The sequence below is a fragment of the Staurois parvus genome, unplaced genomic scaffold (assembly GCF_062004578.1).
Source record: "Staurois parvus isolate SC_StPar_1 unplaced genomic scaffold, SC_StPar_1.0 ptg000154l, whole genome shotgun sequence".
Classification (NCBI taxonomy): Eukaryota; Metazoa; Chordata; class Amphibia; order Anura; family Ranidae; genus Staurois; species Staurois parvus.
The window spans coordinates 18,426,512-18,487,459 of NW_028317950.1; the positions used below are offsets into that span (position 1 = coordinate 18,426,512).

General features: G+C 42.9%; 1 protein-coding gene across 1 annotated transcript; it reads left to right on the forward strand.

Annotated features, from left to right (window-relative positions):
- Positions 1 to 13,182: 13,182 nt before the first annotated feature.
- Positions 13,183 to 58,817, forward strand: LOC149463576 (cholesterol 7-desaturase nvd-like). The gene is made up of 7 exons (XM_089675147.1): positions 13,183 to 13,586; positions 31,119 to 31,307; positions 32,501 to 32,679; positions 49,845 to 49,970; positions 54,667 to 54,786; positions 55,244 to 55,420; positions 57,213 to 58,817. Exons 1-7 carry the CDS (start codon positions 13,193 to 13,195, stop codon positions 57,372 to 57,374), a joined length of 1,347 nt encoding a protein of 448 aa, XP_089531273.1. The 5' UTR covers positions 13,183 to 13,192; the 3' UTR covers positions 57,375 to 58,817.
- The last annotated feature ends 2,131 nt before the right edge of the window (positions 58,818 to 60,948 follow it).

Genomic DNA, 60,948 nt, shown 5'->3' on the forward strand with positions numbered 1-60,948 from the left:
AGCGGCTCCTACAGGGGTAGTGCAACACATAATAATAATCCCTGAACTATATGTTACTACTGAACACTGAACGTTTACATTTTAATGGGGCGTTGCTAGATTATCTGCTTTAAGAAGGTGATTCTCGATGTCTTCCATGGTGTGGTAGATCACCTCTCCAGAATTGCTTACCCCTGCCCTACTTTATCCAAATGTAAACACAATATCACTTTAGATACACTTCAACTACTACTCATTTTTTATAACCATTTTCAGAGTAACTTGTTATATAAAAAGCAGAGGACGTCTTGCTTGTCCTTATGAGTGATAAGCGTGATGTGGATTCCTGGTTAAAGATTAACTGTCCATGTGATGACATTGCTCCGAGTTGTGACAGTTCATCATCACTCCCTTCCTCCATTGTGACAGTTGTAATACACACCTCCAGACACATCCGCTTGCCAAGTGTATATGGATGGAGTGTGGCTCACGTTCCAGGTTAGCACGTATACACGCCTCAGTAAACACCACAACACAGAGGAAAGCTACAGAGCAAATAACCACAAAACCGCACAATTCGAAAGAAGATCGGTGGCTGGTGCCATTACTCAGGAGTGCTCTCAGGATTATATGTAACTCTGCTGATAACTGTCATTGTGGGGCATTTGGAATATGTAAGAAATCACTGAACAAATTTGATTTTATGTCATTTCATGTTATCAGCTACTAGTTACATCTGAGAAATTCCATAACATAGACATGACAATTCTATAACACAGACCTAACAATTCTGTAACATAAACCTAAACCATACCAAATACAATTTACTGCATCTAGCTCATCATTACATGTCAGGGTCAGTAAAGAGGTGTGATCACAGGCTGCAATGACTGCACAGATGATGGCCTGTCATGGACAGACATGTCAGGTGTAATTAGTGTCAGTGTAGGCAGTGGGGTGTCAGTGCTAAAGTAAATAGAAGGAATGTCTGCAGGCAGTGGGGTGTCAGTGTCAAAGTGAATAGAAGCAGTGTCAGGTGTAGACAATGTGAGTCCTGGTTCGCACATGTCCGATTTTAAATGCGTGAGGTTGCGGATTTGCATACCAACAAAAATAGAAAGTGTTCCTACCCACATGGAAGAATATATTTGAAATATATTATAAAAATATTCTTCCCAAATATATTGACATATATTTGAAATACTACAATTAGAGATGAGCGAATCGAACATGGCGAAGTGGAATTCGTTTCGAAGATTAGGAAAAATTCGATTCGCGCCGCATCCGAAAATTAGCAAACTTCGGATGCGCGAATCAAATTTTCCCAAAAATGGCGGCGACATGTGTGGCGACGGAGTGGGGATCTCTGGGAAGGCGCGCAGACAAGGCGCGCTGACCCATAATGCATTCATTCATGACATGTGATCGCATTAGCCAATCAGCAGCCAGCCAGCCAGCACTGTGTAATGGTGGAGCTATAAATCGCGGCCATCTTAGAATTCTCCATTAGCCTCCGGTCATTCAAGAGAGACAGACCTGTCTGTATTAGGGACAGAGTTAGGGCCACAGAGACTTTAGGGCCACAGAATCGTTACTCAGGGACACAGAATCGTTACTCAGGGACACAGAATCGTTACTCAGGGACACAGAATTGTTACTCAGGGACGCAGAATTGTTACTCAGGGACACAGAATCGTTACTCAGGGACAGACACAGAATTGTTACTCAGGGACACAGAATCGTTACTCAGGGACACAGAATTGTTACTCAGGGACACAGAATCGTTACTCAGGGACACAGAATTGTTACTCAGGGACACAGAATTGTTACTCAGGGACACAGAATTGTTACTGAGGGACACAGAATTGTTACTGAGGGACACAGAATTGTTACTGAGGGACACAGAATCGTTACTCAGGGACACAGAATTGTTACTCAGGGACACAGAATTGTTACTGAGGGACACAGAATCGTTACTGAGGAACACAGAATTGTTACTCAAGGACACAGAATTGTTACTCAGGGACACAGAATCATTACTCAGGGACACAGAATTGTTACTCAGGGACACAGAATCGTTACTCAGGGACAGACACAGAATTGTTACTCAGGGACACAGAATCGTTACTCAGGGACACAGAATTGTTACTCAGGGACACAGAATCGTTACTCAGGGACACAGAATCGTTACTCAGGGACACAGAATCGTTACTGAGGGACACAGAATCGTTACTGAGGGACACAGAATCGTTACTCAGGGACACAGAATCGTTACTGAGGGACACAGAATCGTTACTCAGGGACACAGAATCGTTACTCAGGGACACAGAATCGTTACTCAGGGACACAGAATCGTTACTGAGGGACACAGAATCGTTACTCAGGGACACAATCATTACTCAGGGACACAGAATCGTTACTGAGGGACACAGAATCGTTACTCAGGGACACAGAATCGTTACTGAGGGACACAGAATCGTTACTCAGGGACACAGAATCGTTACTGAGGGACACAGAATCGTTACTCAGGGACACAGAATCGTTACTCAGGGACACAGAATCGTTACTCGGGGACACAGAATCGTTACTCAGGGACACAGAATCGTTACTCGGGGACACAGAATTGTTACTCAGGGACACAGAATCGTTACTTTCTGCTTCACAACCACTATTGAATTAAAGAGTATGTCAGACAACACGCAGAGGAGTGGCAGAGGAGGCAATGTTTCAGGAGCGAGCAGACGTGGCAGCAGAGGAAGGGGTCGAGGCAGCACTAGTCGCAGCCAGAGGCCAGTGCTCCCGGTGTCATCCAGCGGTCGTGTCTCCACCGACAACCCTGCCGTCATCGATTGGTTGACTCGGTCGTCTTCCTCTTCCCAGGTCACCTCTGACACCTACAGCCAACGGTCGGTGGGTACGTCAGACACAACCGTTAGTTGGCATGGCCCGGGAGCAAGCCCACTGAAATCACGTGTCCTCTACCTGCCCCTGTCCTTTGGTGTTCCCTCACCAAGCGAAGTATCGCATGCTGTGGGCTCAGCCCCACTGTACAGTGAGGAAGAGCTAACAGAGTGCGGTCAGGAACGGGGGGAGACATCCGCCTCTTCAGCAGCCAGGCGAAGAAGTACTGGCGAGGAGAGTGGCTCGGTAGCCGGTCTAGAGACAGGTCTGTCTCCTGACCCACACGCAGCCGAGGGGGCTAGTAGTGACGCGGAGACCCTAATTGATGATGATGAGGCTGATCGCACTTGGCAGCCTCGTCGTCATCAGGCTATTGCTTCCGCATCATCAGGAGAAGAGGGTGCCAGCTTGCCAGCGAGCAAAACAGTCGGTGGGTTGCCCAGGAGGCAGCAGGGTCGCAGCAGTGTCAGTGGAGGCAAACGGCCACGGAGTAGAGCACCAGCTCCACTGCAGCCTACCACCACGGCCAGTAGTGGTGCCGGTGTGCACGGAGGAAGTAGCAGTCAGCCAGTGAGGAGTAGCGGGGCAAAGTTTCCTACTCGGCGGTGTGGCAATTTTTCGTCAAGCCGCCCGAGGAAGTAAACGTAGCCGTATGTCGACTATGTGGCCAGAAAGTCAAGCGTGGCCAGGGGGCCCATGTTGGGACTACAGCGTTGCGTCAGCATATGCAGCGTCGCCATTCGGTGGCCTGGGGAAACCGTGATAAAGATACGGCGGTTCTGCCTGCCCCAGCCCCCGCTCCATCACCCGCTCCGTTACTTGCTCCGTCACCCGACGTCAATCGCTCTCTATCAGCCAGTCAAGGCTCCAACACCTCTGCTGAGGGGAGTTGTCGCTCGTTGGCATCTTCCGCTCGTTCAGATGCTCCTTCTCCTGCTACTCCTCTTCACGGATTCCGTCAGCAGTCTTTCTTGGAATCCGTTTCCAAGAGACAACAGTTTGCGAGCACGCACCCGACGGTGCAGAAGCTGAACGTCCTCCTGTCCAAGTTGCTGGTGCTGCAGTCCCTCCCTTTCCAAGTGGTGGACTCAGCACCTTTCCGAGAAATGATGGCTTGTGCCGAGCCGCGGTGGAGAGTGCCAAGCCGGCATTTCTTCGCCAAAAAGGCAGCGCCAGCCCTGCATTCACATGTAGAAGAGATGGTGGGCCAGTCTTTGAGCATGTCAGTCTCTGCCAAAGTGCACGGCAGCGCCGACGTGTGGAGCTGTAACTACGGTCAGGGACAGTACATGTCATTTACGGCCCACTGGGTGAACGTGGTGCCGTCACAGCCGCACCAGCAACTTGGACAGGTCACGCCGCTTTTGCCTCCACGTTTGCACGTCCTTGGTCCAGCAAAGATGTCCGCCTCTACCACCTCTTCCTCCGCCGTGTCCTCAGCCGCCACCCCCGTGCCAAGTCCCATTACCCGACTGGCATATCACATGTGCAGGGCGCAACGGTGTCACGCTGTGCTGCACCTGGTATGCCTTGGCGAACGTAGTCACACAGGGGAGGAACTTCTGAGTGTAATGAACAGAGAAATCGACAGATGGCTGTCTCCGCGCAAACTGAAAATCGGAACCATGTTGACCGACAACGGAAAGAACATGGTGTCTGCTCTGCACCAAGGAAGGTTGTGCCATGCGCCATGCATGGCTCACGTGTTCAATCTGGTTGTCAAGCGGTTCCTAAAATCCACCATCCCACTGCAAGACATCCTTAAAATGTCACGTAAACTTTGCATGCATTTCAGCCATTCCTACACCGCAAAGCACACCCTCCTTGAGCTGCAGCGGAAGAACGGAATTCCACAGCGAACAGCGAAAGGCCATCACCGATTTCCTGATGTTACAAGCGGATAAAGGTACTCCCCTGTGTAACTTAGATGTCAGCCATTGGCAGCTCATGCGTGACACCTGCCGCTTGCTCAGGCCCTTTGAGGAGGCCACGCTATTCGTGAGTCGGCAGGACTCTGGGATGAGCGACGTCATTCCTCTGTTGCACGTCCTGGAACAAATGCTGTTAACAATGGCTGGTCAGGGTGCGGTAGACGTGGCGCACAGATCTCAACGCCACATGACCCCTGTGGGGGCAGGACAGGAAGAGGAGGAGGAGGTAGAGGAGGACATTGGTGCTCAGGAATTATTGAGTGAAATGGGTGGTTTTTCCACTCAGCGGACAGGAGTGGAGGAGCAGGAGCATCTGGTAGAGGAGGAGGAGGAGACAGAGGACCCAGACGCACCGTGGCAGTATGCTGTGGAGATGGAGTCCCTCGCATTCCTTGGCACAAATGGCCCATAGCATGCTCGGTTGCTTGCGTAGCGACAGCCGAATAATAACCATCAGACAGAGGGATGACTTTCGGCTGTCCACCTTGTTGGACCCTCGCTACCGTTCAAAAATGGTGGCCTTTTTCACACCTGCTGAGAGGGAGGCCAAAATAAAGTACTATAAAAACCACCTATGTAGTCAGTTGGTCTCTGCCTTTCTGCGCCAACGTCCATCCTCTTTCAAGAGTCCAATGGCAAGAGACTATCAAGAGTCCAATGGCAGAGTGGCGGAGCAGAAGCAGCTTCAATTGAAGGCCATACACAGGCCTAGGTTTAAAAGTCCCTCACAGTTAATTCCAATAACGAACTCTACTCCTCCGTGCAATCTACTTACGAGACCCTGGGCAGGTCTGGGTCCAATTTGTGGTAGAGACTGGTTTTGTTCAGCCATGCTTGAGCGAGTAATAACAGGTCTGTGCTGCCCTTTGGTGTCTGGCTTAATGCGCACAACACTGAATGTCCCAGCGTTTGTCAACGATTTGCCGTTAAGTGATGCAAACCCGCTGAACCACGTTCATGAGGAGCCGGTATACATATAGTATATTTGAGATGTATTTTTAAAAATATTTTTCATATATTTTGTAATAAAAACACATTTCAACATACAGTATACAGTTGCAAGAAAAAGTATGTGAACCCCCTGGGATTACGTGGAGTTTTGCATGAATTGGGCATAAAATGTGCTCTGAACGTCATCTAAGTCACAACAATAGAAGAACACAGTCTGCTGAACATAATACTACACAAACATTAGATGTTGCCATGGTTTAATTGCACATAACATGTAAACATTCACAGTGCAGGGAGGAAAAAGTATGTGAGGCCCTAGCTTAATGACTTCTCCCAGAGCTAATTGGAGCCAGGAGTGAGCCAACCTTGACTCCAATCAGTGTGATGATATTGGATGTGTTGCTGACAGCTCTCCTGCCCTTAAAAAACACACACCTGTTTTGGGTTTACTGGTTTCAAGAAGCACTGTCTGATGTGAACCATGCCTCGCAGAAAAGAGCTCTCAGAAGACCTACGATCAAGAATTGTTGACTTGCATGAAGCTGGAAAGGGTTACAAAAGTATCTCCAAAAACCTTGATGTTCATGTGTCCACGGTAAGAAAGACTGTCTACAAATGGAGAAAGTTTAGCACTGTTGCTACTCTCCCTAGGCGTGGTCGTCCTGTAAAAATGACTGCAAGAGCACAGCGCAGAATGCTGCATGAGGTAAAGAAGAATCCCAGAGTGTCAGCTAAAGACCTACAGAAATCTCTGGCACATGCTAACATTTTTGTTGACACATCTACAATGAGGAAAACATTAAACAAGAATGGAGTACATGGGAGGACACCACGGAGGAAGCCATTGCTGTCCAAAAAGAATATTGCAGCACGTTTGAAGTTTGCAAAAGAGCACCTGGATGTTTCACAGCACTACTGGCAAATTATACTGTGGACAGATGAAACCAAGATTGAGTTGTTTGTGAAGAACACACAACACTGTGTGTGGAGAAAAAAAGGCACAGCACACCAACATCAAAACTTCATCCCCACTGTAAAACATGGCGGAGGGAGCATCATGGTTTGGGGCTGCTTTGCTGCCTCAGGGCCTGGACGGATTGTTATCATTGATGGGAAAATTAATTCCAGAGTTTATCAAGACATTTTGCAGGAAAACGTACGACCATCTGTCCGCCAACTGAAGCTCCGCAGAGGATGGGTGATGCAACAGGACAATGACCCAAAGCATACAAGTAATTCAACAAAACAATGGCTGCAACAGCACAGAATACGCCTTCTGGAGTGGCCCAGTCAGAGTCCTGACCTCAACCCGATTGAAATGCTGTGGCATGACCTTAAGAGAGCGATTCACACCAGACATCCCAAGAATATTGCTACACTGAAACAGTTTTGTGAAGAGGATTGGTCCAAAATTACTCCAGATTGTTGTGCATGTCTGATCTGCAACTACAGGAAACGTTTGGTTGAGGTTATTGCTGCCAGTTATTAAGTCCAAAGGTTCACATACTTTTTCCTCCCTGCACTGTGAATGTTTACATGTTATGTGCAATTAAACCATGGCAACATCTAATGTTTGTGTAGTATTATGTTCAGCAGACTGTGTTCTTCTATTGTTGTGACTTAGATGACGTTCAGAGCACATTTTATGCCCAATTCATGCAAAACTCCACGTAATCCCCAAGGGTTCACATACTTTTTCTTGCAACTGTATTAGTTTCACCTTTTAAGTTGCATTACTGAAATAAATTAACTTTTGTACGATATTCTAATTTTTCGAGTTTCACCTGTAGATGTTACAATCTAATGAGATTACAGTGCAAAAATTGCATTGCTATTCAAGAAAAAATGCATGTGACTCAAACTGTTGCTGCTATGAATCGCAGTACAAATCTGAGCAATTTTCAACCACATATGTTTGAACCTAGGCTAAGAACTGTATGGGCAGCAAGATCTGTCATTGGTACAGAACAGGCAGTGAGCTGTCAGTGTACAGCGAGGAGTGTCAGCATAGACAGTAGGATGTCAATGTAGTGATGTGTGTCAGTGTATACTGAGGGTGTCCATACAGGCAGTGATGCTATGTCATAATAATAGCATCAAATACAGGTATTCAATAAAATTCATAATAACAAAAAAAGAGATAATGTGCTACAAATACATATAAAAATTATTGGAAAAAACATAAAACATCTGTGCAAGTGCAAAATGTAACAATCAGTGTATTATTGTGCTTCACACAACAACTTGTGTCAACAAGTGTCCGTGAAAAAATAGAAGTGAATTGACAATGCATGACCTCACCCCACACACACTAGAATTTTAATTTTGTTTCGGATTCATTAGTTCATTGAAGAACTTTGTTTCCTCATATTCATTATGTTGAATTGATTCATTTTCACAATTTGTTTTGTATCTTTGCCATTTGTTTTGTATATTCGTTGGTCCGGCTGGATTTGAAAAATTTTGCAGTTTTTCCAAAAGATTGCTATATATTTGGTATATTATCGCATTGGATGGATTCGAATTGGAAGGATGCAATATTTTTGGACGTTAGTCCAACCCACCAAGAGAAATGGCAAGAGCTGATTCGACAAATCGACTGGCATCATGTGCATCCTGAACGAATAAAACAAAAATTGGATCCATTTGTTATACGAATTATAGAACAAATCGAAAAAAAATAATTCATTTCCCGATGGGCCCGAACTACTATGGTAGCATGTGACGTTATCTGAATGAAATGAATTAAATCGATGTGTTAATTAATTTCATTATGACATTTTTTTTTGGATTTGTGTCCATTCGGAGATTTGTATATCTGAATCTGAATCTCTGAAAATGAATTTTTTTTATCCAAAAAGAGAATTGAAATGAAACACATGACTACTTTTGACCAATCTTGGTGAACCATTCAAAAAATCAGAATGACATATACTCTCCAATGTGAACACAGCACTGTGCATTTATCAACATGAAAGTGTCATGTTCCACCTCCAGGGCTTGTAGACACATCCGGCAGAGACACAGAACAGTAAACATATACTGCTTACTGGAAGATCAAGGCACTGTATTCAATGAGTAGCCATAAGCGCTTGTGGGATCTGTCAGTGGAAGGGTTGCTCCAATCTCTAACCAGAGCCAGCTCATAGGAAAAGGAAACGGACAAAAGAATCAGACCTCATGTAATATGCAAAATAAAGCTCTTTATTAAAAAATAGATTGTGCACTCACCTAAAAATCCTAGGCACCATTGGCTCATATACAATTGCAGTACAAATCAATCCAGTCCTCTGCTGCCGTGACGTCATCGCGCACAGCGTTCGTCGGCTGAAGGACTGGATTGATTTGTAACACAGTACAAATACAAGTACTCAGAAAGCTTTGAGACCATTCACAAAGAGTAATGTGGATTGCGCATGTGCAGTAGGAGGCTGCAAGGAGTCACAGCGGGCTTGTAAGCAGAATGTAATGATGGGCTTAGTAAGTTAGTAGCTAGTCCAGGCTAGGGGGGAAGGTTTAACTTATGTGTGCTCAGTTCCCGGGCTTCTGGGTCTCAGCCAGCCCACCTGTGATATAAAAAGTGGGAAGGCTGAGGTCCAGCGCTTTTTCCCATTCTTGGTTCGGCTTGTGAGAGGGGCTGCTGCGCCTTGCAACCTACTGAAGACACCAAGGATTCCAGAGGACAACCAGCAATGGAGAATACCTGCAAGGACTACAGCCTCACAGAGGAATGCTTGGGCAGCCACACAACTGTAGATAGGACTAGGGATTGGACTTGATCATATTGAACTGTATTGTTGAAGATTCTTCAGTAAAGTTACATTAACTGTTTTTGAGCCTGGTCTGAAGTTATTTGAGGCCTTCATGTTGGTTCTGGTATATCTGAAGAACCAGGTTCTGTTAAGCACATGCGGGTTATGAAGTCACACTACATTAAGTTACACTACATCAAGAAGGGGTTGAACTCAGCAAGTCAAGGAAGAGTAAAGCTCTTGCTGAAAGTAACCAAGTACAAGTCCAAGACATGAAGCAATCAGTTGTAGGCAGGGGCAGACTGACCATTTGGAAATTCGGGCACTGCCCGAGGGCCCGTGGTCAGTAGGGGGTACCATGAGATGCCCCTGGTACCTTTTTCATAGGCTTTTTTGAGTTTGGGCACAGGGGCCCCATGATCCCCTATTGCCCGGGGGCCCAATGAGTTGTCAGGCTGCCCCTGGTTGTAGGTGTGGTAAGGTAACAGGTCCTCGAGCAGTGAGAGGGTTACTGTTTTGCTCCCTCCTGAGAGGTCCATCTTCCATAGCAATTGGGAGCAGACCAGTGTTACTGAGATCCATGACCTGGCCGCAAGGTATGGAAGTGAAGGTGAAAGCATTGAGCTACAGTATGTGCTCAGCGGGACCCCATTCTATTACTGGGAGTTAGGTAACAGAGGTATGCTGGACTGCTGGAGTAGGCACAGGCTCAGCATGTCCCTCCTAATGCAGCAACTACTGAAGGCACAGTGTGTATAACATGGGACACCACATTTTCAGAGGAACTCTGTACTTTTGCTGTACACAGTGTAAGCTTTATCTCTAAGTCAGGGAATTGCCTTAATGTTTGATTTCTCACATGATTGCAGTCTCCACCTGCCTGCTAGATGAGCATTCTTCATGCAAAAAGTTACCCCCACATGCAGGGCGAATATGACCCCTCCCACAGGCTTCCCTTAGTAAACATGATGGTACCGGGGACTTGAAGACCGGTGAAGAACCGGCCCAGGTGAGTACCCAGCTGGATCCCTGGACACAGGGCCTGGACAAGGTAGAGGCTGAATGGCCACCTGCACCGGGTGCTGTGTTGCGGCGAGTGCTGCCAAGTTGGTTACTTATCCCGATTCTTATTGACAGGAGTGACTGTAGTGTCACTCCTGTCAGAAGGAGCAGCAGCTGATAACTGCTATTGGAGGGAGGATTCAGCTTTCTCCTCCCCCAAGCTTGCAAGGGGTGGAAAAGAGCCAGCGTTGAGGCAGAGAACTTCATACTTTCTCCCCCTTTCATGTGAAATGTCACGACTGGAGAGAGGAACAAGAGGCTGCATGAATTCCAGTGAGTACCAATCTGCCAGTGCAAGGAGGAAAGGGGGGTGGCAACAACACAGAAGCATGGGGACACTTGATGTAAAGGGTTACTCTATTGGGGACACCCGATGTTAAGGGAGACTCTATTGGGGACTCCTGATGTAAAGGGGATGTAGAGGGGACTCTACTGGGGATACATGAGGTAAAGGGGGACGCTGCCGGAGACTCCACCTGGCGGGGGAGGGGGCCACAATTCACCATCTTACATGAGAGCTGTCAGTATACAGTGATAGATGTCAGTGTACAGACAGTGGGGTGTCAGGGTGCAGTTATAGATGTCAGTATACAATGATATATGTCACTGTACAGTGAGGAGTGTCAGTGTACAGTGATAGATGTCATTATACAGTAATCTATCACTGTATAATGATCTATCAATGACATCTATGTCAGTGTACATACAGTGGGGTGTCAGTATACAGTGATAGAATGATAGAAGTCAGTATAAGCTGAGAGCTGTCAGTACAGGCAGTGGGGTGTCAGTATACAGTGAATAGATGTCTGTGTACAGTGATAGAAGTCAGTATACAGTGAATAGATGTCAGTATACAGTGATAGATGTCGGTATAGAGTGATAGGTGTCGGTATACAGTGATAGATGTCAGTGGTAGATGTCGGTGTGCAGTGATAGATGTCAGTGTACAGTGGTAGATGTTAGTGTTAGATCTCAGTATACAGTGACAGGTGTCAGTATACAGTGATAGATGTCGGTATACAGTGATAATTGTCAGTATACAGTGATAGATGTCAGTGTACAGTGGTAGATGTCAGTGGTAGATGTCCGTGTACAGTGATAGATGTCAGTGATAGATGTCAGTGTACAGTGGTAGATGTCAGTGGTAGATGTCCGTGTACAGTGATAGATGTCAGTGATAGATGTCAGTGTACAGTGACAGATGTCAGTATACAGTGATAGATGTCGGTATACAGTGACAGATGGTCGTATACAGTGATAGGTGTCAGTATACAGTGATAGGTGTCGGTATACAGTGACAGGTGTCGGTATACAGTGATAGGTGTCGGTATACAGTGACAGGTGTCGGTATACAGTGATAGGTGTCGGTATACAGTGACAGGTGTCGGTATACAGTGATAGGTGTCGGTATACAGTGACAGGTGTCGGTGTACAGTGACAGGTGTCGGTATACAGTGATAGGTGTCGGTATACAGTGACAGGTGTCGGTATACAGTGACAGGTGTCGGTGTACAGTGACAGGTGTCGGTATACAGTGATAAGTGTCGGTATACAGTGATAGGTGTCAGTATACAGTGATAGATGTCAGTATACAGTGATAGATGTTAGTGTGCTTGTTGACGGAAGCGCCTTACATCACTTTGGTTGAGAGTTCAGGACAGTAAATGGCAGAGGCCAGACTAGAAGGCTTTCCATTTCTCTCTATGCTGTATTAGATAATCCCCACTGAATTCAGCATCCAGAGGAGGGAGCCCTGTACCCAGGCTGAGCACCCATCCATCCTTAAGGGGACCTCTGGACTCAGCAGATTTCCATACTGTTCCAGGCTTGATGACCATACCATAGAAGGAAGCTCATTATACACCCGATACCATCCGCCCATTTAAGAGATCCCTGGTGGTTACATATATATATATGCGCATTACCTATGTGCTTCTGGTGAGTGCGCACTTTTACCGTTTGTTCCAGTCACAAGTTTGCTTAGAAATCTGCTGCTAAGAAGATTATCCTTCTGTGCCACTTGAACTTTTTTTACTCATTACACAATTAATTTATTGGATGAACTATCATTTACCATTTATTATTCACCATTTATGTTTGCTATTTTCTGTTCATCTTTTATGACTATATATTAGCAGTGACAGATGTCCGTATACAGTGACAGGTGTCAGTATACAGTGACAGATGTCCGTATACAGTGACAGGTGTCCGTATACAGTGACAGGTGTCAGTATACAGTGACAGGTGTCCGTATACAGTGACAGATGTCCGTATACAGTGACAGGTGTCAGTATACAGTGATAGATCTCAGTGTGCAGTGACAGGTGTCAGTATGCAGTGATAGATCTCAGTGTGCAGTGATAGATCTCAGTGTACAGTGACAGGTGTCGGTATACAGTGATAGGTGTCAGTATACAGTGACAGGTGTCGGTATACAGTGATAGGTGTCAGTATACAGTGACAGATGTCAGTATACAGTGAGATGTGGGCGTGGTGGCCAGGCCAGGTGAGGCAGAGGGGGCGAGTTGGCAGAACGGCGGGCGGTTGCTATGGCGGCAGGTGATAAGAAGGCGGAGGAGGGCGGGGCGCGGTCAGTGGCTGGCAGGTGGCGGTAGGATGAAGTCAGTGCCGCGCTCCGTGCTGGCTCTGTTCTGTGTACTCGGTGCCGTACTGTTGGCCAGTGCAGGCAGCGGGTTCCTCGGTGCCCGGCTCCTGCCCCCGTCTGTCCCGGACCCCTCCCCCCGCAGTCTCGGCTCCCTCCTCCTGCTCTCCCTCTTAGTTCTGGGGGTTTGGGCATGGTGGGAGCTCTCCCGACCGGTGGAGCTGATCCGGGGTCCCGAGGAAGTGGGCTACATCCCTGAGAGGGGCCGGGACAAAGCCTACACCGCCAACCAGGTGCGGAGGAGGAGGAAGAAGGGCGACCTGCCCCCGGTCTACCCCAATGGCTGGTACCACCTGCTGGACTCCCACCTCCTGGAGCCAACCAGCGTTCACAACCTCACCGTCTGCGGTATGTAACCTGGGGGGACTACAGGTCTCAGTGTGGGGGGGGGGGGGGGGAGCTGCAACTCACTATGTCATGTTCATTGGGACTTGGGGGACTGCAAGACCTGCGTGGCCTGTGCAGGGTGCCTGGGGGGGCCGCTGTGCCCTGTGCTGGGTGCCTGGGGGGCCAAAATGCCCAGCATGCCCTGTGCAGGGGTCTGCAGTGCCCTGTGCAGGGTGCCTGGGGGTCTGCAGTGCCCTGTGCAGGGTGCCTGGGGGTCTGCAGTGCCCTGTGCAGGGTGCCTGGGGGTCTGCAGTGCCCTGTGCAGGGTGCCTGGGGGTCTGCAGTGCCCTGTGCAGGGTGCCTGGGGGTCTGCAGTGCCCTGTGCAGGGTGCCTGGGGGTCTGCAGTGCCCTGTGCAGGGTGCCTGGGGGTCTGCAGTGCCCAGCCTGCCCTCTGAAGTGAGCCTGGGGGACTGCAAAGCCCAGCATACCTTTTATTGCACCTGGATCTGGGGAATGGGGGGGCTACAACTCTTAGCATGCCCTCTGCCATGAGCCTTGGGGATTGCAATGCCCAGCATGGCCATTGAAATGAGTCATGAGCTGCAATGCTCATTGTGCCCTGCAGTGTGCCTAGGGAGGTCCTCATCCATTATGTTGGGGGACCAGGGGGGGCTGCAACCCCCAGTATGCACTTTGCAGCCTAAACTAATGAAACTTTTGACAGGAGCCTGGGACATACCACTGCTGCACTGTGACTTGTTTTTGGAGGGGCCCTGATTTTCATAGTATAGGTTAACACCTTGGCACTGGCACCTCCTGACTCTTTAAGCGGTTTTTGATGCCGGGAGGCAGAGTTGGCTTTAGGGTCATGTGACCCCCCCCCCCCCAATCTCGCAGGTAGCGATCAAGAGCTTTCTGTGGGTCGCTGGGAGCACGCAGGGCGCACACTGGTCACATGTTTACATCAGGTATGCAAATGTGTGACCTGTTGGCATCCAGGCCTAGCTGCTGAGGCTGCATATATGCGGACCGACCACGCCAAGGAGTTAAACCTATTACTATAATGGCTTTAAAGTTCCATTCCCAGCATGCTGTGATTGGTGTCACCTTTACTTGTACTGCCAACCAATCAAATGGCTGGTGTCACAACTGATCACATGTGCAACACCATGGCAACTGCAGAGCAGAGGCCAGGATGGATGCTTCCTTGGCTGAAAACAATAGGAGAGTTTAGTTCCACTTTAAGTCCAGTGTTGAATGATGTAACTCAAGCGCATGGGAGTGAAACCATCCCAGCACTGAGGTATGCGGAGAATGCACGCGGAGAATGCACGCGGAGAATGCACGCGGAGCTGCACATACATCCACAATGCACATTCCAGAGAAGATTGTGAGCAGGCAGGTAGGCTGGATTGCAGAAGACTCTGCATGTGTGCAATAAAGAGCCCACCTGCTCAGCTTTACTTTAGTTCCACTATAAGGCTGCATTCACACTGTGATTTTTGACATGCGGTTCTATCCGTGATTCCTAATCGTACTGCAGTTGTAGAAAAACACTTGTTAGGTTCCATTTATTTGCCCTCCTGAGGATTTACTTTACCCCCCCCCCCCCCCTTCCTGACCAAGTCATTTTTTGCATTACAGCACTTAGTTTTTTTCAGTTGCATGGTCATGCAACGCTGCACCCAAATTAAATTTACAGGGTTTTTTTCCCCACGAATTGAGCTTTCTTTCAGTGGTATTTGATTGCCTGTGATTACATTTTTTGCGCTATAGAAAAAAAGATAATTTTGAGAAAAAAAATTGTATTTTTGACTTTTTGCTATTAAACGCTCAGTAAAAAAATGTAAATCAAATTTTGTCATTTAGCCCAAAAATGTATTCTGCTACATCTTTGCTAAAAGAAAAAAAACAAATACATGTAACTTAGTTTACAAATGTCGGTGTATATATACTGGGATTTTTTTTTTAAAGGTATTTTTACAGGTAATGGCGGCGATCAGCGACTTATGGTGGACTGCGGAAGGCATTCTGACACTGGGGGGGGGGGGGGGGGAGCTGACTTGGTGTCACTGACATCCCCAGTGACACAAATGCAGTGATCAGTGCTAATAAAAAGCAGTGGACAGGAAGGGGTGAACATGTGGGGGGATCAAAGGGTTGACTGTGTGCTGTTTTACGAAGTGTCCTGTGTGTGTGCTTTCCAGTGTAAGCACACTGCTTTGCATGGCTGTGCTATGCAGAGCCATGCAAAGTAGCATGCAGGAGATGACAAGGGAGAGACTGTTCTTCCCCCGCCACCCCCTGTCGTAGATGCTCGGCACTTACCAGGCACCAGCGAGTAATCACCGGCCGGGACCCGGTGATGACTGCCACGAATATCTGCACAGGTAGGGCGCACGCGAGCCACGGAAATGCAGAATCACATATGTGATTTTGTGCACCCCTGACTTCCTGTAACCGCATATCTGCGGTGTGGTTTCGCAGCGACAAAATCGCATGGCAATCTGTGTTCTGTCCTCCTTATGTGTGAAGGTACATAGCTTGACAGACAGCTAAACCTTTCTCGGCAATGAGTTGACAAAGAAGCAACGTCCAACTTTGTCTTTATTGCAAAGATATAAGAGGTGAAACTGAGGAACAGAAAATAAGGCGCTTAGTAACACTGTCTGCCATGTGACAAAGCATATTATACATTACAGTAAGGCAATGCACATATAAACACATGTAAGACATGTAGGTTACATAAAACACAGATGCATAAGATATAGACATGTGTGTAGACGTACCGACGATGCTATTGTGAACCTGAATGTGAGGGCTGGATCCTACCAGCATACCACAGGAATGGAGTCTGTGATGAGGGAATGGCTGCTATGAGCAGGGCTGATGATGTAATCAGAGTTCATAGGCTACAAGCTATGGAACCTGAAATGGGTCAAACTTCTACTGTGAAAAGATGCAGTGTATACAAACAGCCACTAGATGGAGCAGTTACACAATGAACAGAGAATTACAAACTGATAAGGCATACTAATAATGCCTAATTAACAAAGAACAAATTGCTGAAGGCATGACAATCTGCATCGTGCTAACCTTGTTATCCAAAAGAGAATTCCCTTTTTGATCCAATGTCACTAGCGTGTGTCTTCATAGGAAAATTAAAGTGATACTAAACCCAGGACCCTGCATTCACTATAGCTGGTCTCCCACAGTACATGAAAGTGCAATTATTTTGGTAAATCTAGACTACTAAATACCTTTTCTTATCACCAGTATATAGCAGTCTTGTGACTTCAGCAGAGAACTGGTTAAAGCTTTTAGGAGGAGTTTTCGTTCTGCTCAGGGCTCTGAGGAAGAAGGGATCTCCCTTCGAAACGTGTCAGCTTTACCCTGAGTCCCCTCAGAAATGGGATTCACACTTGTCTCCTACTCCAGTGTTCCTTTTTTTGATTTTATATGCCACATATATTGCCACTTTTGTTAGTATATATCTTCAATAAAAGCACTTTTTTTTTTCTTACTGAGGTAATGCTCAAGGTTGGTGCGCATTTGTTTTTGTTCTTCATTGCAGCCAGTTAACCTACCAGCATGTCTTTGGAGTGTGGGAGGAAACCCACACAGGAACAGGGAGACCATGCAAACTCCAGGCAGGTGGTGCCGTGGTTGGGATTCGAACAGACGACCCTTGTACTTCCAGGCGGACATGCTAACCATTTAGCCACTGTGCTGCCCTGGTTTGCATGTGCTTATGACGTATTTCCCAAGTACAGAAGATTCACTTTTGGGGAATACATCCTATGCACAGGTGACTGCTGATACAAAATCGCACCAGTGTTTGCACAAGTACAAGCTCTTATGTCTATGGCCAGATGTACATACCACCTATGGTTTCCTGGGGTGCTTGAGAACGCTAGGATTTAAGGATTCTTGCGCCTACAGACATTTGTGTGAATGTAGCCTCAGGCCTCCTTCACAGGGCCGTTTAGCCGCATAAACCAGTTTCCAGTGGCAAGAATCAGCAGATGAATGAAAGGCACATACAGGAGCGGACTGACAACTCATGGGACCCCCAGGCAATAGGGGATCATGGGGCCCCTGTGTCCTTGCCCAATCCTATGAAAAAGGTACCAGGGGCATCTCATGGGGCCCCCTACTGACCCCGGGCCCTCGGGCAGTGTCCGAGTTTCCAAATGGTCAGTCCGCCCCTGGGCACATATGAATAGCAGTGGCCGATCAGCCTATGTAAATGAAGGACAGGCTGACAGTGGCTGCCACTGTTCACATTTAGCCACATCATCAGGTTACCTGCAATTAGGGACAGATGTCTGAGCCTGTGTGCAGTCAGCTGTCCAGACATCTCCCATGCGCTCTCCCAAGAAAAAAAAAACCCTGTCTAGCAATACACACCAAACTGAGCATGTGCATGCTACTGCAGATTCAGTCTGTATCAGGTGGTCATTTCAGCAAGAGGAGGGGCAGAAAAGAAGGGATCAAACAGTTTAAAAAGGCTATTAGTATTAACCCCTTACGTTAGGTTCCACAGTGAGTATAACAAGCATGCTTGACTGCATATACAGACTGAGTATACTGTTGTGGGATTAGTAACACTTTAAAGTAAACTATAGGCAAAACTTTATAATAAAAAATTGGATAGAATATGGGAGAACCCTTCTAACCCCTTCAGTTTGCCATCTGGGTCTGATTGGGAAGATTTGCCTTCACTTCCTGTCCCATAGCCAAAACAGGAAATTAGGAAATCCCTGCAAATTAACCACTTCAGGTCCGGACACTTTTACCCCCTTTCCGTCCAGGCCAATTTTCAGCGCTATCACACTTTGAATGACAATTGCGCGGTCATGCAACACTGTACCCATATGAATTTTTAGCATTTTTTTGAGACAGATAAAACTTTTTTTGGTGGTATTTATTCACCACTGGGATGTTTTTTGCTATATAAAAGAGAGTCCAAAAATTTTGAAAGTGTTTTTCTTAAATAATTTTGCAAATCTTTCTTCATAAATCTTGGCCATCATTTATTCAGTTATCTTTTAAATTAAAAAAAAAACAAAAAAAAAAACAAGTTTATTAGTAAAAAAAAACCCAAATTAGTTATAACCAAAAATTATAATTTTGGTAAATCTAAACTGCTAAATACCATTTCTCAGCAGGAGTTAGAGCAGTCTGGTGACTTCAGCAGAGCACTGGTTAAAGCTTGTAGGAGGATGTGATATAGTAATATATAGTATAAATAATTTTTTTTTTAACATACTGTTACCCTAGCAGTACAGTGTCACTATAGTGACAATGTACTACTTGTGGGGCGGCAACATTTTTTTTTTTTTCTTTACAATGATTGCTTTTACACCCATAAAGGCTGTAAAAAATAATTTCTCCTCTCTGGCTGCATTCTTGCAGCCATTGAGAAATACTGAGAGCTGTGATTGGTCACAGCTTGTCACATGGTACAAGGCTGTTATGACTAGCCTTGTACCATGTGACCTCTCTGATCATTCAGAAATGACATCTAGCTTACTACTATTCATCTGATCACTGATTGGCCAAACAGTGATCACATGATTGGGACTTCACACAGAGGTCCCGTACAGCGATCGGTGTCCAGAGGACACAGCGGGCACCGAATCGAGGTGCCGTGCGCTCCCAGGCAGCACGCACAACCTGAAAATGCGGGCGCCATTTATGAACGGCAACCTGCTCCTGCACTGCTCCCGTCCAGCCATTTATGTACATGGACCGGACGGGAAGTGGTTAAGGAAATCCGTAGGCAGTCCCCAGAAGTAGCGTGTCCACTGAACATTTCCACTGTTGCTGATCTGGAGACAACACAAAATTAGTTATTTCTTTACGATCACTTTTGATGGTAACGGTAAACAGGAGAAATGGAGAGGGAGAATTCCCTAATGGGCAGAGGGAGCAATACAAACCCGACAAGGGTTCTAACCCATCTCCACTCTGACCAAAACAAGTTTTGCCTTTAATTCTAGTTTAACCTATATGCAGTGGTGGAACCAATGTTTATTTTTGATGTTCATACAAATTCTGTGCTGAATGTGAAATTTCTGGGCGTTTCTGAAATGCTGTTCCACCTGCTTGTCTGTCTTTAAGAATGTAAGGGATTATGCACTTTTGAATTGTAAATGCCTAATGTTACCAGCATGTGATAACTATCAATGTGTTTCCAGGCTGACTTTCTAGAAAACAAGTGCCCAACTTAGGGCCTTATGCACACCAGGCAACAAAAAAAGTGCCACTTTTAGGAGTGATGTTTCTTCTACTTCTAAATGCCCCTCTGTTAGCCCATGTGTCCATGCACACATAGGCATTTAGAGGCAGGGGCGTTTGGGGGCAGAAAAAAAACACTGCTAGTGTGTTCAGGAGCAGCACAGTTTTGGCAGAAAAAAAGTTTGATGCACCAAAACGTGTGTAAATGCGTGTTAATGCTAGCCGTGTTTAGCAACTGAGTTTTAAGGCATTTCAAAACACTGCTGGCCAATGAAATTAATCCCCAAGCTCTTGAGGCACCTAAAAATGCCTAAAAGCAATTACAAAATTTCAGCTTTAGGTGCAGTTTTGATGCTGCTTTTCTTCTGCCAGAAGAAAGGCATTCAAGAGAGCTATGCAAATGCCCAGTGTGAATGAGGCCTGACTGTTTACTTCATCTCCTGGTCTTAGTTTCCATGTCTACCATCCTTTGTAGGACAATAATCCAACAGGTCATTAGTGCCAAGCTGCAATAGATGGTTGATGGCAAGAAATCTGTCAAGATTGCAAAGGCATGGTGACTCGGACATTCACTGCAGAGTATACAGTCTGTGAACAGAGAGGAGACATGGGCACTCACTGCTCAGATTTTACATCATGTGACATAAGTAATGACAAGAACTTCCTGATATAGGTTATGGTCCATGTAGTAAATTATCTTCAAAACAAATCCTTCTGACCTCTGAAGCTGCATTCATTGAGGAGATATTCATCCTTAAAGTGGTTCTAAAGGCAGAAAGTTTTTATCTTAATGAATTCTCTCCTTTAAGGTAAATCTTATGCATGTAGCTTCCACTGCCCCCCCAATACATACCTGAGCCTGATCTTGATCCAGAGATGTGCATGAGAGCAGCGGCTCTCTCCCTTCCTCATTGGCTCAGAGCAGCGGGAGCTCAGGAGAGCACACGCTCAAGTGCCCCATAGCAAGTGGCTTGCGATGGGGGCACTTGGGGGGGCAGAAGTGCCAGGGGACCCGAGAAGACAATGGTTGTAGCTGCTCTGTGCAGAACCCCTACACACAGCAGGTTAAGTACTGTATAACATGTTCGTAAAAAAGAACCTTTATGTTCTTGGTTATGAAGAACATCGGTGCTTCTACCACAAAGCAATAAAAGAACCAAAGCTGAAGTTTGGTCTGCCTAAATTTTGTCTTCTCTGGTTCCTTCTGTGCCCCAATCCCCCCAGTCTGCATCCAGAACCAATCACTCACATGTGATCTTTGCATGAGCAATTACATGTGAGTGGGTGAGATTAGCTACAGTGCCTCGAAAGTCTTCCTACCCCTTGAAATTTTCCACATTTTGTCATGTTGCAACTAAAAACGTAAGTGTATTTTATTGGGATTTTATGTGATAGACCAACACAAAGTGACACGTAATTGTGAAGTGGAAGGAAAATGATAAATGGTTTTCTAATTTTTTCTTTACAAATCTGAAAAGTGTGGTGTGCTTTTGTATTCAGCCTCGAAATCAATACTTTGTAGAACCACCAGCAGTTACAGCTGCAAGTCTTTTTGGGGATGTCTCTGCCAGCTTTGCACATCTAGAATTACATTTTTGCCAAATCTTCTTTGCAAAATAGCTCGAGCACCATCAGATTGGATGAAAACCATCTGTGAACAGCAATTTTCAAGTCTTGCCACAGATTCTCAGTTTGATTTGGGTCTGGACTTTACTGGGCCATTCTAACTGCTGAATATGCTTTGATCTAAACCATTCCATTGTAGCTCTGGCTGTATGTTTAGGGTTGTTGTCTTTCTGGAAGGTGAACCTCCACCCCAGTCAAGTCTTTTGCAGACTCTTAACAGGCTTTCTTCTAAGATTGCCCTGAATTTGGCTCCATCCATCTTCCCATCAGCTTCCCTGTTCCTGCTGAAGAAAAGCACCCCTACAACATGATGCTGCCACCACCATGTTTCACAGAGGGGATGGCGTGTTCAGGGTGATGTGTAGTTATTTATCCGCCACACATAGCGTTTTGCTTTTAGACCATAAAGTTCAATTTTGGTCTCATCTGACCAGAGCACCTTCTTGCATGTTTGCTGTGTCCCCCGCATGGCTTCTCGCAAACTGCAAACGGGGCTTCTTATGGCTTTCTTTCAACAATGGCTTCCTTCTTGCCCCTCTTCTATAAAGGTCAGATTTGTGGAGTGCACGACTAATAGTTGTCCTGTGGACAGAATCTCCCACCTGAGTTGTGGATCTCTGCCACTCCTCGAAGGTTACCATGGGCCTCTTGGCTGCTTCTCTGAATAATGCTCTCCTTGCCCAGCCTGCCAGTTTAGATGGATGGCCGTGTCTTGGTAGGTTTGCAGTTGTGCCATACTCTTTCCATTTTTGGATGATGGATTGAATAGTGCTCTGTGAGATGTTCAAAGCTTAGGATTTTTTTTATAAGCTAACCCTGCTTTAAACTTCTCCACAACTTTATCCCTGACCTGTCTGGTGTGTTCCTTGGCTTTCATGATGCTGTTTGTTCACTAATGTTCTTTTGCAAACCTCCAAGGACTTCACAGAGCAGCTGTATTTATATTGAGATTAAATTGCACACAGGTGGGCTCTATTTAATAATTAGGTGACTTCTGAAGGCAATTGGTTCCACTAGAGTTTAGTTAGAGGTATCAGAGGAAAGGGGGCTGAATACAAATAAACACCACACTTTTCAGATATTTGTAAAAAAATTAAAATCATTTTCCTTCCACTTCACAATTATGTGCCGCTTTGTGTTGGTCTATCACATAAAATCCCAATAAAATACATTTACATTTTTGGTTGTAATATGACAATGTGGAAAATTTCAAGGGGTGGGAATACTTTTTCAAGGCACTAAACAAGAGCTGTCAGCTTCCCATTGCTTTCAGTAGGGCTGCCTACTCATAGCCTACCCTTAACCTGCTTCATAAGCCTACCCCTAGGGTTCTCACAGCTGATTGCAGACATGGTATGTTTGCAAGTGTGAATGCACCCTTAACCATCCTTCCCAGAACATTTGTGTTTGGCATAAACATTTCAGCTCAGTTTGTTTTGCTACAAATGGTTTCTAAACCTATTGATGCTTGTATTGGGCTCCATGTACATGAGCCTACCCTGAATGCCAGCTGCGGGAAAACACAAATCGCAGCAACTGTGGTACCACAATTTTGCTGCGGTTTTGTGCTTCCTGCGGCTGCCGGTGAACTTTCCTATCCTGCATGCGATTTTTCTGATTCAGGAGAGGGAGGTACCTCATCTAACCGTGGCAGCTCCTAAACTCTGCTGAAAGCCTATGTGTACATGGACACATAGGCTTTTATGGAGTTGAGTTTAGGAGCTTTGGCAAAAAAATGCCAAAAGCTCCTAAACTTGAGTTTAGCAGTTGCTCGTGTACATGAGCCCTTAGTCTGTCTCATTGGGTATGTTTAGTTGTGCCTAAAGATTGGACCTTGAGGCCCCCCACCAGCTGTATTTTATGTTTCAGTTTTTGTCTGTCTCCTGGTGACATTCTGGGTTGTCCTCACTCTTCTGGTGGTGAGCCGTCTTTGAAGATGCTGAGAGCAGTTCTGCCATAATATCAGCCACCTTCTGCATCAATATGCTGTGCGCACAGGGTGCTCACATTGCAGCCACGTATTTTTAATGCCCCCTGTTCATAGTGGGTGGGTGGGTGGGACGGTGCAATGTGGAACCCAGTTGCTTTTTAGTTCAGGGCAATTTTAAGGTCTAGGGTTGCACATATAGGTTAACGCTCAGTTGGAGTCTCATGCTTTGTAGTTCTTTACCTCTACGTGTCTGGTGAATTTTTTGCATGGAAAGGGTTTAAAATGCCAAAAAATGAAGGTTATAGTTGGGCTGTCATGACTTTTTTTCAAATTGTGTACTGTTTTGTTTGTTTTTTTTGTAATGGCTTTATTCTCCCTCTCTGATAACAAAGTTGGTCTTTAAGCTACTGTGTGCAGAACAAACGAGCCAGTTTTATTGTGTTGGAAACTAATTAGCCAGCATTTTCAGTTAGTAATGGGCAGGGCAGTGAACGCTGGATAAAAACTGTGCATATTCAGTACATGTTGTTGTAAAGCTTGTATGAAAGTGGTTTGGAGTCTGCGATTAGAAAGTTCAGGTGAGTGAGGGGTTTGGACAGGCTAATCTAGCTAAACAAGTCATTGGTGTTCTTCTGTTGTGGTTACATTGGAAACAGAGGACCTAAATTAAACAAAACTGGCTTTACAACTGCCTGCCTATCCTGTACTAAGACCTGCAAAAGCTTATGAGATCAGTGAAATACTTGCCCATCACCAGGAGCCAACCATCTCTACGTCTGACTGGCCTGCTTATTTTTTCATTTCCATCTTGTGGCCATGGCCTTGTTCTGTGCGAAGGCTCAGATTGCTCAAGCAGTGCTCATACTGATTATAGGAAAAGTGGCCTATTATAGCTGCTTAGTGTTTTCAAGCCCTTGCAGTGCGCCCCTTGGATTTTTGTTCTATGGCAGAGATGTCAAACTCCATTTCATCACGGGCTTAATCAGCAATAGGGTTGCCTTCAAAGGACTGGTTGTAGCCAGAAGACTAAGTATGCAGAGTTCAGGCATATGCTACGTACAGAGTGCAGGTTTTTATTGCTGCACTACATAGTGTAGAGTTCAGGAGCATGCTGTGTAGAATGCAGGGTTCAGGGGTGTGCTATGCAGGGTTCAGCTCTTTTACAGGTTGTATACATCTCCCTTCCACCCCTCCTCCAGTTGACCTCTGCACCACTCTGCCACATTCCGGCTAAAAAAAAAGCCCTGGGTGCGAGGGCTACATGAAATGGCCTTATGGGCTGAATTTGGCTTCCGGGCCTTGTATTTGACACGTGTTATAGGAGCCTAAAACAACTTTGCTAGAACTCCCTTCTGTTACAAAACCCAGCAAGCCTCACTCCTCTTGCTGCTTTCTCTGTAATAAATTGAGAATCCAGTGATAACATTAAATTCTGTGTAATGGTTGTGACAAGCAGTTGGATGTTGCAGTCTCGGTCCCTGGGTAGCAGTTTTCAAGCTTTTGATCACTTATACCAGGATCTCCAAACTTTCTAAACAAAGGGCAAGTTTAATGCCCTTCAGACTTGAGGAGCTGGACTGTGACCTGTGGTAGCAGAAAATGTCTTGGTGTTGGAGAGAGGAATTGTGCCCCATCGTTGGCGTCGGAGAGAGGAATTGTGCCCCGTCGTTGGCGTCGGAGAGAGGAATTGTGCCCCGTCGTTGGCGTCGGAGAGAGGAATTGTGCCCCGTCGTTGGCGTCGGAGAGAGGAATTGTGCCCCAAGGGCTGGATAAAGCAAAATGCTGCATCCAACCCCCGGGCCACAGTTTGAAGACCACTGGCTTATACAGTTGAGTGAACAAAGGATGGCAACCATTCCTAAGCAAATTCAGTAGACCAGCAAATGTTTTATTGACTGAAATGATGAAATTGAACAAATTGCAATTATATAGAAGTTGATCGATTTTTAATGGGATCCACCATAAAGCATTCTGATAAAAAGCAAACCTAGAACATGTTTTTTAGGTGGACTGATGCCTTAAATGAAGTGGTGTTTTAGAGGACAGATTGCTATAACTAAATATTACTTGCATATTGGAATTTTCCAATGTTTAATAGTAAAACAGCATGGCTCCAGGCTGTATGTCTTGGACCAAATCCCTCTGTCCCTTTCTCAGGGGTCGGCCATGAAACCTCCAGGTTAAGACACTAGTTGGAGTGGGATGAGATGATTGAAATTTCCATTGCACTCTTTGCACCATTCAGAGACTTTCAGCTTCAAATTTTGGCTCTTGGCATGCTTTTAGCTTCTGCCATCTGCTCTGCAGTCAGTTTGGCAAATCCATAGATGTCATTGGGGCATACAACTAGTTTAGATTAGCAGCCGATTTCATAACATGAACACCGTATAGCCAGTAGAATGGTGTTAGCTTTCTGACTATCAAATGTAGTATTGAATATTTGGACAGAGTTGCCAGTTGCCTTGCCATCTTTATCTTCAACACTTTCTTGGCTTTAAGAGTCTTGTGGTTTCTATCACCAGCAGATGTTGTAGCTTCCAGTTTCCTTGTAGAGAATACAAACACATAGAATATTGAACCACTTTAATACAGTGGTGGAACCAGATATCAAAGTTGGGTGTAAAGAACCTTTTTTAGATCTGTTTTTAAAGTGTAAAACCACCCAAGAGTGACTTTGAGTCCTCAGTTGGCTTTCTATATATTTTGGGTATTGAAACAGGCCTTCCTGATGTAATTCTAACTATTCTTGTCCACCTGGGCGTTCAGTCAACTATTGGGTCCAGACCCTTGTGCATCTTTAAAATGACTAAAGATCCAAACAGGAAAGGAGCATGTACCGAAATCTAGCAAACTATATTGTGTAGAATTTGCCTTTTAATGCTGGCATGAATAGCTTGAAAAAAACTGTTGCATCTCAAATTTTGGATGCGACAGGACCAGAGACAAGGTTCCAAACCTCACCAGTATTTCCGAACAATTAACTGAACGGAATGTTCAGTAACTGAGTGTAACATTACATAAGCTGGCGTCTTGTATTGTAGTAACCTTTGTCCTGTGGTCAGAATTTCTGGTGAGACTGGTTCCAGTTGAACAGAATGTAGGCTTGACTAGCCTCAAAATGTGATGAAATGGTGTATATTGCATGTTTTTGTTCTATTCTATGCTCATATCTTTGCAAGCAATCTATGCATGTCCTGATTAAGGAGCCATTTGTACTGCTGTGGAATTCCTAGGGAAAAATTTCACTGGACGCTTTTACTTTCAAACCAGTGTTCATGGGCATTGTATTTAAAAACTTTCCTATTTTAAATACTATTTGGTTTACTTACAGGAGGTCTACAGTATATTTGATAAGAAAGCGGGGCTAAAAGAGCTGAACTACATTGGGAATACTTTTGGTTCTTGTGTAACTGGCAAAAAATGACTAACTGGTGTCTGCTTGCAGACCAGTAACTATTCAGTGGCATTTGTTTCATAACCTCTGTGGACTACTGCCAGAGCATTGATGTGAGGCAGACTAGGACATATGCAACCACTGAAGATTTATTCACTTCAGGTGGCATTTAGGCCATGTAATTCAGTTGAAGCTACATAGATTCATTCTAGCATGATGGTGCCAGCTCATTTTAAAACCTGGTACAGGCCAGCATTCCCTTTTTTTATTTTGTTTATAGACCCTGTTGGACCATTCATTTCAACAAACTTCTCATAAAGTGATATGCATGTTGTGTTTAGCTGTAAAAGCTTCCCTTGTGTATGGGTCTTGGAACAACTGCTTGTCACCGCCATTTTGGGTGGGATGTTGGCAGCCTCAGAGCTGTCACTTTAAGTATAACTAAAGGCAAAACTTTTTTTAGTTTTTGATAGTGGAGATGGATTTGAATATCTGTCAGTTTGTATTGCGGTCTGTGCCCCTGTTAAGGAGATTCACGCTCTGTCCTGTTTACCATTATCATTGAAAGTTACATGAAAAGAAAATCCCAAATTTTAGTTTGTCCCCAGAAAGGTAATAGAGGGGAAATCTTTCAATGGGGACACTAGTTCTGGTGACCTGGGGGTCCGCAAAGAGTTTCCTAATTTGCATGGGTTTCCTCTCACTACTTTGGCGATGGGACAGGAAGTGAAGGGAAATCTCTGCAATGGGAGATGGCGAAAAAAGAAATCTGATGGTGTTTTAACCCCCCTCTGCTCTATCCAAAATAAAAAAAGTATTGCCTACTTTAACATTATGTAGGGATATGGGGGATGGGGTAGAGTAGCTGGGGCAGTAGAATGTGAGACTCTGTGTCTTTTAAGTTGGTGTCAGGGTCTCTTTTAAGGGAATCTCTGGGCACAGCGAAATACTTGTAGGAAGCTTTGAATGGAAGCTGCTATTCAGTGAAGGCTATAGGTTTTGGAATCTTTCTGTACAGATGAGAACAGAAGCATTTGGGGTGATACCCAGTTAAGGGCTGATTTGCAGACCGGTTGCCTCTCGCATCACAAAGGGAGTTGAAAGATATTAGTGATTCCAGCAGCATTTATCATAGGAACTTTGTTTTGTATAGATGCCATCTAATATAAACTCACAGTCCTCGCAGCTATTGCCTGACCTACTTATACACCTGATAAGTGGAAAGATAACTTACTGCAAACTGTTAGAACTTGCATAATCCTAGTGTCATTTGAGTGAACCCATGTTGAAATATACTCTATGGAAAGGGCCCAAGTGTGCCTGAATTTCATTTGATGTCAGTTTCCAGTTTTGCATACCAGCACATTTACTGTGAATTTTAACTTTAAAAGTAAACCAAGTCAAATGCAGAAGTATTGTATTTCAACATGAGCATAGATATTCTCCAAAGTCTTTGCACATGTCTCCTGTATTCTTTCTCACCACTGAGGCATGAATAGAGTACTCAATTGACTATCCCACCTCAGGAATGTTGTCCCATTCAATCCTGATATAGGATTCTAAACTGCTCAACAGTCCTGGGTTGTATTTTCCATTCAAGATGTGCCAAATATTTTCAATTGGTGAAAGGTTTGGACTACAGGCAGGCCAGTTGAGCACCGGGACTCCAACCGCAAAGCCATTGTGTTATAGTTTCAGGATGTGGTTGAGCATTATCCCACTGATTATGCAAGGCCTTTGCTGAAAGACATTGTCTGAATGGGAACAAATACGGCTCTAAAACTTGGATGCATCTTTCAGCATTGATTTTTGCCTTGCCAGAAACTGACCATTCCATACACACTAATGCACCCAAATACCATCAAATGCAGGCTTTTGAACTGATTGCTGATAACAAGCTGGAAGGTCCCTCTCCTCTTTAGTGTGGAGGACGTGGTGCCCATGGTTGCCAAAAAGTGTCAGATTTTGATTAGTCTGACCACAGAACAGTTTTCTACTTTGCAACAGACCATTTCAAATAAATGGATTCTAACGTACATGATAGAACTTTAACTTACATTTTTGGATAGGATGGCAAAATGTTCAATGATTTTTGGAAGTATTCCTGAGCCCATGCAGTTATGTCCATCACAGAATCATGCTGGTTTTTATGGCAGTGCTGTCTGAGGGCCTGAAGATCATGAGCATCCACTAACACATTTCAGCCTTGTCCCTGGTGAAGGGATTTCTCCAGATTCTCTGAATCATTTGATATGTATTGTAGATCATTTATACACTGAGGAACATTCTTTTGAAATGGACAATTTGTAGACCCAGCTTTTAACACATTGGTGAACACCTGCCCGTCTTTACTCTCTAACATTCCATTTTTATACCCAGTCATGTTACTGATCATTTGCCAGCCAATTAACCTAATTAGTTGCAAAATGTTCTTTTAGTTCATTGTTAGAAGCACTTTTTTTTTTTTTTTTTTTCTCCCAACTTTTTTGTTGCAGCCATTTTTTCAAATGAGCTAATATTTTATTATAATGGTCCATTTTCTCAGTTTAAATATTTGGTTTCTGTTGTGAATAAAATATGGGTTTATGAGATTTGCATATAATTGCATTCTGGTTGTGTAGATTTCACACAGTGCCCCAGCTTTTTTGGAATTGGGTTTGTACCTGGCAGCCACTCTTAATGAAATAAGAATAAAAATCTCTTCTGAACTTGGGCCGCCTTACATCATTCCTTAAACCCTTGGGTCTCTGGCTCAGGTCAATTCCCATTTTATAGTCTGTGTCATGGTCTTACGCAACTGTTTGAATATGTTCTCCACATGTGATCACACATCTTTGTAGGACTACCCCTACTCCAAGGATCTCCTGTATACTTAGAATGCCTAAGTTGAAGTATGTTTTCTTTCTTTTGTATCATATTGTTTGATATATTTTAGTTCGTTTTCTGAATGTGCCGTAAAACAATAATAAAGACGGAATGCAAAAAAACTCTCAATATGAGATAAAATTATAAATAATTAATAAATGGTTGAAATAAGACACAAAATGGGTGTCAACACTTAATATTGAACGGTAAGCACATTAAGACAAAGACAACCATTTATGCTGCTTTGTGTTCATTAAATGTATATTTTAAATGCAAGCAGTGCAAGTACCTGGATTTGCCCTAAAACCTTTTGCAGTCCCTGTTCAGCAGAACTGAAGTGTGAAGAAGAAGCTGCACAAGTTGCCAATCAAGTCATTTGCTGACGCAAAGCATGGTAACAGATAAGCCCATCACTGTGCCGGTTTTTTCTTCTGTCAAGTCACAGGTTGGGGTGAATCTGACCTGCGTTGTCTGTGGACACAGCCTGGGTCAGGACTGCACCCATGCACACGGCTTGCTTTTGGGGCGCAGGAGAGGCGTGAAAAGCGTAGACAGGGAAACCCAGAATAGGTAAGGGGCCGCTCTGTAGTACCATTGCAGAGCAGGTAAGTATAAAATTTTAAAATAGAAGTATGGTCAAAACTTGTTTGGCCATACTTTTCATGTAGGTCACAGGTGTGCGCTTATTTCTGCACTCCTATGACCCAGATTCACCTGAAAGCAGCCTAAAGCCTGCTGCTGGCTGACATCACAAAGCTGTTCCAGGCTCTGCAGGGATCCAGACATTGTCGGGATCCATCCAGATGCCTGACCGGCAGCTGGCTCAGCCTCCCAGCATGCCACTGAGCTAGCCTTTCCTGCCCCTTCCACAGCCTGACTGTCCAGTTAGCGCTGGAGGGGCAGATCAGAGAGCAATTGACTGGCAGTCCCTGCTCTCTACTCAGTGAAGACTGAAAACCAGGAGATCAGTGGATATATCTGGGGACCGCTGTAGCATCGAATTGGTGCTGCAGCCACACAGGTGAGTGTGGTTTTTGGTTTTTTTTTTGTTTTTGTTTTTTTTTAAATCCAACTCAAAATAAAAAACAAAACTTTACAATCATGTTAAGTCCAAATACCAGGAGGGATAATATATCCAGTGGTAATGATATCCACTGTCTGCTTCCAAACAATCTTATGCTTTTCATGTATCAATATTGGCAAAAATACAAATCTGTGGTTTAAGATCGAAATTGTATCTTTGGCATTACAATTCTCCATAACATTGCTTTAAAAATGAGTATTTTCATGTTAAAAGGCTTCAACCAAGCAGTTATGCAGTTAATTTCACTTGCCATTAGTGATACTAGCTGCTATATATTGTCAGTTTGACTATTTTAATAAAATGATTGTCATTTGTGGAGTATCTGATCTTGCGGTGAGCTCTAAAATGTCTTTTCAGGTTTCATTTTGACTATTGTGCTATGATTGATTGCTTGTTTCTTTGTCTTGCAGGTGAGCAAGTGGCAGTGTACCGAACTGCATGTGGCAAGGTGTATGTTGTAGATGCCTACTGCCCTCATCTTGGTGCCAATCTTGCCGTGGGAGGCAGAGTAGTCGGAGATTGCATAGAGTGCCCATTTCACGGCTGGCAGTTCCGTGGAAAAGATGGAAAGTGCACCAAGATACCATATGCTGAAAAAGGTACAGAAGCATCTTAAACATCCAGACATGTAAAGAGGAACTCGAGGCAAATATAACAAAATGCCCTTTTGGTTGATTTATATTTGAATTACAAAAAAAAAAAATTTAAGACAAATCTGCCAGAGTACATGTCTGAAGTCTAAAAACTTGGTGTGGATGCACAATATCTCCTGTAGGTCAGTCACTCTTTGACATTAGTGCTGCTAGTCTGCTAGAAGAATCCTCCTGCTGTGTTATTGTATTCTGGCATTGAGGACACCTGCTGTCAGTATACACTGATCAAATGAAAATTTTTGCAATTTCCCATTCGACAGAAGTCTTATCATTGGATCGATTTCTGTCGAGCTAGAGTGGCCATAGATGGATTGAAATTCTACCAGTCCCTGCTGAACTGGGCAAATTTCAATCCATCTATGGCCAGCTTAACATGGAGATGCCATTCTGGCTGTGTAGTGTTGGGTTTGCAAATAACGGGACAGCTGAACATAATTTCAAATATTTTCTCAGGTAAAATGTGTGCAAACCCAAACTCTAAAATCTCATAAGCAATTAATGTTATCCCATCTCACCAAAGGATGGATAGTTCCATAGAATTCACCCATTCATAAGCCATGCTGCTCTGGTCTGAAACCACTGTATGCAGTTTGGAATAAATAGCTCGATAATAGGATGGATATCTACTGTAATCCAGCTGTTCTGGATGTACATTTGGCTACAAGGATAGAGCATAAAGGAATGTTTTCTTGGCTCTGCCCGCTATATTAAAATGAGGAAGAAACCTTATTTTTTTGTATGTGATGGAAGTGAGACAAATACCCTCTCATTTACAAAGGTAATGCTATGTTTCTAAAACTACAGCATGCTTCAAGTAGATTAAAAGCAGAAGTTTACTAGGAACACATATGAACCAACGCTAACATTGTAAATAACCCCCAAGGTGCAGCATTGACTTTCTGATTGTATTTGCATTGGCATACCCTATGCCTCACAAGTCACCTAATGTTGATTATGACTTGGTGATCAAGTATTAGACGTGTGCTTTGTGGGAGAAGAGTGGGATGTGTCCCTTCTCCCCATACCTAGATTGGGATTTACTTTCAGTGGTTAGGACAGGTGACTCCTAAGGTTCACATGCCTTTTTAAAATATTTTCTGTAATTTGCTGTACTTAACAAAGTTTGTATGCGTTTTCAGTGCCAGAGTTTGCGAAGATTAAGACATGGGCAAGCTGTGAGATAAATGGAATGGTGTTTGCATGGTATCACTGTGACCATATTGAGCCCACTTGGACCATCCCTGAACAGGAGGAAATCACCAGTAAGAAATGGGTGTACAGGGGGCGCACCGAGCACTATGTTAATGCACACATAGAGGTAAGAATTGGGACCATTGTAGCTAAGCTATATTTGATGAATATGTAGCTATCGTGTGCATTTTCACTCGTGTTGCTTATGCTTTTGAAAGCTGAATTTATGGGAAATGGCTTGAAATCTGCTTAGAAATGTTTGTATGTTTTGGGTCGCAGTTGATTCAGTGATGCCTCTCCCACCGCTAGTAAGATTTTTGATTTACAGCGGAACATCTTCCCAATAGCACTACAACCCATTGTGGGCCATGCTACAGGAGTTGTTTTTTTTTTTTTTTTTACTTGCAGCCACCACTGCCTTCCAATGTACATTCTATAATTGCTGTTTCCCAAATCATCTAGGACAGCACAAGCACCTCCTCCAGCCTTGATGGTGGGAGACTTCTCTATCTTTGCACTGTAGTTCCTTCCTCTTTATGAGCAGGTAGAGGCCTAAGGTACATTCAGTTTTCAGTGCCTGGAAAAGGTCAGTACTTTAAAGGTGCGTGTACCCCCTTGGTGATCTGGTTCCGCTGGCAGCAGTAATAAAATGTCCCATGTGGGGTATATGCCCACCTGTGTTCACTTGGCTAGCAGCACTAAGCCTGGGTTGGGTAATGTCACTGCAGCTCCTGGCTACAGGGCTGCCAGAGTGTAGGGAGAAGTGGGCCTATAGATGCCTTTTCTGGCTACTCCTCATGGGGTAGACAGCTCCTGCCCTGTACTACAACTGTGAACGGCACACCTCTCTACTGCTACAATGGTGATTAGGTGGCATTTGCTGTGTGTCCCTCTTGTGCTGAGTTTTAGTACAGGACAGGAATTAGATGGGCTTTTTTTCAGCCAGACTAATTATGTTAGACTATGTAAGAGGCGCACATACAGGGGACTCCTTAGGTCCCAGGGCCACAGTGGGCAGACCTAAAACAGATCATACATAAACGGAAGTATCAGCACTCCTGGGGAACAGCCTGAAAAGTAAACTTGGAGGAGGAAATTTTATTAAAAAATGCACATAAGTAATTCATGGAAAAAAGTGGAACTATACTGAAAGAAATACCACCTCACTCCTCGCGGGCTGCTGTCATCTCCTCCCCAGCTATTTTCGTGTGCTAAGTTTTCAGCATCTTGATTGGTCGGTGGCTGGTTGACTTTATCCTGCACATGCACACGGGAATCCATTCTGGTACAATCGGGAGTGTGCCGGGAATGCATAGTGAGCTGCAAATGCACAGCTCAGTGTGCATTTAATAGAACACTGAGCAGGCAAGTACGTGGTGTTGTAGAAGAAACTGCATGTGATTCAGACAGCAATTGCACAGCATTCCTGTTCAAATCACATGCAATTTTTTTTTTTTGGGAGTGTGATTTGAGCCCATTCAATTTCTATGGCTCAAATCACACCGCACCTGTATGAGGTGCATGCACCTTTTTTGTCACTTTTCTGTGAACTGTTTTTAGGGTGTCATTGCGTTAACATTAACACCCGCAGTGGTTCGCATGAACAGAGTGCAAATGTGATGCAGTCTGGGAAACACATGATTTGCTGCAAATCCTGCACCACATCCGTGCGAACCAGCAGTCATTTTAGGCTATGGATAGTGGAATAGTTAAAATTTGCCAGGTTAAGTTCTGCCTGTGATGTCCCGGAGTGGCCGTCACTGAGAAAGGAAGGCTCTGACCACTATCAAAATATTGTCAAGTTCTAACCCTGCCTACTGTCTTGTCAGTTTGAAAGCTCTTCAATAGACGGCAAAAACAAAACTTAACAGAGGTGCTAATCCTTCCTGCGCTTTGCAAAATAAAATGTCTTTGTCTGGAGTGGAGCATTACGCATTTCTTTTCTGCCATCTGCAATTTGGGAATTGAAATCTCATTGATGGCCATGGACAGTACAGACATTCTACTTATATTTTTTGTAAAATGTATTAAATTTTAATAGTTGGTACAGCCATCAATACAGTAACAAAAAACCTGCCCACAGCGGTATTACAAAAAACAAGATAAATGCCTTAAAATAGTCAACAAACATTCCCTTGCCAAACATGCGCAGCTAAGGTTAGCCAGAAAGTGAACAGATACTAGGACTGGTGAAGTGTAGCCTACAGTAGAATATTCATAGACAAAATGGTAGCCCATGACCCGCCATCCCTCCCTACAAAAATAAGAATGCGGAAAAATAGCCCACTCAATACAGCCCACTCTAACAACCATGTGCAAATCATAAAAATAACCCAGAATACATGGATACATTTACAAGGTAGAACAGTTTGACACAATGAAGATCATGAATGACAAGGCAGTGTCAGCTGACACGTCCAGCAAATATGGTCTTACTCAACACAGTGACTTATACAGGGCTCAGACCATAACCTAATCAGAGACGGTGTCTGAGGAAGCTGTCCATCTACCCCATACCTTGTCAAACTTGGCAAAGGCCCCCCACTGAGATAGGCAGCCTTATAAAATGGAACTGCTTTATCCACCAAGGATTTCCACGCTGCTAGAGTTGGTACAGAAGATTTCTTCCATGACAAAAGAATTAACTTCCTCACATAAAACAATAGTAAAGTAAGGAGTGTTCGGATTGCTTTAGTGGTGGCCAATGGCTCGACTAGACTCCATAAGCAGACTTCTATTGAAGATGGTACGGAAATAGAAGGAACTGAGGTAATGCCAGTTAGCACTGCCTGCCAAAAGGGCTTAATGCTAGAGCACTCCCAGAAAATATGCATGAAGTCTGCTGCAGGTGCAGCAGCATAAGTCAGCATAAGTAAGACTGGCCCTTATAAATCCTTATAAATCCTAGCTAGCCTTGCTGGGGTAATATATACCCTGTGCAAAATGTAACGTGTATCAGATGGTCTCTAGTGGAGACCAGATTGCTGAAAGGAGCCTAATCATCCCAGTCTAAACCAAGAGCCACAGCGTCCCAGGCTGACTTGCATGGACTGAGCAAATTGGCGGTTTCCAGGAAAAGGTCCTTGTAGATAGTCGACAGCGGTTTTGTCAATGAATCATCTCAGACCAAGGATTCCCGATCACTGGATTCAAGGATGACCGGACTAGATCCAAATTGAGTCTAAAAGGCTTTCCTTAATAGTATGTATCTAAATTGAAAAAAAAAAATGCGTGTTGGATATCCAGTAATGCCTTTTCAAGTCAAAGGACATCAGGAAGCCCTGACTAACAATATGTTGTAATGTCTTCACACCATACCTAGTCCACACTACTGGGTCTGGGTGGACAAAGAAATTGGTCAATTTTGGGTTCCACCATAATGGAGTATGGAGCGACCATAGATCAGTGCCGGTTAAGGTAGTCCCAAGTGCCACTTGCCATGTTTTAATGACTGACCACATAGCAAAGGTAAGACAATAGGGGATTTAGAGCCTCTATAAAACCAGGTGACCTAGGGCCTCAGGATTCCAAACTCGAGGCATCAGGAGTGGTCAGCGGGGTTTGCAAAATTAATTTTCTGGCTAAAACCGTTGCAAAATTGGGTACTGCTAGTCTCCAACACCCCCCTCCCCACACACACACACCACAGCTGTTGCAATATAGCCAATTTAAGCAAGGAGTCCCTCTATGCCACAAAAGAGGACAGCAGACCATCTATTGATGTAAAAGCCAATTTGTTTTTAAGGAGAGTAAGTAGAGGAGAAACATTCAGGGAAATACTCAGCCACTGAGTTCATATTCACCATGCCCAAGTAACCCATCCTGGAAATCCATTGAAGTGGAACAGAGGGTCCAATGGCCCAGATACAGAGTGGGAGTGTAGGGGCAGAATTTGACTTGGTCCAATTTACTTTTAGGCTGGAGACCACTGAAAAACTGTTTAGAATAGACAATGCTGTCTGCAACAATGGGCTAGTGTCACTAAGAAAAAGGACCATGGCATCCACATAAAGGGCTGTTGTTTCTATGAGGCTACCTACTTTGATCCTGTGTAGCTGAGAAGAGTGTAATGCTATTGCTAGCAGCTCTATCAAGAGGGCAAACAATCCCGGAGAAAGGGGGCAACCTTGCCTGGTGCCCCTGGATACCGGAAAAGCATCAGACACCTGACCATTAATGCAGAGGGCAGCCACAGGATGTTCATTCAGTAATGAAATCCATTTAAGGAACACTGGACCAAAGCCCATACATTGCAAAACACAGTATATGGAGTCAAATGCCTTCTCCAGGTCGGGAAACAGGGCGCAGTAGATACCTCAGGGCAAAAGTTGAGTGTGTTTACACCCTATAAATGTTAATATCCGTAGCCTTCTAGGGCATAAAGCTAGTCTGGTCTAGGGAGATTAAATGATCTAGCACATTGGTTAGCCTGGTGGAAATAGTGTTGGTGAGTATTTTAAAATACATATTAAGTAATGCTATCGGACGATACAAAGAGCAGATAAGAGGGTCTTTATCAGGTTTTCTTAGCAATACTACATGAGCTTCATAAAAGGACAGTAAAATTCCAGTCTCCAAGCACTGCCCGTATAGTTGCAGAAGTTCCGAATAATGTTTGTACCATTCAGCTGGAATCTCATCAGGACCCGGTGATTTACTACTAGGGAAGGAACCAATAGCAGCTGCTAGCTCTTCCTTTGTAAAGGGGTCATCCAATGAGGTGCTGACTGAAATGGGCAGTGCTGGGATCTGAAGGGTGTCCAGCAAATCAGTGAGGACATGTTCCTCATAGGGGAGAATGGGAGTATATAGTGCAGAGTAATAATCCACAAATGCTTGCATAACCGCCCTGCTGTCTTTCACCAAAGTACCATCAGAGGAGTAGATACAGGGACTAACCGTATTGGATTGTTTATCAACAGTAAGTAAACGCTAGTAGTTTCCCATTTGTATCCCCTTTTTCAAAGAGGTTTTCTGCCGTCTTTTGGAAGACACAATGAGTTGGGTCTTGATAGTGAACAAGAAGCGCTCTCCTAGCCATTTGCAGCTCCACCATTGAGTCAGGAGAAGGCAAATCAGCATGCGTTTGAGCGCATTTCCATTCCATATCCTGAAGTGACCTGGGTTGTCCGATTGTGGTCACCTCTGGAAGCCTTTATAGGCATCCCACACAATCGGAGCAGCGGTACCCTCGGTAAGCTCCCAGAACTCATGAAGGCAAGGGGTAATTGTGGGCTGCCACCCAGCCAAGGTGTAACCGCCATATACCACAGTTCTTATGCAAATCCATAGACAATTCAATTTGTAAGGGAGTGTGGTCAGAGATCCCACCTGAAAAAAAGTGGCATTTGTAATCAAGGGCAGCTAAGTCGAATTGGCAAATGCCAAATCAATGAGGGAGGAGGAAGCCTGTACATGAGAAAGATGAGTAACCCTGTTCTGCTGGATGTTTCCAGCACCATAACCCTACCAAGGCCGTAGAATCCGCCCATTGTTGATGTTCCAAGTTCTACGATCTAGCCTGGATTGGAAGCGTCCAATGCATAATCTAGGATGTTAGTAATCCTCAACAAAACTATTTTAAGGGCATAAAAGTGGCAACTTTCTCTAGAGCCGTATAGAGTACTAGGACATATCGAATATGGAGTCACACCACACCGGTTAGGCAGCAAAATAACGGTTGAGGTGATTGAACAGCCGGAGCGAGACTCTGGGAAGGCAACCCCAAAATCATAAATCATAAAATAAACATATAAAACAAAGTTTCAATGGCGTTTAACAACGCTGAAGAATATATAGAACAGTCTCATGCATGAATCCTGGGAAGGTGCATATAGTGACAATTGTGATAAAGTCAATTTAAGCCATATAGTGTAAAACTCCGTGACTCCTGCGGCTGTGGAAAGTGGGGCCCTTTGACAAAGTGTGTGTACACGAAACACGTTAGAGAGGTGGCCCTAACAATTACTAGCACACCGCACGGCCCTTATGGACGGCCGTGGCCATCTTGGATTTTTAATGTGTTATGTTTTTTCCTTTGTCATTTTCCTTTTGCGTAATAAAATTACTACACCATTGGAGCCTTTCTCCTCTTGGGCTTGCTTTGTCCCTGCGAGCCCCCCCCCCCTTTTTTTGAAGGTGTTTCCTGACCTGTGGTATACATATGTGCATGATCCCCCTGGTGGCTGAGACCTGTACTGCTGGAGACTGGTTAATCTCCTCCTGGATGTATGACACCTGGTGGTTGCTTCTGCCCTGATGACTTCATCCATTTGCAGTGTTTCCAGATCCTGAGCACCTAGGAGTAGGTCTTATATATTACAATGTGCAAGTGATTGCGCTATCTGGCTAGTGCATTATATATCCACTTTCCACGGCCACAGGAGTCCCGGAGTTTTATACTATATGGCTTGATTGACTTTATCACAATTGTCACTATATGCACCTTCCCAGGATTCACGCATGAGACTGTTCTATATATTCTTCAGCGTTGTTAAACGCCATTGAAGCTTTGTTTTATGTTTTATTTTATTATTTGTCATTTGCAAATACACATTTATATATTATGTCATTTGCGAATACACATTGTCCTTTACCGCTGCATATTTTATACTCGCATACATTGCTACTAGAGGTTTCCCTCTTTATGCTGGCAGCTACCCATTTTACCATTATTAACCCAGCGCTCGTTTATTTTTATTTTGCAACCCGAAAATCAGTTCCGGCTGCCGATATAACAAAAAGCGAAAAATAGGCAAAAACACACAAACCGTAGTCCCTAAGAAACCTTAGTCCCTTAACTGGAAGAAACAAGAGCGGAGTAATCCAGTGGCTCATCTGCTTTCAAATAAACAAAAAAGGGTACCTGCGAGAAGGCAAAACAAAACTGGGGGGTTGGTGCAATCTGAAGATGAACACCTTTTGTAGTGTAGCATAGCATCCCTCAGGACCGGAGAGCCATTTTGGGCAATCAAAGAGGACTGTAAACACTTTAAAAGGGGCTTGTTGACTTGCCATTTGACTGCAAGGAGAATGTCCGCTCTAAGGTGCATGAGCTCCAAACCACTCTACTACCCCTCAAGCAATGGAGTACAGCCAATCAGCCATTTTGGGAAGAGACTCAAAACTTAGCAGAGCCATTATGGGTGACCTTGAGGTGGCTGGGATAGATCATACAGTAGAGTAGGTCTGTCTCCTGTGAACTTCTGTGAATGAGCCATTTTCTTTGCAGATCAGGAAAAAAATTGAGGTAGAGATGAATCACTGCATTCTCATGTGCAACCCCTGATGTTTGGAGGCCTCTGCTAGTATCAAATCTGAATCCCTATAGTTGAGCAAGCAGACCATGAAAGGTCGTGGCACTGACCCAGCCAGACTGGGCCCAGTGGTGACTCTGTGGGCCCCTTCCACCACATATACTGGGGATGTAGACCCAGGAGTTGCTTGAAGAAAGCCTCTGCAAACACCACCAAATTGGAGCCTTCTGCACCCTCTGGGAGCCCTACTACCTGGACATTATTTCTCTTAAGGAGATTTTCCGCATCCTCTAAGCAGGCCATGAGGAGCTTAACTTTATGCTGGAGGCCAGTCAGTGTCTGGGCAGTGGAGGCCGCTGTGTCCACTTCAGATATATGGATCTCTGCAGCGGTGAGGCAGCCCTGGTACTTATCAAAGTCCTGCCGATTCGGCCTGCATTCCAGTGCAAGGGTGTCTACTTTAGTCATCAAGGAGGACTTACTTGCTTTGATGGCCGCAAGGTTTATAAATGTCGCATGGTCTGCTGGGAGCCCTGACACCGCTGGAGGAGGAAAACCATCTGGATCAGTCCATGTCTCCAGCCATCCACCACTCTGTCTACACAGCTACTGAGGCTGCTGAAGGAGAAGTGACAGACAAGATGGCCACCGCATGTGCTGTAAAACAAAAATCAGAATGTATTCTACATGTCTTTGCTAAGAAAAAAAAATGCCAATAAGGGTATATTTTGTTTACTTGAAAGTTATAGCGTCTACAACTGGCGGTATATATACTGGAATCTTTTATTTTTGTATACTAGTAATGGCGATGATCAGCGACTTATAGCGGGACTGCCACTGACATCACCAATGACACGAATACAGTGATCAATGCTAATAAAAAGCACTAACACTGTACTAATGAAACTGGGCAGGAAAGGGATAACATCTGGGCGATCAAAGGGTTACTAGTGTGCTGTGTGTCTTTACATTGTGTGCTGTGTTCTGTTTTACTTGGGAGACATGCTGCTTTGTATCTCTGCAGCATGTCTATGCTGACAAGAGATCTGTTTTGTTACACACCTCTCCCGCCGGCTTTGCCGTTGATCGCAGAGTGCCAGCCGGGATTCTGTGATTGACATCCCCAGCTGCCATTAGTAGCATGAGCAGGGCTGCCCCCTACCCAGAAATGCAAATCACGTGTGTGTGTATGTGTGTGTGTGTGTGTGTATATGTATGTGTATACAATCATGGCCGAAATTGTTGGCACCCTTGATATTTCTCCAGGAAATCATGTATTTCTCACGAAACGTATTGCATTAACACATGTTTTGCTATACACATGTTTATTCCCTTTGTGTGTATTGGGACAAAACAAAAAAAGGGAGGAAAGAAAGCAAATTCGACATAATGTCACACAAACCTCCAAAAATGGGCTGGACAAAAGTATTGGCACCCTTTCACAACTGCGGATAAATAAGAATGTTACAAGCATGTGATGCTCCTGTAAACTCACCTGGGGCAAGTAACAGGTGTGGGCAATATAGAAATCACACCTGAAAGCAGATAAAAAGGAGAGACGTTCACTTAACCTTTGCATTGTGTGTCTGTCTGTGCCACACTAAGCATGGACAACAGAAAGAGGAGACGAGAACTGTCTGAGGACCTGAGAACCAAAATTGTGGCAAAATATCAACAATCTCAAGGTTACAAGTCCATCTCCAGAGAACTAGATTTGCCTTTGTCCACAGTGCGCAACATTATCAAGAAGTTTGCAACCCATGGCACTGTAGCTAATCTCCCTGGTCGTGGACGGATGAGGAAAATTGATGAAAGATTGCAACGCAGAATAGTCCGGATGGTGGATAAGCAGCCCCAAACATGTTCCAAAGACATTCAAGCTGTCCTGCAGGCTCAGGGAGCATCAGTGTCAGCGCGAACTATCCGTCGACATTTAAATGAAATGAAACGCTATGGCAGGAGACCCAGGAGGACCCCACTGCTGACACAGAGACATAAAAAAGCAAGACTACAGTTTGCCAAAATGTACTTGAGTAAGCCAAAAGCCTTCTGGGAAAACGTCTTGTGGACAGATGAGACCAAGATAGAGCTTTTCGGTAAAGCACATCATTCTACTGTTTACCGAAAACGGAATGAGGCCTACAAAGAACAAAACACAGTACCTACGGTAAAATATGGTGGAGGTTCAATGATGTTTTGGGGTTGTTTTGCTGCCTCTGGCACTGGGTGCCTTGACTGTGTGCAAGGCATCATGAAATCTGAGGATTACCAAAGGATTTTGGGTCGCACTGTAGGGCCCAGTGTCAGAAAGCTGGGTTTGCGTCCAAGATCCTGGGTCTTCCAGCAGGACAATGACCCCAAACATACGTCAAAAAGCACTCAGAAATGGATGGCAAAGAAGCGCTGGAGAGTTCTGAAGTGGCCAGCAATGAGCCCAGATCTAAATCCCATTGAACACCTGTGGAGAGATCTTAAAATTGCTGTTGGGAAAAGGTGTCCTTCCAATAAGAGAGACCTGGAGCTGTTTGCAAAGGAAGAGTGGTCCAAAATTCCGGGTGAGAGGTGTCAGAAGCTTATTGATGGTTATAGGAAGCGACTGATTTCAGTTATGTTTTCCAAAGGGTGTGCAACCAAATATTAAGTTAAGGGTGCCAATACTTTTGTCCAGCCCATTTTTGGGGTTTTGTGTGACATTATGTCATATTTGCTTTTCTGCCTCTGTTTTATATTTGTTCCAATACATACAAAGGGAATAAACATGTGTATAGCAAAACATGTGTTAATGCAATACCTTTTTTGTGTGAAATACTTGATTTTCAGGAAAAATATCAAGGGTGCCAACAATTTCGGCCATGACTGTATATGTATATATACATACAATGTGTGTGTATAATATTATATGGTTTTGCGCAGCCGTGCCACCCTGTAGCAGTACTTCTGCTATTGGGCGGATGGCAAGTGGTTAAAGGGAAAATCTGATTGGTGCAACATTACGGCAGTTGCAATCTAGGAGCTTTTGTGACTTTTTAAATTTTTTGTGAAGAACTGCTTTTTATATACTAATACAACTGTAAAAAGAAACAAGGCCTTAAAACATGTGCTTGGTTAGGGTTTGTCCTTTTAAAACATGCACTATGGCTTCTACCGTGACCAAATCGATTCTTCCATTAAAACTTCCCTTCTCCAATGAGCTGTGTAGTGCTGTTCATTTTGCTACAGAATGAAGAAGTCTGTGGGGCAAATTGAAGGACCTGTCACTTGCTATGTACCAGCAAGAATGCTTTCTGTATGAATGTGTGAGCAATATGTGAGCAGTCTTGTTTTTCCTGCTTGGTGTGATGTGAGGAGGGCCCTATTTTTTATTTTTTTTTTAAAGAATTTGCATTAAAAAAAACACCTGAAAAGCTCAAGCAATCCGCTTCCCTATGTATGTGAATGTATGTGTTTTCACACTGAGGTGTTGCACGTGCGTTGTAAAAACTCCTGCTTGCAGCATCTTTGGGGTATGTTTGGGGAGTTAATTTTTTTTTTTTTTTTATATGCCCCAAGATCGTCTGCTCCCATTGAAATCAATAGAAAACACCTGAAAAATGTCTGAGAAGCATTTTGGTGCAGTTTTAAGTCACGTGTCCTTTAAAAAAGAAATGCAGTAAAAACGCTTGTGTTTTTGCGGTGGATCAGTGTGAAAGTAGCCTTAATCTTACAGAGTTTGCTTTGGACACAACCTACATAGTTGTGTAAGGTGGAGACTGGCCAACCAGTCTTTGCTGAAATCCTTTTGCAAGTCCCTTATTTCCATGAGTCTGGCTTGTAGTGTACATTATAGAGCAGCCTTTGCCATCCCTTTCAACAGTAACTGGAAAGTTATTTCAAGGGTTGCTCTGTCTACAACTCATGATACATTAGTGTGATGGTCAGTGGGACAAATACTCCTTAGTTTTGTGGTCATTGACAAGAATTACCCCCTTACAGATAGCTAAAAAGATCAGTGGTGCATAAATTGCTCAGGGAATCCCCAGCAACCTCCTGAAGGAACCCTTGGATTCCATGGAACCTTGTTTGAGAAACCCTGGTATAGAGCATTTCTCCATGCGTCCTACACCAGCCTTCCTAACCAGTCTTGTTCCTTCTAACCTCCAAACAGCAAGCCTCAAAAGGAACATTTCAGAATAGAAATACAGATGTTGCTACTGCCATCCTTTGTTTTTAATGACCGACCTGGAACCAATATACACAATTTCCTGCATACTGGTTTTAGTTCAGTGATTTAATAGTGTATTAAGAATGAGTTCCCCTGGAGAGATGTCCACAATTATCCACTTACCTATCAACATAATGAGCAGAAAAACTGGTAAAATGGCTTGCTTGTGCTTTCCAAAAATCAGCAAACATTGCATGTTTTTACTGTATGTGAAAAAGTTAGTGTGCATGTTTTTTGTTTTTTTGTTTTTTTTTTTTTTTGGTTGTAGAGAGAGGAATATCTACTGTAGGGAAATGTGGGAAACCCTCCAAAGTGAGAGGAAATTCCTGTCTTGGTTGTTGCTGGAACTGGGGGTCCTGATTGCAAGTTTTTTTTTTTTTTTTTTTTTCCCCAGGTGACAAATCTAAAATGTTAGATTTTTCCATCACCTTCCATTGTGGTGAAAATGGTCTCTAGAACAAATAAAGGGTGAATCTGAGGTGCGGACACACAAAACCTTATATATCAATATTGTACCGCGCTCCAATCTATACAACTATAAGTGCTCTGATAAATTATAAATGACTGAAGTGTATCACCAATAATTCAATAATATTCTAAATCCATAATACTTGAATCCATAATTGATATAAATCCATAATACTTGAATCCATAATTGATATAAATGTATAAATAAATTAAATTAATATTTTTAAATAAGTGCATAAAAAACTAAGTGCATTAAAAAACTAATAAAAAGTGAAAATATATAAATGAAAAAGTGAAAATATAAAAAATGAAATAAACTGAAAAAAATGAAAAAATTGGAATGACAGTTCAGTTCATACGAATTGAGATGGTAATGTAGTTCAATCTAGTCTGCGTAGTAGGTCAGTGTTCATGGCATGAACCTCTCTCTCCTTCCTCCTCTCCTTTCTCCTCAATACAGCTTTTCTCAATAAGAACTTTCTCCTCTAGCTGCTTGACTTATTCCTCCATAGCCGATACATACAGAGAAGGGAAAAAGAAACAGTGTCTTATCCTGGGTAACAAATGTTTATTGAGCTTCTGATCTCCCACTCACATGGTATCAGTAAAAGTAGCGCTTTGTATACAATGTATCCAAATCCTCCTGCAAACAGCCCTGCAGGTGTGTGTGTGTTCACTCGATATACTCGCCGTTCCTCTGTGGATGCGTGATGACGTCACCGCCCCTCCCCTACGCGTTACGCTACAGGGACTCGTAGCTTCCTCTGGGGGATGTAGTTTTACATGTCATCCTGCACTGAGGTTATATATATCCTACCGGCGCCATTTTTGCTGTGATTTATACGTTCTTAATACCCCCTCCATATTTTAGGAGTCCAAATGATGTCTTAATGTTAACACTATTATATATATACGTAGTGCGCCTCATCATCCTCCGGCTGCATATTGAATGCTTCCACACACACCCTTCACAATTAGGATTGTAGTCTCATACTTTTTGTACTATTACATCGCCATAAAGATAATCATAATCATTTCTATATTATCCACAATTTACATACTGTATCTCCATATTAAACATTTAAATTCCTTTATATACATTTTTAATAAAAGATTAAAATAAAAATATAAGTTTAGCAATAACTAATTTATTTAAAATTGCTAAAAAATAATAAAAATAGATGGAAAATAAAAAATAAAAATAAAAATAAAAAATTAAAAATAAAAATAATAAAAAAATATAAAATAAAAAAATAAAAATACAAATAAAAATAAAAAATAAAAAATAAATAAAAAATAAGAATAAGAATAAAAATAAAATACAATTAAAATTAAAATAAAAATCCAAATAAAAATGAAAATAAAAAATAAATAAAAATAAATATAAAAATAAAGTAAAAATAAAAATAAAAATTAAAAAATAAACCTATTACTTAAATGTTTAAAAATTCAAACATTCAAATATTAAATGTTGTATTATAAGTGCTTGTAGCACCAACACTACCTTAAAATTGTTTTTATATGCTAATCTTTAATTAACGTCTTTAACATTAATACATCTGTATTACCCCAATAATATTCTACTCTATATAAGAAATATATTCTTATGCTCCTTAATACATAATAATATCAATAATCACTCAGGAAACAAGCTAGATCAAATTCCTTATTTAGTCCCAACGGATGCAAAGAATTCATTTGGTAAATCCACTGGGATTCTTTCTTACTAATTTCTCTGATAAGATTATCCCCTCTCCAGTGTGCCTTATGTTTTTCTATTCCCCAAAATTCTAATCCTTCTGTTTTCTGACCACGATATAATTTAAAATGTAATGATACATTGTGATATTTATATCCTTTTGAAATATTTCTAACATGCTCCTTTATTCTTTCTTTTAGCATGCGTTTTGTTCTTCCTATGTAGATTTTATTGCACGGACATTTTAGTGCATATATTACCCCCTTGGTGTCACATGATATAAATTGCTTTATCTTGAATATTTTTCCACTTATTGAATTAGTGAAATGCAGTCTATTTCTGGGATTATTCTTTGTTCTAGTACAACCATAGCATCTTCCACATTTATAAAAACCAATTCCCTGAAAGAACGAAAGTAAGTTTTGTTTAGGGGGATCTAATATGTTCTTTACTACCTTGTCTCTAATGTTGGGAGCTTTTTTATAGATGAATCTTGGGTTATCCGGAATGTTATCTTTCAGATCTTTATCCAGTTTTAATATATCCCAGAGGAGATGATATATCACTAGAGCAATTCTATACAGAATTAAATAAGAACCATAACAACATAACACTCGGCTGGAATAGCAGCGATACAATAATTAATTTTTTAGATATATGGCTAGTAAAAGGATCATCTATCTATACAAAAAATTACTTTAAAAACACAGATAGAAATTCATATATACCCACCCATAGTTGCCATCATAAGGCATGGATAAAGAACATACCTAGAGGGCAGTTCACAAGACTGAGACGCAATTGTACACATGATATAGATTATCAGGAACAGAGTGACATCCTTGTAAAGAGATTCATCAATAAAGGGTACAAAAAAGAGTATATAGGTGAAGAAAGGGATAGGGTAGGTGCACTAGATAGAAGCAAATTACTAACAAAAAGTCAGAATAATAATATGGACAATGCCATGACTATCATAATGCCTTATAATAAGCAATATAAAGATGTGCAAAAAATAATTAAAAAATATTGGGATATATTAAAACTGGATAAAGATCTGAAAGATAACATTCCGGATAACCCAAGATTCATCTATAAAAAAGCTCCCAACATTAGAGACAAGGTAGTAAAGAACATATTAGATCCCCCTAAACAAAACTTACTTTCGTTCTTTCAGGGAATTGGTTTTTATAAATGTGGAAGATGCTATGGTTGTACTAGAACAAAGAATAATCCCAGAAATAGACTGCATTTCACTAATTCAATAAGTGGAAAAATATTCAAGATAAATCAATTTATATCATGTGACACCAAGGGGGTAATATATGCACTAAAATGTCCGTGCAATAAAATCTACATAGGAAGAACAAAACGCATGCTAAAAGAGAGAATAAAGGAGCATGTTAGAAATATTTCAAAAGGATATAAATATCACAATGTATCATTACATTTTAAATTATATCGTGGTCAGAAAACAGAAGGATTAGAATTTTGGGGAATAGAAAAACATAAGGCACACTGGAGAGGGGATAATCTTATCAGAGAAATTAGTAAGAAAGAATCCCAGTGGATTTACCAAATGAATTGTTTGCATCCGTTGGGACTAAATAAGGAATTTGATCTAGCTTGTTTCCTGAGTGATTGATATTATTATGTATTAAGGAGCATAAGAATATATTTCTTATATAGAGTAGAATATTATTGGGGTAATACAGATGTATTAATGTTAAAGACGTTAATTAAAGATTAGCATATAAAAACAATTTTAAGGTAGTGTTGGTGCTACAAGCACTTATAATACAACATTTAATATTTGAATGTTTGAATTTTTAAACATTTACCGTAAGTAATAGGTTTATTTTTTAATTTTTATTTTAATTTTTATTTTTACTTTATTTTTATTTTTATATTTATTTATTTTTATTTATTTATTTATTTTCATTTGGATTTTTATTTTAATTTTATTTTTATTCTTTTTATTTTTTATTTTTTATTTGTATTTTTTATTTGTATTTTTTTATTTTATATTTTTTTTATTTTTATTTATTTTTTATTTTCCATTTATTTATTTTTTAGCAATTTTAAATAAATTAGTTATTGCTAAACTTATATTTTTATTTTAATCTTTTATTAAAAATGTATATAAAGGAATTTAAATGTTTAATATGGAGATACAGTATGTAAATTGTGGATAATATAGAAATGATTATGATTATCTTTATGGCGATGTAATAGTACAAAAAGTATGAGACTACAATCCTAATTGTGAAGGGTGTGTGTGGAAGCATTCAATATGCAGCCGGAGGATGATGAGGCGCACTACGTATATATATAATAGTGTTAACATTAAGACATCATTTGGACTCCTAAAATATGGAGGGGGTATTAAGAACGTATAAATCACAGCAAAAATGGCGCCGGTAGGATATATATAACCTCAGTGCAGGATGACATGTAAAACTACATCCCCCAGAGGAAGCTACGAGTCCCTGTAGCGTAACGCGTAGGGGAGGGGCGGTGACGTCATCACGCATCCACAGAGGAACGGCGAGTATATCGAGTGAACACACACACACCTGCAGGGCTGTTTGCAGGAGGATTTGGATACATTGTATACAAAGCGCTACTTTTACTGATACCATGTGAGTGGGAGATCAGAAGCTCAATAAACATTTGTTACCCAGGATAAGACACTGTTTCTTTTTCCCTTCTCTGTATGTATCGGCTATGGAGGAATAAGTCAAGCAGCTAGAGGAGAAAGTTCTTATTGAGAAAAGCTGTATTGAGGAGAAAGGAGAGGAGGAAGGAGAGAGAGGTTCATGCCATGAACACTGACCTACTACGCAGACTAGATTGAACTACATTACCATCTCAATTCGTATGAACTGAACTGTCATTCCAATTTTTTCATTTTTTTCAGTTTATTTCATTTTTTATATTTTCACTTTTTCATTTATATATTTTCACTTTTTATTAGTTTTTTAATGCACTTAGTTTTTTATGCACTTATTTAAAAATATTAATTTAATTTATTTATACATTTATATCAATTATGGATTCAAGTATTATGGATTTATATCAATTATGGATTCAAGTATTATGGATTTAGAATATTATTGAATTATTGGTGATACACTTCAGTCATTTATAATTTATCAGAGCACTTATAGTTGTATAGATTGGAGCGCGGTACAATATTGATATATAAAGTTAACATCTATACACCTGGAGAGGGTGTAATAAGTACCTGGCGATCTAATATCTAATTAAGCACGTAATTAATTTATTAGTGGTTCACTTTATTCATTATTTATAACTATTTTTATACACGGAATTAATTGCTCTATAAGTAAGAAAACTTCTAGTGGCTCACAAGTATTTAACCAATTTGCATTTTTGACACACAAAACCTGATGTGGGTTTTATTTGTTACAAATCTACCCAAAAGAAATGCAGTTTAAGGTGTTAGATTGTTGTTCATATGCGTATAAAACGAAACATTTTAATATTTCAGCTTATCAGTCCTTAAATGTGGCGGCTGCATTAGTTTTCAGGCTTTTTCACCTGCCGATTCTGCCTTTAACATATGTTATGCCCTGTCCTAATGTGACGATGCTTACTGTACCGTATGGAGGAGCAGTGTTTTCACCTTTGTTCACCAATTACAGGAAATACCAGAGAATGCGGCGGACATTGCTCACCTTGATTTTCTGCATGAGCCGAGCATCCTGAGTGGGATTGACTTACGATACACAAAGTCGAAGATGTGGGAATTTTTGAGGCACACATGGAAGGTAAGACTGTTTTAAAGAATATGTAAACCCAACATTTCATATACCTGCTATGCCATGTACTTATATGAAAGTCTCACTGTTCTCTCCTGTGATATCCCTGGTGTTTCTGCCAGCCCCTTTGCTTTCCAATAAACTTACCACACTAAACAGGAGTACAGCGTGGTCTGTTCCCTGGCTGTGCTGGGAACTTTCTGCTTTCCTCCAATGATCAGATCCTGACACACTCCTGCACAGCCATTCACTGGGAAGATCAGTGTGCTGCTGGTTCTCCTTCCCCAGTTCTTGTGCAGCTGTGAACAGAGGGGATGTGATCACTTATAAAAGATAAAAACAATATTTTCAATCTATAAATGTTTTGCCTTTCCTTTCTATTTTAAAACTGAATGGGTTGTGGTACAAGGTGAGTGTTTATAGTCACTTTAACCTGGTCTTGACTCCTGATTAAAGATATACCTTTTCCAGGTCAGTGATATGCCAGGGTTAAAGGGTTAGCAAATGAACAATATCCAAGCTCAACTGTGAGTTCAGCTTCTAATTACCTTAGATTGTACACCCCTTGAGGGTTAGGGACTGATGTGAATGTACAATATATACAGTTGTGTTCAAAATAAATCCGACATCACTAACCTGATCAATCACTGTTTTTGGTAGAAATGATATTTCTACATGGCAAATAATTTACTAGCAGGTGTAGTAGAGTAATAGAAATCCAACAGACCCAACAGTCATGACATGCATGCTGCTGATTCTGTGTAATTGAATCACTAATTGAAAGGGGCATGTTCAAAATAATAACAGTCTGGAGTTCTATTAGTGAGGTCATTCATTCTTTGAAAAACAGGTGGCAATTTCCTTTAAGGAAGGAAGGCAGCAAATGTTGTACATGCTGGTTACAGTGCATTTCTCTCTGCAATTCTGAGAAAAATGGGTCATTCCAGACATTGTTCAGAACAGCGTACCTTGATTAAAAAGTTGATTGGAGAGGGGAAAACATATAAAGAAGTGCAGAAAATGATAGGCTGCTCAGCTAAAATGATCGCAAATGCTTTAAAATGGCAACCAAAACCTGAAAGACGTGGAAGAAAGCGAAAAACTACCATTCGAATGGATAGAAGAATAGCCAAAATGGCAAGGACTCAGCCAACAATCAGCTCCAGGAAGATCAAAGAAGGTGTAAAGTTACCTGTGAGTACTGTTACAATTAGACGCCTATGTGAAGCCAAGCTATCTGCAAGAAGCCCCCGCAAAGTCCCACTGTTGAAAAAAAGACGTGCTGAAGAGGTTACAATTTGCCAAAGAGCACATTGACTGGCCTAAAGAGAAATGGCGCAACATTTTGTGGACTGATGAAAGTAAGATTGTTCTTTTTGGGTCTAGTGGTCGGAGACAGTTTGTCAGACGACCCCCAAACACTGAATTCAAGCCACAGTACACTGTGAAGACAGTGAAGCATGGTTGTGCAAGCATCATGATATGGGGATGTTTCTCATACTACGGTGTTGGGCCTATTTATCACATACCAGGGATCATGGATCAGTTTGAATACATCAGAATACTTGAAGAGGTCATGCTGCCTTATGCTGAAGAGGAAATGCCCTTGAAATGGGTGTTCCAACAAGACAACGACCCCAAACACAACAGTAAACATGCAACATCTTGGTTCCAGACCAACAAGATTGACATTATGGAGTGGCCAGCCCAATCCCCGGATCTTAATCCAATAGAAAACTTGTGGGGTGACATAAAAAATGCAGTTTCTGAGGCAAAACCAAGAAATAGAGAAGAACTGTGGAATGTAGTCCAATCATCCTGGGCTGGAATACCTGTTCACAGGGGCCAGACGTTGGTTGACTCCATGCAACACAGATGTACAGCAGTTCTCAGAAACAGTGCTTATACAACTAAATATTCATTAAGTGATTCAAAGGAAAGCAAAATCTTCAAACATTTTTCAGTTTATATAGTGAATGTTTAAGTTTGTAAAGAAGAATACAAACACTGCTATTTTTTTGAACAGTCGAATCACTTTTCTTCAATTTTTTTTAGAGGAACAACACAAATTTGATATTTTTCTTGTTTTGATTTGGAATAGAATGTGTAGTGTTCCCAATGCATTTGTGTGTATGGAAATAAAAGCTATTAGAAGGATTTTGAGCTTTATTCACTTTTTTCAACACACTGCTATTATTTTGAACACAACTGTATGTAAAGCGCTGCATAAATTTGACGGCGCTATATAAGTACCTGAAATAAATGGCTGAAGATTGTTGGTCTGGCCAGGGGCGGACTAACTCATGGGGCCTCTGGGCAATAGGGGATCATGGGGCCCCTGTGTCCTTGCCCACACTCAAAGCACACCCAAATAAGCCTATAAAAAGGTACCGGGGCATTTCATGGGGCACCCTACTGGCCCTGGGCCCTCATGCAGTGCCCGAGTTTTCGAATGGTCAGTCCGCCCCTGGGACTGGCTATAGTGCTCCCGCACTCAAAAGATCAGATCCATAGTAACATCAAGCCAGCAACTGTGTGGTTTGTAATATCCAAATCTTTATTGGATACATAAACACTGGTAACAAGCTGTTACCAGTGTCTTTTAGTATGTAGCCAATAAATATTTGGATTTTATGGGCTACATAGTTGCTGGTTTGATGTTACTAAGAGTTAAAGGATTAGTTTACCTTTTTTTTTTTTTTTTTTTTTTTTTTTTAATAAAAAAAAAAAAAAAACCTCTGCAGTCCATGAATGCCATTTTATGATTGTAAACTAATCAAATTATAAAAATCAGCTTGTGCTCAAATTCCCTACACCGGGGGTCAGCAACCTGTAGATCACAGCCAGGTGACTAGTAGATCGCTACCTCCCCATCCAAGTGCAATGCTGGTGGACTACTTGAAAAGTTGGAGCTGTAGTAGGGAGCTAGAGCTACATAAGCCGATGCCTCCTCTGTAGTGCTGGCTCCTGTCCTATGTGGAGAGTTAACTGCACTCCACCTTTTATCTTAGCTAGCAGTCTCCAGAGTGGTGCCAGAAGCAGGAAAGACCTTCAGGTCAGTGTGAAGCAATACACTGGGCATAATGGTATGGGGCTGCTTTCACACTGATGCACTGCGGTTCGCACACATTGTGGGTGCAGTGTACCTCCAGCTTTCCTTCAGGTTTGCTGCGCTTGGACATACTTCTATTAGATCCTGTGGGTTTGGCACACTTTCAGAAAGTGTACCACGCCTGCAGGATATAATAGAAGTCTATGGAAAAGTGCAGCTAACCCAGCTGTCTGTCACCCTGCACTGCACAGGCGGTGCAGGTAAACCGCAGCACATCAGTCTGAAAGCAGCCGTATAGGGGGCTCAGAACTGTAAGTTTACATTTGCAGTTTGGGGAGTAGTAAAACCCCATAGTGTTTTTACCACCACCTTCCCAATCGCACCCCCTTTAGCTGCAGTAACCAAGGGTGTACACATGTCGCAGTTGTCCACCCTGTCGAGGTTGGTGGATAGCACCTGCCAAGCATGACCTGTTCAAGTGAATGAGGCCGATCTGCAAGTACCCTGCAACCTTGTACAGTAAGCAAGGAGTTAAAACAGGCAGGGTTGTGTTGCTTTCTCACCACCTGCTATAACACCTTGGACCCCGCAGAAGCATAGTTATGGGGAGCTTGCAGAGTGGCCCCATTTACTTGCATAGGTCACGATTGCCAGTGGATAGCACCCTCCAAAAGCAACAGGGGGTTTAATTCCTGCTGTGAAATGTGTACACCTTTGACTGCTTTCTCAGCAGTTAAAGGGGGTAGGGTTTGGGGGCAGTAAAACCAAGACTCAACTGCAGAGTTTTAACCCCCCCCCCCAACTTTGTAAGAACGAGCCCTAATGGCGCCACTGCTGAATGCAACTAAGGGCTCATTCACCAATGCAGCAGGTATTGCTGCTCCTTTGAAAAGCAATCTGTGTTAGACAGGTGGTGAGGAAGCGATATGTTGCCTCCTCACCACCTGACTTAAATCCACGATTGCTGTGCAATGCATGCGATTGTCATACGGTAGTACGGCAATTAGTGGTTTAAATCAGGTGTGAAGAGGAGACACTGGGCCCGGTGATCTTTGACATCTGCCTTGTTTAGGTAGATTTCCACCTCTTTAAGGTTGCCTACCGCTGGCCTACAGGTATGGGAGGAGCATAAAGTGTAGCCTGCCCCAAGCACTTCTTATATTTCACAACCTCATCCTCCTTTGACAGACCAGCTGTTAGGACGAGCACCCCCTAGCAGTGCAGAAGAGTGCCATCCTCCTGAGCCCTGCACATGTACAATCTGCTCTCCACTGCGCAAATTAGCTCAGTGGCTGCAATGGGAGTGTTTCAGCTGCTGGGGTGGTCTGTGGAGGCAAGAGAGCACTGCATGTGTGGGGCTCCGAAGGACAGTACTCACTCTTGTACTACTGGGGGTGCTCATCCGAACAGCTGATCCATTGTAGAGGATAGGACAGAGAGTTGTGAAAAATATCAGGTGTTTGGGGCAGACTACACTCCATGCTTCGTGCCTCAGTTCCTGTGGAGAGGGAGAGGAGGTGCAGCCAGGCACAGTGCTGGATCGATTGAGGACTTGGTCTAAATGTGTGACTCCTTTGGTGCTTTTTAATCTTACAAATGAAATGTAATCTACTGTGGGAACCGTGTGTCAATTGACTTTTCCTTTACCTTCAGGTTCAGTGGGAGGCAGAACCAGCCCCTAACAAGCATTGTTCTAGAATGACGCTCAAACATGCCTCACTAGTTTTTGGGAAACACTTCTCACTGCTCGATGTGGATGTTGTTGCTCGTCAGGTAAATAGTCCTGGTCTTCTGCTGTCTAAGAATGTATAGAAACTTCCTTCATTATATTATGTGTAAGGATTCACTCGTTAGAAACTCCTAGAGGATGATCATCTAGCTGGCATTGGGAGCAATACATTTGAGTAACGTGCTGAAAAACTGACAGCAGTCCATAATTCATATTTCATGCATCCCATGGCTTGACTTTTTTTTTTAAAATAAAAACCATCCTGGAGATTTCCTGCAATCAAAATAACTGAAGTTGTTAAAGCTAAATCTCTCGGATTTTATTTTTGAAATGAAAAGCATCTTCAGATCAGTTGCTTGCAATTGTTAGCAGTCCAATTTTTTTTCAAAAGCTGTTCAGATTGGTCGGTGGTTACTGGTTTAAATGTTTTCCATTTACATTGCATCTTGTGGAATTTGGTACTCCCTGCTCATCAGACCCTATAATGTCTTCTCTCTTCAGGTCGGACCTGGAATAGTGTTTTTGAGCTTTCAACATTCCTTCCTGGGCCAAGGCATAATTCTGCATTGCGTGACCCCTGTGGAGCCTCTCATGCAGAAAGTATCACACAGCATCTACTACCAGAAGAATTACCCCACCATCGTCCCTAGGTTTATTTTGTTGGCAGAGTGTACACAGGTGGGTAATGGGTTCCAGCCAGGCAGGGAAGGGGGATACTACCATGGCCAGGAGAAGTATATGGCAGAGGCATATAATTATAACAAGTCAAGAACTAGGGATAAGAATTTGCAGAGACAGAATGAACCAATGTCTTTCCAACACATAGTAGTGCTTAAATGGGAACTATGGGCAAAAATGACGCACAGGATGCAATCTCCTGTACCATTGCTTTTATTACCTGTTGATCCTGCCAGCACGTATTTCAACTTTAACAGACCAAGCTGTCCAGCAAAATTGGAAGTTGGGAGGGTGTGACAAACCATTAGGTTAAAACCTTTATCCCAAAAAGGAAGAAACCGCCTGTAACTGCTTAAAAAGTGTTGGCCAGGAATTAGATCAACATTACACTAAAATTACAGTCTAAGGCCTTGATCACAAATGTATGAATCTGCGCCCTGTGTGACTGTGTTTAAAGGTGTTCTGTGCATCAACATTGCTGTCAATTGCACGGACACAGCCGCTGCTTCCAATCTGACATCTGTGCAGGTGCATTTGAGGCTGTACATTGATGTGGAGGTAACATTGGGAGCAATGTCTGCAGCCGCTGCATCCCAATTGATGGCAATAGGACTGCCCACAGGAATGCACAGGATACCTGTGTATTCCCATGTGGGTACATGCGTTAGTCACCCGGGGCACATTTATGAAGCCTTAGATGAACGTTACACATGTGACTAACTAACATATTAAAGCCTAACTCCAGCAAACTGCTGGGTGCAACTAAAGGGGCACACAAAGCATTTGAATTTAGTGTCAGTGCTGCAGCACAAACAAGAATGGTCTTCCCCTGCCCCCCCATCCTCTCCACTAACCACGCCACCATCACTCCCACCCCACTTGCCAAGGTCCTGGGAGTCACCCTGGACTCCCACCTCTCCTTCCTACCCCACGTCCAAATGCTGTCAAGATCATGCAGGCTCCACCTCCGCAACATCTCCAGGATACGTACATTCCTCACCCCACACACTACCAAACTACTCGTACACTCCCTCGTCATCTCACGCCTGGACTACTGCAACTCCCTCCTCACCGGCCTACCCAAACGAACGCTAACCCCACTCCAGTCGATCATGAACTCTGCGGCGAGACTCATCCACCTCACTAACCGCTCCACATCCGCAACCCCCCTCTGCCAATCACTTCACTGGCTCCCGATTGCCCAACGCATCAAATTCAAACTACTAACCCTGACCTACAAAGCCATCCACAATGCTGCCCCAACCTACTTAACTGACCTGATACCCAAATACTACCCTACCAGTGCCCTTCGCTCCTCTCAGGACCTCCTACTCTCTAGCTCCCTGATCTCCTCCTCCCACGCCTGACTACAAGACTTCTCCAGGACCTCCCCCATCCTCTGGAATTCCCTACCCCAATCCATCAGACTGTCACCCACCCTCACCACCTTCAGGCGCACCCTGAAGACCCACCTCTTCAGGGAGGCCTACCCCTCCCTCACCTAACATCTGACTTCCACTCCTCCCACCACCTCATCCCCCAGAGCCACTTCCTCCTGTACCACTTTCCCCTCCCTCCTAGATTGTAAGCTCGAAAGAGCAGGGCCCTCGAACCCCTCGTGTATCGCACTCTGTCTTGTCTCATTTCTTGTCCCCTTGCCTTTGTACAGCGCTGAGCAAACCCTTTGGTGCTATATAAATACTGTATAATAATAATAAATGGGCGAAAACAAAATTAGGTCTGTGAAAAATATCGCCACACATTTTCTAATGCTCTAAAATCTTTACTGCAGTTTGAACGGGATGTGATGGTCTGGAACAACAAAAAATACATCAGCAAGCCACTACTTGTTAAAGAGGACTCTGCCATTGCCAAACACCGTCGGTGGTACTCCCAGTTCTACAGTGACAACAGCCCTAGGCTTACCTTCCAGGAGGATGGGCTGGATTGGTGAAAAGAACTTTACTAGGCTTCCGTTAAGAGTGCCTATATGCAAAACCTTTTTTTATACCAAAGACATTATCATACAATACTTGTAATCAAGAACTGTAAATGAAATGTGAAATATTTATTTTTTTACACAAGGCTTCGACTTTTTTTCCTTTGGAATGCTTAAACCTGGTCATAGATGGAGGTTCCACCCTATGTGCCTAGGGTTGATGCGGTGTTTCCAGAATCTGCATTTGAATATGAATGGCATCAAAAGGGTGCATTTTTATTCACTTATCGGTATTCGTTTTTTCATACTTGAAGAAAAGAATCCAAAAGATTAGAAATCTGAAGTGAAACTTTAGGCTGCTTCTCCAGAAAGGTTACGCGAGTCCTGCTTCAGAGGATCATCCCTTCAAAGACACAAGTCCTTCCTCTGACCACTTTCTGTACTTCATTTGTCAGAACTTGTCTAGTTTTGAGACTGGTCACAAAGGAGCAAGCTGTTACCTCAGTGGCAGCATGGAAATGGTTGTGGTGAAACTAGACCTTTTTTTTTTTTTTCAAGAAATGTTTAGCTGGAAGGAAGAGCAATATACAGCTGGTTGGGGAGGTATCATCACTAAAAATACAGAAACACCAGGATTAAAGGGATGGCTATTTCTATTCAATTTCTGACAACCTTCCACTCTACCAAACATGCCTTTCACCCCCTTTAGAGCTGTTGGCAAGGGCCAGCCAGTTTAGATCGCCCTTTTTCCATCCTACAGGCCTTTTGAGTATAAATTCTAAAAGCGTACTTAAAAGCCCATCTTAAGGCAAAATTATTTTTTCTCCCAATTCACTGCGGTTGTGCCCACAACTGCACAGGTCAACTGCTTGCTTTGTCTAGGGGTGAGCAGAAAGCTCATAATCACCTGATCCTTCGATCTCCAGAAAAGGATGCTTCACAGTACGGCAGTAGACTATTTCCGGTCTATGGAGCCTGCTCTGGGCATGATGTCAGGAACAGTCCACTATTTAAGACTGCTGGAGTGTGGGGTGCCAGACAAGTCTTGGGCTGGAAGGATCAGGTAAGTATATCTCTGCTCTTCTCTCCCCTAAAAAAAACAAGCAGTTAACCTATGCAGTGTGGGCACAGTTCCACTGCACTGGAATTTTTGTTTTTTGCATGGAGTTGGGCTTTAAAGCTTAACTGGCTTGTTATAGTATGGCTTCAACTAAAGAAAGATGGTGCTTTCTAGACAATTCTTTTTTGGTAACAAATGTTTTATTGCACTGCACTTATGGTACCATTTTTATGGCTGATGGCCTTGACTAAAAGGAGCAGAATAACTCTTGATCACTACTCTGCACTTTAAGACTTGTTAATAGTAGTGCTACAACTTTGAGCTTGTGCCTTTTTTGATATTGTAAAATTGGGTGCACACTGTTTAATTTGTCTTCCATTAGAAGTGCTTAATTTCCATCCTCTCGTATCCTGTCTTTATTGTTTCTGGTTATCTAGATGAGTACTTTGATCCTGAAGTTGTTAGAGGAAAAGTGGATTTTGTGGTTTTGGCTACCCCAAATATGAAGACCAGCGTTGGCAAGAGGAATAGTTGTCAAATGACATAGTGGTCATCTTTGACTATGAAGATGATTTTGATATTTTATTAATTGATGGGTTGACTACTTGGGATTTAATAACCATTCAGGGGTTGGTCACATTGCAATAGGAAATTATGGTATAATGAAAATGTAGAAAACTTTGCATGCACACAAGTTTCATTCTTCTTGTGGCAGTTTGTCATGGCATATGCAGATATATACTGCTCTCATTTTCTGCACTAGGGTGACCAAGCTCTAATGGGGAAACACATTTGATATAAATCTGTTAGTCCAAAAGCTAAAACCTCCTTTTCACAGATTGATAGGCACTTTATGATGTGCTTTTACGGTGGGGCTGAATTAATATTGATGTATACCATTTTAAGCATAGTAGTTTTGCCTTAATGCCAGTTTTGTGTTATGTTGTGGCCTAAAAAAATGGAAAAAGGGGGGAGTCCTTGCTTATTTGGTATTGCAGTTAAACATAAGGTAACAAATAAAAACCCACCCAGGCTGCATCTGGCACACATTCTGTTCAGGTGTGTAAAGGGCATTTGGAATGGAAGCATGCTATACATTTTTCATATTCAAGTGCCCATAGAAATGTTTCTAAGTTTGGGTTCACACTAGACCAGGACAGCTGCTGGAGCACTTTAGCTATCTGTTCCTGGCAGTGTGTTGTGCGATTCAGCTTTTTTTTTTTGAAAAACTTTATTTGAAGTGTACAAAATGTACACTTCATTGGAGCTATACAGCAGCACAGTGCACTGCGATAAAATGCAGGCATCTGGGCTGTTTTGGAGTGTGAGTGGGACACACAGGAAACAATTGCTTTGTGTATCCTTTTGGTGACAGGGAGTGGGACACACAGGAAACAATTGCTTTGTGTGTCCTTTCGGTGGCAGGCGGTGGGACACACAGGAAACAATTGCTTTGTGTGTCCTTTCGGTGGCAGGCGGTGGGACACACAGGAAACAATTGCTTTGTGTGTCCTTTCGGTGGCAGGCGGTGGGACACACAGGAAACAATTGCTTTGTGTGTCCTTTCGGTGGCAGGCGGTGGGACACACAGGGAACTATTGCTTTGTGTGTCCTTTCGGTGGCAGGCGGTGGGACACACAGGAAACAATTGCTTTGTGTGTCCTTTTGGTGACAGGTGGTTTACAATGCAGTAAAACATCTGCCGCTGTACAATGAGTGAATTGGCCCTAAAAGATGGAACTTGGCATGACCTGTTCATCCCACAATTCAAGGCTCTGTCTTTCAATGATGGTCACTTTTGGCAGGAAAGGTAGCAGCAGGGCCTAAAGAGGTGAGAAAATACTGTTGAGGTGGAAGCTTTAAAGCAAACCTGTTGACTTTGATTGGACAAAGCAAAGGCTTGTTTAAATTTGGTAACTTTCTCAGCACATAGTCCTGGGTGCATACAGACCCTTCCTGGTCACCATCTGTGATCTGCCTGTGTGCAGTGAAGGGTTTTCCCAGACAAGCACCATATAAACAAATGCATAGGCAGCCATATTGAGGACTATGGAGGCAGTGATGCTGCTGCTTTTGTGTATGGTGGTTCAGGTCTGGCAATGTCTACCCCACTACCATCTCATTTTGTTTTAGGTGTTTTTCATTTCTTATGTCAATGATTTGTAAATTCCAGTTTGCATAAATTGAGTATAGATAGGGCTAATTTGCTGAGGTTTGTTGGGAACTGTACTTGTACAGAGATTATCAAGTGTTGCAAAGTTCACCTGAGCCAGTTTCTGGTCATTCCCTGTTAATATTTAGCCAGTAATTACATGCCAGGGTGTGTTGAGACATGTGAATTGATTTCCTGAGCAGGGGTTTCCTTTCTGTAAAATGAGGTCATAATGTAGTCTGCCCCACTGTAGAAACACTTGATCAAATGTTATCAACCCAAATAACATCCAAGGTACAAAAACTGATGGAATGATAAAATCTCACATTTGTGTAGAATTCAATGTGATCAGACTTTCATTGTACAAATAGACAGGA

What these genes read in the sequence shown, in the direction of transcription:
- LOC149463576 (XM_089675147.1), top strand. Translation starts at nt 13,193, where the DNA reads ATGAAGTCAGTGCCGCGCTCCGTGCTGGCTCTGTTCTGTGTACTCGGT. An exon ending in TTTTGAGGCACACATGGAAG is followed by an intron (nt 49,971 to 54,666) that starts GTAAGACTGTTT and finishes CTTTACCTTCAG; the next exon opens with GTTCAGTGGGAGGCAGAACC. An exon ending in TGGATGTTGTTGCTCGTCAG is followed by an intron (nt 54,787 to 55,243) that starts GTAAATAGTCCT and finishes TTCTCTCTTCAG; the next exon opens with GTCGGACCTGGAATAGTGTT.